Here is a 72,089-nt window from a genome sequence, read left to right as displayed (position 1 = left end):
GACTGCTGACTGACACTGGCTGCTTTGGTGACTGTTGTCGCCGCTCGTTTCACGGCCGCCGCGGCCGCCCTAGTGGCAGAAGTGCTGGGGGTGATGGTAGGGCGGGGGCGAGATACGACTGGGCTTTTCACCGAGCTGTTAGACAGCGTGACCAAGTTGCTGCGCTGCATGGAGGGGTTGGTTTCCTGCCGTGGCCGCTTCGCCGCCTGGGGGTGGGAGGGGCTGCTCTGTGGTGGAGGCCTCCTGTCAGCATATGGAAACACCCAAGTTATTCATGGGAACTATGACAAAAACAAGTGTTCATAGTGAGCCACAATACTTAAATCTTTTTTTTTTTTTTTAAAGCCCGCTGGCATCATGTGTAAAAGAATAAATTGTCACACAATGAGTTGTGTGGACTGTAAGAATTCCAAACTTCAAAGTATCATCTTGTGGAACTGCAACATGTCTCAAGCCCATATAAACAAACACATGGATACTTTTCAGTGTATTCCTCACAAAACTTTTTCACTTTTTCTTCTCTCCTTCAGGCAGTCCATCTCCCTGTTGCTTTCACACACTGGCTACTGAAAAGAAAAAGACGGAACGACAACCGGCTGCTTTTGACGAACACTGCTGAAACTTCACTGAAGTCAAGGGTGGATGTTTGCTCAGTGTAGCTGCATGGCAAAGAGTGTTGTCATCAGCAGGGAGCTAATCAGACGTCACCTCGCGTACGTTAAATCAAAACAGTCACAGCAGTGCAAAGTCTCCTAGCGCATGTGACTTCAAGGCAATTTTAACACAGATAACACTATATGGACTGCTGGCATTGGGAATGCAGCTGTTAAGCCAGGATGTGGCTGTGTATGGGAGACAAACAGGAGTGGGACTCCGGCAATGGAGCAGCAAATGAATTGTTTTTTCAATGAAATGAATTTATGATATATATCATTATATCATGTTACCTGCTTGGAAGAAATGTTTACACAAGCTGTCTTTTCTTTACCTGTCGGTCATCCCTGGTCCGCTGTTCCGTTTTATTGCCGCTTTCTTTGGTTCTGAGACAATGTTCAAATCTGTGGAGTGAGAAAAAAGAACTTCAGGCTGTATGCTTTAATGTTCTTAGTTTTTCTCCACCTGATTAGTAACTTGGAGAAAAAAAAAAAACCCTTGTCTTTTTAAAATAGGGTCACATGAAAGCAATAGCTGAATGGTTTTGTCATACTTGATACCATCCGGTTAGAGTCTGTTCTAAAGTCTGCTAGCTTTAAAGGGTGGGATTTACACATATGCGCTCAAAACTGCAACTTCATGTTTCACCCCATTCAAATGTGCACATATAAAAAATACAGAAAGATTCCTTTTTTTCATAAACCTTCTAAGTCAGTTGAATTGTGTGTGTGTGTGTCCGCACATGTGTGTGTATGTGCGTGCTGGGATTTGATTTGTTATTGCTATCCCTGTTTGTTTGGGGATGGTGCTGTTAACATACAACGTGTAGAAATGTTTTTCCCACCCTCTGTGAATCAAGTTTGTCCATTCACTCATAATCCACATCCAATCTATGTTTGAAGAATTACAGAAAAATACCAAGCATCCAGAGTGTTCCTTAACGAACTTCTGACAAAGCTAACATGTTCTTCAACACCTATTTCAGGGATCGCGTTAACGCATGTTTTTCGCGTATTTGACGCATTTTCATTTTCGCTGACTCATTTTCACAGCGCTCACGCGTAACACTTACGCAAAACAACTTTTACTCCAAGCCGTATCAATGCAACTTTAGGACTGACTTGGCAGCTAGGTTTGCGATACTGAATCAGACGGTACAAGACAAAGTGTCTGTGCACGCGGAGCTCTGCGAGATGCCTACGTGACTCTTAACAGCTACAGCCAATTAACAGAGTACGCGCGCACACAACACTGCTTAGCTGACGAGTTTTGGAACAGAGTGGCGTCATTACAGGGCGTGACCAGTTTCGAGAAAGCCTGCAAAGTCGTCATCATGGATTATGACGCAACATATCCTGATTTTGCTGTGCTGGCGAACATTGCATTGACAGTCCCTGTCAGCTCTGTTCCTTGTGAGAGGTTTCAGCTTGCAAAATATGATCAAAACTGCTGACTGATCAAGACTGACAGATGCGCATGTGGACACACTGTTGCGCATTGCAATGGAACGTCCAGCATTGAGCCAGTGCAACGAACTGATTGTCAGGGCTTGCGGTGAATTTCAGCGCCGACGTGAGCGGCGAAAATAGGTGAGTAAACCTTTGATTTAGTGTCAAAGGTCTGACGCAATTCCAACTCTAACTTACGCGTTTTTTTGCCGACTTTGCGTAAGCTGCACGCGTTTTGAAAAAGTCTAGCGCGATCCCTGCTATTTACAACATTACACTTTCAAACATCCCTTTGAACTTACCCAGAATCTGGCCTCCATAAGAGTTTCCATTCTCAAACGCCACTGCCCTCCTGGCCTCTCCAGGGTGGCTGTACTGCACAAAAGCGTAGCCTTTGTGCATGGAAATACCCGTGACCAAGCCATACTGGCAGAAGATTCTGTCCACATCCTCCTTGGTCAGGGCAAAAGTGTTGAGGTTGCCGACAAAAACGCGGGAATCTTTGGATGCAAAATCATTGGAGTTGGTGACATTACTGACTTGATTCAAATGAGGTGGGGGTGGTGGCACCGGTCCACGGTGTGCAGGCATGTGAGCTCCATATGCTGGGCCTCGACGCATCATGTCTGAACGGACACTGTCATCACAAAGAGTGTAAAAGACCATTGAAAAGCAAAGTACACAATCAAAAAGATATCTCGATTCAAATAATTAAATATACACATTTCATTGTGCATCTAATGTTTCTCAGATATATTCCTTGTCATGAACTTATCTATTTTGTCTTGCAAATGGATGTACTTCATCACATTTTGTATATGTGTGTGTATTAAAAAAAATAATAATAATAAATAAATAAATAAAAACCTGTAGAACAAACCTCGTATTGCAAGCAGGAAGATAGACTGTTTCATATAAAACTTTAATATGATCTGTTAATACAGCTTCAGATCATTTGAAAAATTCTACTTCTATCTTGTGCCAAGAAGCTCGATTTTTTGTATTTTAACTTACCTCAATGTGGCTTCTAACTAATACTATTAATAGTTCTACAAATTTAGTAGTTCATCCTACTCCTTCAGGTACATACAGAGACCTCATGGTCCAAGACACACCCTGAACCTTTAACACACACACACACACACTGATTATCATGTGGATCTGATGATAAACAGAGGTCTCATGTGCAGCTAGCATGTATTGGGCTTGAGAAGCTGACGTCACGTGTAGTGCACTGTGGGATAGGATGCCATTTTGCCGGTCAGGCGCAATGAACGAAAACGAAACTATGCGACGCGGTGCTAAACCATGATCGTCTCCACAAAGATACTGAGCAATGCCTCTCACTTGCTGCATTTTCAGCTGTACTTGCCAAGTATACAATACTGATTCCAGACCCACTATCGATTTTTAACGATTCCTCATTGTTGAAACTACACACACACACACACACTGACTGATGTGTGCACACACTCTTGCACGCGCGCGCACACACGCACACACACACACACTGATTGATGTGTGTGTACACACACACACACACACACAGTGATTCACACAGAAAAGTAATACACACAGTGACAGGCATATCTATATATTCACAGAATCAAACATACATTTCTACTATGAAAAATTTGATTGAACTGAGCTGAAAAATGGGGGAATGAAGGGGGGAGGGGAGGGGAGGGGTTAAGGAAGGAAGGAAGAGAGTGAGAGAGAAACAGTGTGGATCTGAGTGTGTGTGTGTGATTGAGTTTGTGTGTATGCATGTGTTGATGTGTGCATGAGAGAGAGAGAGAGAGAGAGAGAGAGAGATTAACTCCAAGTGCAAAGGTCAACATAAAAGGTTTATGTTTTCAAACAAGCCTGCCTGTGATATGTTCCAAGTATCACTGACCCTGCTGGGCACCATCTCTTCACCATGGGCACAGCAGAGTGAAAGTAACAGAAAACAACAGAAACAAGAGTGAAGAATAGAGAGGAAATATTGAAAAGTTGAAATTTTACTGATAATATTCCAGTTTTGTGATTTTCCCGACAGTATTAGTTTTTACTGCCTTCTCTGCCACAAGGGAAGAGGCGCCTCTTGTCCCCAGATGCTGATCATAACTTAAATGAGACTGTGTCTACAATCACTGTGGCATCAATTTGTTCAATCCTTTGGGTAACAAGTAGCAGTAATAATTGAATGCTTTGAAATTTTCATGAAATGACCATCTAATCTTCATGCAGGAGACATGACAGATTCTTATTACAAACACAATCATACAGTGATATGTAGGTAAAATACCAAAAGGTTTTACATCATTCATTTCAAAGGCTGGGGAAAGTGAACAAGTGACTTGTGAGCACATAACAGAGGAAAGTGGATTTTAAAAGTAAATTTCTGCTTGGGAATCTTTTCTTGCTGACTGTAGATTCAATATTGGAGAAAAAGTGGGACTATAATGTGTGCTGAAGTGAAAATTCCAGCCTTCACCTGAGGCAAATGTCAGATGCATACAAAAGACAGAACATACATGAAAACTTGCCCACTTAAGAATGTATACAAAAAGAGTAAATGGAAACCTGGAGTGGGTGTGTGTGTGTGTGTGGGGGGGGGGGGGGGGGGGTAGCATCTTATCCCTATCAGATACTGAGTTGAAATGTGAAATTTGCCCTGTACTCTGTGTATGTATATGTGTGTGTGTGTGTGTGCAGTGTCAGTGTGTGTGTGTGTTTTGTGCTTTGATAGTGTGAGTGTGTAGCTTGAAACCAGCCTCCCCACCTAACTCATACATAAATCACACAAACATAATATTGATAATAATACTACAATAATTCACACACACACTCTCTCTCTCCCCTTCAATCCTTCTATCTCTATCTAGCACAACACACACTCACAAACGGTGGAACATGTTCACTAACTCACACACACACACACACACACAATGACACAACACACACACAAAGCACACAGTGAATCATTCACACAGAGTGACACACACTAACACACTAGACACATTGACACACCACTCAGAAACAATCACACACTCACAAGCCACTGATATAAATTTTGTTTAGATCAGTGCATACTAGCACACCATGGCATACTGACAGCACACTAACAGAACGTGCGTGCACGCATACCTTTTTCCGTCTTAGTTAACAGGCATAAAATCGAAGAACACACACACACACACACAAAGTTTCAAGTTTTAATTATCCTTTCACTCCTATTGGAGTATGGAGGATTACTGCAAAAAAATCTCTTCATGCCCAGAACATTTCCAAATACACAATGTCACATAAAAGTTGAGAAAACACAAATGTCTTAACTCCAAAAGTATAACTAGGCAACATTTGCAAATCCAATCATCTTACATGCACATACACATACACAGCAGAAGTGACTCACGCACTGGCAGACACAATCATTCTCAGCTGAATCATACTGGTCGAAGCCATTCACAAAGCGAAGTTTATCGATGTATGGATATTTGCCTCAAGATCAAGATTGTCAACATTCTTCATATTTTCCTTTGCTTTTTTATTTTACACTTGTTAATCGATCAAGAGCACAAGATGTTCGAGCAAGTCAGATCGTTGAATCAACTAAAGTGTTGTTGAAGCGGACCGAAATGAAGCAAATAACTCTGACAATCCTAGTTTTGTGACGTCATCGCTCGTTCCCTACTTAGTGCACGTAAAAGAACCCACTGCAACAGGATTGTTCCTGGCATCTCTAGAAAAATTCACTTTGACAGAAAAACAAATGCACTTAGGAGCATGAAAAAAGGCGTGAAAAAAAGTGATTGTTCTCTCAATGTACTATGTTACATAGTAATGTAGAGCAACCCAAATTTCATTAAAAGAAACATGTTGTGCACATGCACATACATACACGCAACTATTTGTTGATTAATGGGTGAAGTGAGATAAAAGGGGAAAAAAAGGGAAACTGGGAAGTGTGCGTGGATACAAGACTGGAATCACAACAGGTGGACACACAAATTGTTTAACACGATAACAAGTAAAAAAGTACAAACACTATGACTCACGGTCACAATCACAATCTTGTGATACTGATAGTTTCAAGTTTGACCTGAGGCTGGAGGGATGGAAACAACTTACAGCTCAAAATGAAAATGCAGGACGACAGAGATGAGCCGATACTGATATCAAACAAAATTCTGCTTTTTCAACTGACCTCCATCGGTAAAACTATCCATAAACATGTACATGAACATACCTACATTAAACACGCGCGCGCGCGCGCGCGTACTTACAACATCCCGTATGGAGTCAAAAGTTGATTAACAGCTTCTGCAAATTGAGCCTTTGGACATGTGCTAAGAGTGACTGCTATAGCTTAATAAACTGCCTGAAATCATGAACCCAGTGTGGCATATAAATGATCCACATATATTCCACATTTTTATTGTAAACATGCAGCGTGTAACTTTATTTCAAATGAAAGCATGGCAAGTGCCGCAGCCAGACCGTGGTAACTTGAGAAAGACTGTCTTAATTCTCATGTAACAGAGCGACATCACTCAAAGCAATGTCGAATATTAGCAATGCACAAACCAGACATACAAACCCTCACGTTTACAGCATGAATCGGGAGTTAATCGTTTTTGGAACGTGGTAAGTTCTTCTAAGTCAGCTTTCCTTTTCCCTCGAAACCTCGTTGTCAAACGAAGATGGCGCACATAACTTCCGGTTTGTGGTTTTACAAAAAGCAGACTGTGGGCCCATGATGTGTATTATTTTATTTATTTGTGCAGAAATACCGGTTCATTAAAATACTATCAAAACTCGTTTTTGTTTTGTTGTTCAATGTAGGTTTCTAAATGTCGATTTGTTCTGTTTTCCTATCATTCGATAGGTAAAACCATTAATTTTTATTTGGTCAAGATGCTTCAGAATCTTATCATAGTTGCGTTCGGTGAAGAGAAGAGGACGTGCATCAGTTCAACACCACAAGAAGTCTTGAAGGAAAAAAAAAAAGAGACAACAATGTCGCCAAAAAATGATTTTCCGTGGTCTTGTTAAGTGTATATATACGGCTCGGGATCCGAAGTTTCCGTCATTGCCGCAGCGGGACGGCTAAACCGGGCCAACTCTGAGACTGAACTGAGTATGTTCCTTGACTGATGTGTCCCAATGCCAATGTGCCCATGCATATATATCTCAGAACGTGTCCCCATACCGATGCGACCTAGTGCTTGTACTTGTGTGTCCCCGATGGACTGATCAAGGTCAACGGTCAATGTGCTTAAAATCAGTTGGGTCACTGACAGAAGTATATATCTCCGACGGAGTCAGTCAGTGATGTATCTCCCGTACGTACCGATGTGACATTGTGCTTGTACTTGTGTGTCCCCGATCGATGGACTGGGCAAGGTCAACGGTCAATGCCGGCACTTAAAATTGGGTCATAGTGACCTAGATCCAGATATCAGGTCATTTTGGCTCACAATTATTAACTCTGTTGCGTCATGGAGAGCCAGATCATGTTGAAGGTAAACTCAGTGGATCATGTGCTGATGTCAGATCAATGTTACAGAAAATTAATAATTACGATCCAGGTCAAGATCAGACTGAGACCAACATGATGCTGGGGACTACACTCGGCACTGACCTGTAACAAACTTATCTTCTTACATCATGAACTGAGGTCAATGTGACTTCAATTTAAGCTTGGTTTGGGTCACCATGACCCGTTCGGATCACCATTACATTAAACTCAGTCTCAGTTTCAACAGTCCATTTTTTTTTTTTTTTGTCACATTCAGTATTCGCGGCCTTACACCGTGATCTGGACACTGGCATCTGACATATAATAAACCGATATCGGTCACTCTGACCCGGTTTTGATACATTTTACCTCGATTCAGCCATTCTACCGGATATAGGTACAATAAATTAATAATTACCACATCCTGTGTAAACCTTCCAACAACATCACCTGACGAGCGCTCCATCAAGTGAGAACCCTCAATAGAAAAGAAAATTGGGCAAATAAAACCAGGACAGATAATCGGGAGAAGATGAAGGTGGCCGTAATGACATGGGCCTAAATGAAGAGGGCAGTTCACAGCGGCTAAGTCCACTGGAAGAGCATTATTGCAGCCCTGCGTGCTCTTCAAGGAGTTCAAAGAATTAAGGAAATCTGTCTGATGCCAGGAGACGTGGGTGCAATAATGCAATTAAAATTTAATGTTACTCTAAAACTGTTGTGCTGAAGGTGGTCAGTGTTTCTAAGACTCATACCGCAGGCGGGCACTGATGATAAGCGATTATTGCTTTTTAAAATTCTCCCAAGCCGTGTATCTCAGACAGCGTCTGACGGCCAAATCCCAACCCTTGGCCTTCACACGTTGTCCAGCTTCTGAGATCAGCAGAACAGACATTTCTACTAATAGGGGAAAGGACGAAAAGCAGGTCACTGGCGCCTCCAAACATATTCTATTCTAATTGGGTTTTTGACTCACTTGTGTAAACAAAGTGAGTCTATGCTTTAACCCGGTGTTCGGTTGTCTGTGTGTGTGTGTGTGTGTCCGTGTGTCTGTGTGTCCGTGGTAAACTTTAACATTGACATTTTCTCTGCAAATACTTTGTCAGTTGACACCAAATTTGGCATAAAAATAGGAAAAATTCAGTTCTTTCCAGTCATCTTGTTTAAAACAATATTGCACCTCTGGGATGGGCACAAATTTTTTTTTTTAAAAGAAGCCTAATTATATATGCAAACTGCATTTACTGTTATATTTATATTTTTTGTATTCTCTAAACTTGGCACTTTGACCTCTTATTCTGACACAACAACAAGAGGAGTCATTATTATCATTTTTTGTTCAAACAGGAACGTCTTTTGCTCAGCATGGAATTTTAATTTATTTTGCAAACGTTTTGGTGCAGATAGTAAAAAAGGGAAATTACTCTGTAATTAATGCTAGGGGACTTAATTTATCACAAGTGAGTCTTGAAGGCCTTGCCTCTCTTGTTGTTGTTGTTGTTGTTTTCCGTGGTTAAGTGGGGGGGGTTTCTATGCACAATGCAACTGTATAAAGGTATTGTGGTTTTGCCACATCTGAAAAAGAAAAAGCTGAGACCTTGAACAAGTTTTTTGCTAGCGTCTCCACTAATGAAGACACTTCTAACCTACCAGTACTGACAGAGTGCTCCATGTCGAATGGTGTGTCAGTTTTTTAGATAAGGGTTACTCCACAAGCTGTTGAAAAAAAGCTGTGGGACCTGGATGCCACAAAAACATAGGGGCCAGACAAAATACTACCAAGGGTATTAAAAGAGCTAGCAAGAGAACTGTCTTGCCCACTGACATTACTGTACAATAATAATAATAATAATAACAATAGTATATTTATACTGCGCCTTTCATTAGAATACAGTAATGCTCAAAGCACATTACACAAGTAAAAAATAACAAGAATTAAAAACTCTACACAAAAATCACAATCACATGTAAAAAAAAAAAAAAAAATCTCCAAAAACCATTCCGTGTGAACAAAACAGTCACCCCAAACAGCGAACTGGACCAAATATCTTCTACATAATTATTAAAAAAAAAGGAAGAGAAAAAAAAAAGTGCACACACCCACAACCCCCCCACAACATGTCCGACTCTCTCTCTCTCTCTCTCTGTCTCTCTCTCTCTCTCACACACACACACACACACACACACACACACAAACGCGCGCGCGCGCGCGCTCAAACAAAATTCATACGGTAACAGCATGCATGAATTTAAAGTTGTAAGAGAAAATAACGGATAAAAAGCACATGATACATGTTCATCATCATTGATAAAAACAGTTTCAAATTCACTGTAAAACACCTGGATGGAAACAGAAAACAGTGGGTAAAAAGAGAGGGGATTTAGTTATAATGCAGGAACAGATAGGTTTTTGGAGCTTGTTTAAAGGCAGGGGCACTTTCTATATGACGAATAGTGAAAGGGAGAGAATTCCACAGTTTTGGAGCATTGTAAAGAGAAAGCTCTTTCACCATACGTTTTAGTTCTAACTCTGGGGACAGACAGAAGACAAGAGTCAAAGGATTAGCGAAGTTGTCTAGAAGGTGTGTAGACAGACAGAAGGTCGTGGATGTAAGCAGGGGATGAACCAATGAAAAAATTATGACAGAGCGTTGCAAGCTTATATTGCTTGGACTGGGAGCCAGTGAAGTGCTTGAAGGAGTGGTCGTTAGAATGACAATAGGTCATTAGAATCAGGAGTTGTTCCCAAAGATTGGAAAAAAGCTGATGTCACAGCAATTTTTAAGAAATGGTCTAGGTCTGAATCAGGAAACTATCGACCAGTCAGTCTAACTTGTATCACAAGCAAAATTCCTGAATCCTTTGTAAGGGATGCCATTTATTTCACACATGGATACAAATAATCTGTATGCTAAGTGCCAGCATGGTTTTAGACATAAAAGGTCTTGTGTCACACAGCTTTTGGAGGTGATGGAGGAAATCACTAAGTTACTTGATAAAGGTGACCCAGTAGACATAATTTACTTAGATTTTCGTAAAGCTATCGACAGTGTACCACATGAAAGACTGTTAAAGAAACTATAAACTTATGGTATAGTCAGTAGTTTACACAAATGGACAAGAGATTTTTTGACAGGAAGAACTCAGAAGTCAGAGTTGGTGATGAGTGAGGCTGACGTTCGTAGTGGAATACCGCAGGGAAATATTCTAGGACCAGTACTTTTTACTATTTTCATTAATGACCTTGCAGACTGTGTAGAATCATCTGTAAAATCTTTGCTGATGATACCAAAATTACAAGATATGCAACAGTAACATCCTGCAGCAAGATCTAGACAAACTCCAGGCTTGGACAGAGAAATGGAATCTGTATTTCAATGTGGACAATATGATCAATAGAACTGTGCAATCAACAACCATCTACCTGAAGATCTAGTCATCAGCCCCATCCACATGTGCGTGTGTGAGTATGCACAAGTTTTTATATTGATATGCACTTGTATGTATCCTAATTTCTACTGTATCTGTGTTTGTGTATGATTTTCGATTTATGTTCGTACCTTGTTATGTACTATCCCCCTCCACTCCCCCCCCACCCCCCCAATATTCCTTGTGACCCCGGTACACTTGGTACTTGGTAATAAAGACATATTCTATTCTATTCTAAGTAAAGCAAATCAAATGATTGGAATAATCAAAAGAACATTTAATCATCTTGACCGTGATATTTTTGTAAAACTATATAAAGCTCTGGTGCGACCTTCACTTGGAGTATGGAAACAATATAATTATGGTGTCCTTATCTGAAGCGACGATCGCATGCAGTTGATAGGGTACAGAGAAGAGCCACAAAGCTTGTACATGAATGTAAGCTCATGTCTTATAATGATCGATTAACTTATCTAAAATTGTTTTCCCTTAATAGTAGAAGGATGCGTGGTGATCTCAATGAGACATGTAAGCTTTTCAATGGTCATGTTGATGTATCTTGGGATCAGTTCTTCTCTGTATGTCAGAACAGTTCCACAAGAAATACTGATGGAAAATTTTTTGTACAACGTTCGGATGCCAACACAAGAAAGTTTTGCTTCAGTAACCGAGTTACTAATGCATGGAATCAACTGCCACTGCATTTAAAACAAGCACCATCAACTAACTCTTTTAAGAATCAACTGGACAATTCAACAAAATTCTTAACTAATTTTAGAGAGTTTAATGAATAAATAAAATGTAAACGAAGCGTCAAACCTTGACCAAAGCCTGTAACAGTGTCTTGAGATCAAATATGGGACTGTTTATATGCTTCAAATCTTGTTTTTGTTCCTTAGCCTACTACTACTACTGCTACATGATGGGAAAAATGAACGAAAACTGATTTCGAAAAATTGCGTTTTTGTCCGCACTACTTCTGACAGAGGGACCATGATACAAGCAGTGCACACACATGCCTGTCAGGCTGCGTGACGTGGCTTTGTTGCAACTCACTTGAGCAGATTGTAGCTCGCTGAAAAGGAAGATTCATTGTGTGTGGTGGCCATTTCTGTCAGAAAAAAGAATATTTGTGCATAAGAACTCTGTGTGTGTGTGTGTGTGTGTGTGTGTGCGTGCGTGCGTGCGTGCGTGCGTGTGTATGCGTGCGTGCGTGCGTGCGTGTGTGTGTGTGTGTGTGTGTGTGTGTGTGTGTGTGACAGCTGTTGAATTTCAACGTTTCTCAAGAAGGCGTCACAGCATCTGGACAAAAAGAGCAAGTCGTATCATTTTCGTTTTCTTTCTCCGCAAAGGTTTGACTAAACGCATTAATTTTTGGTTGTGCTGCTGGTCAGGCATCAGCTTAGCAAATGTGGTGTAGCCTATATGGATTTGTCGGAACGATGCAGTAACTGAACTGAACCTGGAGGGTAGGACACTTTTCCCACGTTCAAATCACCTTTTAAATTCTTAAGTGGCAGATACTTTTTTCCATTCTTTCTTTTTTAATGTACATACATATAACTATGTGTTGTTTTGTGTGTGTGTGTGTGTGTGTGTGTGTGAGAGAGAGAGAGAGAGAGAGAGAGTACAAATGAAGTGTGAACATAAGAGTTTGTACTTTGTTTTATCTTCTCAAACATAAAAAAAACAACTAGTATCAAGCTAAGTGCAAAATCAACGTGCAATATAATACATGCCATATTAACGTTGGTGTCTTTCAACATGTTTATGACAAATATTCAAAGTGAATATATGCAATACTTTTTAAAGGAATTCCTTATATGTTTATTGCTTCTTTTCAATTATGTCATTTATGTTTTTGGTGTTGAGTAGGTATACTTGTCTACATTTGTTTTGCCGCATTTGATGTAAGTTATGCTTATCCTATCTTATCTTTAGGCCTATAATTTTATGTTCGTATTCCCATTTATTTCTGCCCCGCACCCAGCCTTCTTTGCAAGTAAAAGGAGATATTCGAACGACAAACTCGGGTTGCACGTGCTCTCCTCACCTGAGCGAGTGTTCACATTTCACTGGTCAACGAAAAGTACTGGGTTCTTTCGCTGCTTGGCCGCCGTTGTGGGCGGGTCGTTCCAGTTGGTGGGATAGTTATCCATTAAAGTTTGTGTCTTTCTGCAATTTAAAAAAAAGAAAAAAAAAAGTTTCGTCCTCAGAACTGAATATTTAACTTAGTTGTATTGCGGTGGTTTCACACCACTTTCCCCAACAAAAATGACGCAGGGAAACAATGTGTGATACAGGAAAAGGTTGAGAGCGAACAGTTCACGGCTGCATCAAGTCAAAACCGCCATTCTGTGTTCCTCGTACTTTGGCCTTCGTCGTCGTCGTGTTTTCGTCGGTAGACTGACGAAGTCGTATGCTACCTGTGGGCAGGTGAGAATTCTCGGGAACTTGCCCTCTTTGTTGTTGTCGTAGGAGGAGATATGAATTAAAGCAAGCTTTGTGTCGTGTTTTGATTTCTGTACAGTGGGGTGACTGGGGAGAAGGGAGATGTAAAGGGAAAAGTTAGAATATGGGGACGGGATGGGGGTGTCTGGACTGAGTTTGGACAAGAAACTGCTTTTTTTTCCCCTTTGTGAATGCTTTTGATTCTCACTTCGTGTGATAGTGGGGAGGCTGAGAAGGGCCACTTTCGTCGAACTTTGTCGGGACTCCCCGGTTATTTTTATTTTTTTTTTTTTTAGCGAGAAACGCGTGCGCATGTGGGTCTCCATTGCCGGTTTTTCTAGGTCACCGAAATGCTAAAATTTCGAAGTGGAAATCGCCAAGCTGTTCCGACAAAAGGATTTTGAAGTATTTCGATGAGTATTTTTGCAAGTTTGCAAGTTACTTTTGGTTTTATAATTACATTAGTTGTTTGCTTTAATCTTCTATGTTTAATTTGATCGTGTTTCTTGTCAAATCTTAATTTGTCATTCAAGTATTTGAACAGATCTATTTAAAATTCAACACAGAGCCTCATCTAGCTTCGACTTTGGAGAGACTTGACACACCATTATCAGTTTGAAGCATCATTTTATCCACAGCATGCATCAGTAGTATGTTACTTTTTCCATGTCTGTGAAATTGAGGGAAGGGGATATATTGTTGTCAGTTCAGGCAAACTGTCGACGGGATTTATCATACTTCATAGGTATGTTTCAAGGCAAGGAATCTATTAAAAAAAACAACAACCCAACCTTATCGTGTTGCTTTCTTTTATAATGCTGTATATGTCTTGAGTTCTAAGGACCATTTTGACGACATAGTTTTGACTCACTTGTGTAAACAAAGTGAGTTTGTTTTAACCAGGTGTTCAGTTGTCTGTGTGTGTGTGTCTGTGTGTCCATGGTAAACTTTAACATTGCCATTTTCTGTGCAAATACTTTGTCAGTTGACACCAAATTAGGCATAAAAATAGGAAAAATTCAGTTCTTTCCAGCCATCTTACTTAAAAAACAATATTGCACCTCTGGGATGGGCACAAAAAATAAAAAAAGAATCCAAATTATATGCAAACTGCATTTACTGTTATTTTATTATTATTTTTTCATTCTCTAAACTTGGCACTTTGATATGATATTCTGACACAACAAGAAGAGCACTAATTTTTATCTTTTTTTTTTTCTCAAACAGGAACTTCTTTTGCTAAGCATGGAAGTTTTATTTAGTTTGCAAACGTTTTGGTGCAGATAGTAAAAAAGGGAAATTAATCTGTAATTAATGCTAGGGGGGTTAATTTGCTTTAAACTGATCTTTCTCATCTTAAACATTACATTTTGAAATTATACTCAATACATAAAAAGCTTGTGTGTTTTACTCTGTGTACAGGGTTTCACTATGTTCATTCGCCCAAGTGGTCTTTTTCGGAAAATACTAAAATCAATACAAGTGGACTTTATAGATCCATTGGCTGAGCCCTGAAGGTCATGGGCAAAAATCAGTTGCGTGCACATATTTGTACACGCGTGCTCATATTCTTCGCGAACGCGAACGACGCCATTTTGTTTCAAGTTGTTGACCTGCCCGTTCAATCCTATATTCAATCGACAATATACAATAACATGTGATGGGAAGTTGGAGAAGGAGACCGTTAAATATTTATTCAGAGAGATTTGTGAACGCCTCATCACTTACTGGATTATGCCCCAAACTGCCATAAAGATATCCATAGAATCAGTCAAATTCACAGTTAAAAATAATAAACCATGAGAGTTAATACCCTTGAACTGATGAAACGCACAAATTTCCAGTCTTGACTTTTATCAAAATGAAGTCCTTTTCACTTCATACGTTTAGAAGTACTTGTACTTGGCTCTACATGTTATTAGTTTAACAAAATACTCAATTTTCATATCAGCTTTAAAACTATAAAACTAGAATAACATAAACGAGAAATTGAATCCACCGTGTCAACCGGGTGTAACTAAACTTGTACATTTATCTAGATCCAGAGAAAACGGCTAAATGTTGCAGTGTAATTGCGGCGATAGCCACGTCTCCTTTGCCACGGACTTAAAAAGAATTTTTAATTGTCCTTAAAGATTTTTTGAATGCCCAAGATACACCAGAATGATATGATTTAAACAGCGTTCTCACAGCGAATACCCCTGTCGATTTATCACCCTTCAAGAAAAGCATGTTTAAATATATTTTTGAACGTCAGTTAAGGAGCCACGATAGTGTAATGGATAAGACAGTTTCTTCTCATCCGAACACGCGAGGTTCGAATCTGTCGTTAGGACTTTTTTCTTTTCTTTTCTTTTTCTTTTAACCCGAAGCTTTATAATAACAAATACATAACACATTTTAACGATTAGATTTTTTTTTATTTTAAAGTGTATCACAAGTGAGTCTTGAAGGCCTTGAAGAAGTTGGAAGAAGAAAGGCAGTGCACACCCAGAAAAGCTATTTTGTGACTGTGGTGGGCTGCCCATGACGTCTTGTGACCTTTTTGGTGGCTCTGCAAGCGATAAAACGTCCCCGACAAAAGGGTGTACACAACCTCCCCAGTATGTATATCGTTTAGTTTCGTGTGTATTTGTGTTGAATTTTGCAAAGATTTGATCATTCAGTGAAACTTTAAAAAAAAATTTTTTATCCAGAGTTGTGTACAATAGTTATGATATGCCGCCTGTCAACAGAAGAATCAGCTAGCATTGGGTCTGAATGATGGGTGCAGATAGTGTGTGTGAGAGAGTTCGAGTGCTTGTGCTGGTGAATAAGCTTGTGCCCTCATGAGCACTGCATGCTTTTGCTGGTCAATGTACATGTATATGTAACCGTTCACATACGGCAACTACACGATGGGATGCTGGCCCGAGTCCAAGACAACGGAGAGACTTCAGAACCATTCCCTGTCTCCAACGGAGTCAAGCAAGGGTGTGTTCTTGCCCCACCCTGTTCAGTCTCATGTTTTCAGCCATGCTGCCAGATGCCTTCAGAGACGCTGACGTAGGCATTGGCATCGGGTACCGCACAGATGGCTCACTCTTCAACCTCAGGAGGCTTCAAGCAAAAACCAAGGTGAGGACAGACACTGTCAACGACTTCCTGTTTGCTGATGAATGCGTTCTCAACGCTGCCTCCGAAGCTGACATGCAACACAGCGTCAAGTTCTCTGGTGCCTGTGACAACTTTGGCCTCACAATCAGCACAAAGAAGACTGAGGTGATGCACCAGCCAGCTCCAGGAAAGCCTTACGTTGAACCAAACATCTTCATCAACGGGCAACGACTGAACGCGGTGGACAAGTTCACATACCTGGGCAGTACACTCTCTCGCACAGTTGTCATCAACGACGAGGTGAATGCCAGACTCGCCAAAGCCAGCGTTGCCTTCGGCAGACTCAAGGACGTTTGGAACAGGAGAGGCATCACCCTGGAGACGAAGCTCAAAGTATACAAGGCCATAGTTCTCACCACACTGCTCTATGGATGTGAATCATGAACGGTCTACAAACGCCACGCCAAAAAGCTGAACCACTTCCATACCACCAGCCTCAGAAAACATTTTCGGCATAAAGTGGCAAGAGAAGATACCTGACAGAGTTGCTCACTCGTGCAAACTTGCCCAGCATCTACACCATCTTGATGCAGGCCATGTAGTTCACATGCCAGACCACCGGCTCCCCAATAAATTGCTGTACGGCGAACTCCAACATGGCAAGCGCTCCCGTGGAGGCCAAAAGAAGCGCTTCAAAGACACTCTGAAAGCTTGTCTGAAGGCCTTCAACATCAGCCGCGACACACGGGAGCTGAATGCAATGGACATATCAAAGTGGCGTTCAGCTGTCCACAAAGGCGCCAAATCCTGTGAGGCCAACAGAATCGCTGCAGCAGAGCAACTCAGACAGGCCAGGAAAAGCAGTGCCAACAAGTCCCCGACAGCCGCCACCATCCCCTGTCACACTGCGTCAGAACCTTCCGGGCGCGGATTGGCAGAGCCCAACCCACCCACCCCCGGGATGACTAGACGGTCCTCGTCGATCCCAACGGACGAACCACATATGTAACCGTTCTGTAGTTTGAAAGTGCTACGGGAAGCAGTGACAATATCAGTTATGAGTCATGTGTTGGACTTCAGAGCCAGTGAAACAGTTAACGAACAAAAGATCGAGTTCGAAGCTTCGTTTCGGCATGTTGTGTCCCTTTGAAAGTCGTCTAATTTATTTGTTTTCCTCACTTTACCCAGGTGTAAATGGATACCTGATTGTGTGCGTGAGTTTATAAACTGTTAAGGAAATCAGTGCAGCATTTTTCTGAGTGTATTAGTGATTTTTCCGTGTGTTATGTTCTTCTGTACGGGCAGGGGAGGGGGGTGGGTCTGGTCTGAACTAACATACTTATGACTTAATTTGTGCTTCTGTTCGAATGAGAGAATATAACTTACTGAAGCAAGATGGGTATTCTGTGTGTGCGTGGGCACGCACAAGCGCACGTGGGCGTGTGTGTGTGTGTGTGTTGATGTGCGCATATTGTATTACTCTTTTTTGTCACAACAGATTTCTCTGTGTGAAATTCAGGCTGCTCGCCACAGGGAGAGCGGGTCGCTACACTGAGAGCGCCATCCCCCGCCCCTCCCCCTCCTCTCCCCCCCCCCACCCCCCATTTTTTTTCTCCTTCTACCTGCATTAAAAAAATGTTTTTCTTGTTGAAGTTGATTTTTCTGTAGACAACCCTTTTGTTGCCGTGGGTTCTTTTACGTGTGCTGCACTTGAACCTCACTATAATTATCTCATCCAAATGACTGGTAGTGTCCAGAACACCACTCATGGTCTCTGTCACCCCACACGGCGCCTTCGGGACACCCAGCACTGCTGCTGATCGAGTCACTTCTAGTGCTGGTGACTGGTACTGACTCTGCCTACATGGGACACTACCCACAAAACGTACCTTACTCCAGCTGTTATTCAGCTTATTGCTCACGAAGAACAAAATCCCTTCTGGTATGATTCAGATTACATTCTTTGTTTTCTAAAGGATCCACGTTTACTGAAACCTGACCAGTGATGACAACACCAGCACTGTTGCTGCCAAGGTGTACCTGATACCATGTGGTTCCCGCAATGTTTACTTGTTCTGACATCGTTTTCATCATCACTAGGTATGAACAGTGTTCTTCCCTCCAACCTTTTTCTCTGTTTGGTCTGTGTTACCAATCCTACTATTTTCTTCTTATTATTGCTGTTGTTGTTGTTATTGAGCTTACTCTTGTCACTTTTAGTGACTCATAAAGTTTTCAAAGCGATTTTGAGGCAAATTTACACGTTTTCATCGTTTGACTTGTCAAAATGAGCAAACGAGTGGGGATTCACCATCAAGCAAGTTTTAGGTGAACATTTTCTTGACGGTTATGCCTATTTTGACCCTGAAATAGAATATCTAGCCTCAAAAAGAAGTTACAACGGTCACATAATCACACTTATCGACTAAGCCTGACAATGGAGAAAGTGGTGAAAGTGTAAAAGATAAAACCACCAGTGTCATGTGGGCGGGTTCATCACACTGGCCCTGGGATGTATCGACCTAGTGCACTACAGGAAAATGACTGACTTAAGTTGTGGCAGTGAAGTTGGAAATGTTTGCCGTCGTACCCCTACACCCCAACTGGATAAAAGAAAGCAGACTGTGTGTGGGCGCAGTGGTGCAGTTTAACGACCAAAAGCCCTAAGGTCAACAGGGCTGTGCTTTGGTGCGGTTTTTGTGTGTAGTTTGTGACTCGGCTGAAGTGACCCAAATTCATTTCCTGTGAATAAAGGGGTTTTACATTTTCAAGGTCAGAGTATGTGATCTGCTATGTTTTCATGTGTGTTTTCTTAGTTTCTGTGATTTTGTTGTCTCTTTGATTGTGACAATGCATGGCAACAAAAGACTTTTTTTTTTTTAAATGTCCACAAAATATTGAATATTAGTAAATGATAGGGTATGAAATTAAAGCAACATGAACCAAATCACTTTTCAGCAAGCATGTATAGTTTCATTAACTTGTTTCAGAGGCATATATATTTTAATGGGACAACCTTAAAATTTGCTAATAAACTTGAAAAACCTTCAGGCTGGGACTGTTTTTCTCTACCAAAATGATCAAGTCGCATGGGGTGATTGGTGTGATAGCTTTTTACATACCCTGCCACATACCCTTCCACACACCCACCCCCAATCCAAAAACAAAGAAAAAGAATGCATGTTTTCTGACTGTTAGACATATATATTTTTTAAGATCAGTCACTTCTTGCTGTGTGCAGTGGCTGAGTAAAACATGAACTGGTGTGGCTCTGGCTCCATCCGATCACCTCTGACAGCCAGCATCTGACTATTGTGTTCCATGACATCTGCTTCTGACACGGTGGCTATTTGTTTCCACATGACCAGTTTCTGTCATCTGTTTCCGACAGATGCAGTTGACCTGTTTCAATGTCAGCTGTGTCTGCCACCTCCACAGTTTCGACACAGCACTGCTGACCTGTTTCCATGTGAAATGTTTGTGCAGCCACACACTGCTGCCTTCATGGAATGTATGTACAATGACTTCGGCGGTTAGACCCCCTTTCACTACCAGTCAGTTTTGAGTGCAAAATTTCCATGTCCTATTAGCACAGAAAAGATGATGTCTATGAATTGCTGGGGATTTTCCTGTGATGTGTAGAAAACATGGCCCATCCTACTACCGAAAACTAAGAGCAGTAGGTTCGTGGATCCTTGTATCCCAGTGCCTTGAGGAGCTTGGCACAGTGGTTTTCTTCCAGGAAAGTCAGTAGTATGGTGGTGGACATGCCTGACTCCACTGTCATGGTGAATGCCTTGCTGAAGTCGATGTCCATGACGCTTCGTGTGTGTGTGTGTGTGTGTTCACACAATGCAGGGACAGTTTATCCCTGGTTGACAAGTAAGGGAGAACGTTAACCCAAAAGGGTGCATCCACGGCAGGAATCCAAATGCCTGGCGCAGAATGTTCACACGCTCCTGGTTTCTCTTTCTTCTCCCTTTTGGCCGTCTGCTTTGCCTTCGTGTTGCCGTTCATCGTGTCAGCTGTGTAAAGATGAGAGATACTGGCACCGAAGGGGTTCGCCACAGTGTGGTTGATTCAAGACACTTTTCCAACTGAATAGCGTGACACTTGGAAGTGGAGATGAACTGACCAGCATAGAGTTGAGTTTAACGACCTATTGGCGATACGCCCTTAAGGTCAAGTTGTTCTGGACAGATGTCCGGCAGTAGTCATTGTTCGGTGGTTGAAAGATGTTTGATGCTGTGGTCCGTTTGGTATCGAAGGTGTAGTCACAAGGGAATCGTTGTCCCGATGGGTGTCGCAGTTGTTCGATGCTTTGGCCGGCCAGTTTCGTTCTCGGCTATAGACTTGATGTTTTCTTGGTGGCAGTTTTTATGCATTGTGAGATGTTTTTCTCATCGTTGGTCGAATTGTTGTCTCGGCTGTAAGTTAAATCATCACAAAAAATGAAGTGGTCGAACAAGTAGACTCATACAGATTTCTTGATGTGATAATCGACAATGTCTAGGAATGAAAACTCAACTGCACTCATTAAAAAGAGGAACAGTCGTATGTACTGTCTTAGAAAAATGAAATCTTTTAATGTATGCAAGCAGATGCTCCAAATGTTTTACACATCTGTTGTCTGCAGCGTTTTAACATATGGAGCCGTGTGCTTGGGGGCGGGGGGGAACTTGACCAAACATGACAGACAGGTTGGAAAAAGTCATTAGGAAAGCGGGTGGGGTGGTGGGTATTAGACAAGACACCTTCAGCGACATGCTCAATAGAAAACTGACCGACAGACTTATAACAATTTTGACAGACGAAGGACACCCACTACATGATGACATTAATAGCAGAAGGTCAGACATAAAGTGGTAGGTTCAGAGAGCTCCACGCGCAAGAACATCTCGCTACATTAATTCATTCATTCCTACAGCCATTCGCGTACGTAATCAAAACATCCAATGCACTAACTCATGAGTGAAACCCCCCTCACCCCCAAACCCCCTCGCCACAGCAACACCTGAACTTCACCAGTCGACGAGTGCATGGGAGCAGACGTAATGCGTGCATGTGTGACTGAGCGGGTGAGCACGGGCAAGCGTTTCTGTGTACGTGTGATCGGAAGTGATTTTTAAATATTTTCTTATTTTACTTGGATTTCATGTATTTAATGTACTAATTTTATTGGCGTGACATATGTTATGTGCGTGCATACGTGCCCACATCCATGTGTGTGTGAGAGTGTGTGTGTGTGTGTGTGCATTTTACTTATATATACGATTTATTCCCTGGATGTTTTTATAAATGTATTTTTGTACAATACCTTATGGTCTTAACATGTGTACATGTATGTGTGTGTGTGCGCGCATGTCATTTTTTTTTTTAGTAATATATACATTTTTTTGTTCGATGTGTGGGGGGAGGGGATGTTAGTCTATCGTCAGCTGTTGGGAATTCTTATTTGACTAGTTTTAATCTCTTCTTATGTTGCGCATGATGATTTTATGCTAGTGTTTGCAACGAGCCTGTGATTGCACAACTTAAATTCCATGTGGATTAATAACGTGTTTTTGATTTGATTTAATTTTTTTCTGACTTTTTTTTTTATTCAGACAAAGGTTTACATACCAAATAAATATTTCACATTTGGAAGGCACAACAATATAACGTTCCGAACATCAACAATTCCACATCAAACATCACATCGGCAGAACAGCAAATATCAATTCAAACGTTATAACACAAATTACTATGAAATTGTAGTAATGACAGTATACTGTCTGTTCATACATTGCTTCCACTGGCACTGCTAAGCCCAATTCATATCTAAGTAATATAGATTTAATTATACATAATACAAATTTTAATCATGTACGATATATATGTATTGTGCCCATTTCTGCACAAATTTGTTATATTCCATGGATATTCTAAAAACATGTCAATTTCGTATGCCTTTTTAAGATCTTTTATGGACATTTGTATTGTTGGATTTACTTTATTGATTCTAAATTTGTATATAAAAAATTTGGCTATCATTAAGATATGTGAGAAGCAGTCATCAGTTTTTGTTTTATTGTTGCACCCAAAGAGACCAACACATAGTTAAAGTCTATCACAGTTTTGACACTTTTCTTTAAAGTAGCGTACAAACTCTGTCCAAAACACTTGTACATGATTACATTCCCATAGTGTAAGATCGTGTCTTTATCTTTTCAAAAAATACATTTGTTGTCTGTTAACAATCCCATATTCCTCAACATAGAAATCGTCACAAGTACACGATAATAATTATTAATCTTAATCAGAAACCATTTTAATTTTATTTCTTGCATCTTTCGTGTATTCAAAAAAATATTCTTCCATTCGAGTTGGTTTTCAAAACAATGATTTCAATTTTTACAAGTATTTGGTGGTACTGGCTTCCCAATAAATATGTCATAACATGAATGTGTTCCCTTTGGAGCTTTTATCATAATTCTATAAGCTTTATTGTAATCCACTTTATTCTGATTGTTACTTAATACAATCTGTTTACTAGTATAATGCCTTTTCTCAAGATTACAAAAATATTTTGTCACTTTTTCCCCTTCTGCCGCCCATCTAGCTTTACTTATCAATATTCCTTGTACTTTTGTTTTTCTAAGATCAACAAGACTATCCTTTTTATCCTGAATTTGCTGTAACTCTTCCTGTGACTTACTTATTTTATTTTCCAAAAACTCAGTTTCCTCCTTTAATTGCTTTTCTGTTAGTTTATTTCTTTTCTTTTTCCTAGAACTATATTCCATTGATGTTTTTGTTATTTCCATAAAAAGGGTATCTAAGAATAACTGATCTGATACAGTAAAGTGTATTTGTTCTGTAGGAATATTACACACTTCTTTCTATTATACACTAATACTGCAAATTGCTCATTTACTTTATTAATTGTATTATTTATGGTCTCAACGTAATTCTTATCCCTTAAAAGTGATGAATTTCCAAAAATTCCTTGTTTTACTATCCTTCTTAAATTCTAATTTTATTGAAATGAATGATCACTTCTGTAACCAAACAAAATATCTGTGTCTTTTACATGTGATAAGATTTTCTGAAAATAGGAAGAAATCTAGTCTGGCTTGTTGTAGTGGATTTGATCTTCGTCATGTATACCTTCGTGTTTCTGGATTTACTTCTCTCCATATATATATATATCAGTTACAGTTCACTTGTCAGTTCAGTAATTTTTTCTTAGGTTTTGGAATTATTAATATGTTTGTAATTATCATAATCAAGTGGTGGGTTCAAAACTAGGTTCCAATCACCTCCTATAATTACGTTTTCAGATTCCAATTGTTTGATTTGACTTTCTAAATCTAAATAAAAATGTGAGTTATATCTATTAGGTTCATAGATATTAACTAGTGCGATGTCTTTTTCCATAGTTTGAATAATCATAATTAGATAATTTCCAAAAGCATCCCTTATTACAGTTTTATCTTTGAAATAAAAATTCTTACTAAGCAAAATGGCCACACCTCTGGAATGTGAAGTATATGAAGCAAAGAAACATTCATATCCCCACTCTGCTCTTATGTTTCTCCTGTTTACTTACAAAATGAGTATCCTGTTAAAATAATAAAATAAAATAAATAGAATTACTTTTCTGTTTAAGAAACTGAAAGACATCACGTCTTTTTTTGAAAGTCTCCAAGGCCCAGGACAATAGCTGAAATTACCGAAATACTAGACATTTATGTTAATGAAGAGATTATCGCTGTATCTTCCCCTTTACATGCGTACTGGTAAACCTTATCCATTTTGTTGAAAACGAAACAAAAAAAACAACAAGAGAGGCAAGGCCTTCAAGACTCACTTGTGATGAATTAAGTCCCCTAGCATTAATTACTGAGTATTTTCCCTTTTTTACTATCTGCACCAAATAAAAATTCCATGCTTAGCAAAAGAAGTTCCTGTTTGAACAAAAAATGATAATATTGATTCCTCTTGTTGTTGTTTCAGAATAAGAGGTCAAATTGCCAAGTTTAGAGAATACAAAAAATATAAATATAACAGTAAATGCAGTTTGCATATAATTAGGCTTTTTTATATTTTTTTGCGCCCATCCCAGAGGTGCAATATTGTTTTTAAACAAGATGACTGGAAAGAACTGAATTTTTCCTATTTTTGTCAAATTTGGTGTCAACTGACAAAGTATTTGCAGAGAAAATGTCAATGTTAAAGTTTACCACGGACACACAGACACACGGACACACACACACACACACACACACACACACACACACACACAGACAACCGAACACCGGGTTAAAACAGGTGTCAGTGAAGGAAACTAAAATGCCTACCCGGCACACAGAAACGTAGTTTCCAATACCCGAAGAGAAAAATAAAAGAAAATCATAAAGGAAAAGGAGACAAAAATGAAAAAAACAACAAAAAAACCCCAGCAAAAAACAAAACACACACAAAAAAAAACAAACTTACAAGCAAAAGCAAAAATTGATAATTTACTATGAAATAATAATAATGGACTGAAGTCTTCAGTTGACTTACGCAGTCGGGAGTATCGGGGTGACTATTCTCCAAAGTCTAAAAAAAATTGAACGTGTTCAAGTATTTTCAAATAAGGTAATAGAGAAATAACAATTTTAGAAAGACCGTAAGACTAGAAAGGGGTGTATGTGTACGTGCGTGTTCTTTAGTTTAACGGCTTTTCACAGTAAGTGATATTAGACGTACGCATGCGAGTAAGTGAAAGTATGTGTGTGTACGCGCCCGCGTGTGTGTGTGTGTGTGTGTGACAAAAAAAAAATGATTTAAGTTGGGTTTTTTTAAAACAAAAACATAACAATACAACATATTTCCAATGAAAAACTAACAACTATAACAGTGAACCAACTGGACTATTTAACAAGGAGTTGGAAAAAGTCATACATTGGCAATGGACTGCTGAAGATCTTCAACACTGAAGATGATTTCAGTTCAGTGATGTGAGACTTTTACATATTGCAAGTTGGTATATGATCAGCAAGAAACATTACTGACATATTTTGTCTCAAAACAATTAATTTTCCATCTGCAGATTAGAGAAATGATTTGCCTCTTATGAAAATCATTATGTTAATGTTTTCCCGTGAAACCATACCTTTTCTGTATATTCTTATGTAACTCCGAGTTACCGGTGTGTTTTTCTTCAAGCCGAAATTTTGACCATTGGACTTTTTCTACCATGGCGTGAAAGCGAAATATTTAAATCTAACTCCTTCGTGGAGCTTCTAGCTCCTTTTTTTTTTTTTTTTAGCCAAAATGTCAACTTTTTCATTTTAGTAAAAACCGCAATGAGAAGGAATCCAGCAAAAGGTTATGTAAGAGCCTCTTGGTAAGAGTTCGTGAATCAAATGGTTGATTTCAATAATGAGTTCATACCTAACCGCTTCTTTTATAAGTTCAATAGCGTGAAGAACTGCTTTAGAATCAACACAAAATAGAATCTGAAATAAGTTTTCGGAAAGGATACCACGATACCATTAGAATTGCTGTGAGTTCAGCTGTGAAGATGGACTTATTCTCTTCCAGATGAAATGAGTTTTGAAAGTTAAAGTCTGGAATAACGAAAGCAGCACCAGCTCTATCATTTACAACAGAGCCGTCTGTAAATATCTTTAGATGATTAAGGTATGTCTCTTCCAAATGGAATCGTACATGCGATGTAAGTAAATTTATGTTGACGTCTTTGGTCAGGTCAGTGTGATCGATATCAAATTGCGCTCTTCAAGTTCCCATACAGGTGTGGGTGATACCACAGACCTTTTAGCAAAATGTGGGGTTTTATTCACGCCGGAATTTGTTAAAATACTTGACGTGTATGTTCCCAGTGTGATATGAGAGGATATAGATCTAGCTCTCCTTGGAAAATCGCGGTCGGATAGTTATTTCTGATTCCAAATCATTGTCATCCGTTAAACTTCTCAAGACAAATTTACTACACGCAAGTTCCCTTTGATCCTCTAATGGTAATAATCCCTCAGCACTGTTCGTTTTATTACTGGAAGCATGGACTGGTAAGCCAAGTGCTAGTTTATATGTTCTGCAGTCTATGCTATGAAGTTTTTTCAATAAATATTTCGGTGCACTGAAGTATACTTCTTGTGCATCTTATGACCGAAAAAAGTGATGTGCAAAGGTGTAGTAGAGTGAATATGTTCTGGCTCCATGGTGGTTTGCATACTATTTTCAAGAAGTTTAATGTTTTCCTGGCCTTTGTTAAAATGTAATCGATATGATGATTCCAAGTTGATTTTGATGTAAGGTGCACTCCAAGGAATTTAACTACTTTTTTATATTCCAGGGTGTTATCGTAAATTTTAAAGGAAGGCAACGTTGCTTGACTTCATCCATTATTAAAAAGCATCAAGTGTGTTTTTTCGGTCGATATTTGCAGACCATTCTCGCTTATAAAATTTGCTACTGAGTTTAATTCATTTTGATATAGTTTTTTTTATGTAATTCATATATCGGGCAGGTGTATTTTTTATTGTAACTTTCATCCACATGCATATATCGTCAGCGTATTGAACCATTACAAAACATTCTTTGTTAGTTTTTTTTGGTAGATCATTCATTAGAATGAACAATATTGGAGCAATTACAGAGCCCTGAGGAATACCTGTCTGCAATGTTCGTGTAGATGAATGAATACGTATTCCCTATTTTAGTCTGAATTTTTCTGTTTTCAAAGAAATCTTTTATAAAGTTATACATATGTCCCGATAATCCAGTCGTCTTCATTTTTAACATTAGACGTGAATGCCACACTTGGTCATAGGCTTTAGTAATGTCGAAAAAAGTCGCGAGCAGACATTTTCGTCTCGCAAATTGGTGCTTAACCTGTGTGTGTGTGTGTGTGTGTGTGTGTGTGTGTGTGTGCAAAGTACTCCCTATTAATTTGATACATATTCACAGGCAAACGATAATGATATTTTGTTTTGCAGCATGAATATCTTTTAACAAACATGAAAAAATCAAAGAAACTTCCAAGAACAAAATCATTGAACAATGTCTCCAAAACAGCATCTGTTCAGAATTCACTTATTTCACCCATTCCACGTGGACCGGACACCGCCGGTTAAAAAAAAACAAAACCAAAACACACACAAAACATGAAAAAATCAGAAAAACCTCCAACAGCAAATTCGTTGAACAATATCTGCAGAACAGCAACTGTTAGATTTCACTGATTTCATCCCCCGACGTGCATCGGACAACGAACAAACAAAAAACGGGGTGGGGGGTGAGGGTGAGATCGCGCGCTAAGTATTTGTGTGTGTGTGTGCGCGCACGCGCGCTCTATGTAAGAGTGAGTGTGTGCGTGTATGTATGTGGTTTTCGTGTGCAAGAGTGCATGTGATTTATGTGTGTAATCGAGCATTCCATCCCGCAGTCTCTTTATGGGCCATCTCAGAATGGATCAAGTATTTTTCCCTTTACCTCACCTTTTTTTTCTTCTTTTTTTTTGCAAAGAGGCCAAAGTCCACTATCAACAAATATTTGGTGGAACCTGTAAGTCATTTCATTCGTACAATTTACTTAACAGTTGTACATGTATTTACAAATAAGTCAATTTCGAGAAGTCGTCCTTCTGCCTGTGCTTAAGTGTCACTCAAAACACTGAAAAGAGTGATGGTGAGGGATGTCGGAATACAGGATGTGTGTGCCCGTGTCCGTGTCTCTCTCTGTCTCTCTGAGTGCATGTTTTTACTTAAACGTGTCGTCCCGCTTTCTGCATGAAAAAAAAATCTCATTGGCCCTTCTTAATACTTATAAGTCACTGTTTCACGATTTTATGCAAATACATTCATGTGAATCACATATATTCCCATACATATACACTTATATACAGAATTGAAGAAACATTATTCAAATACATAGTTCACGTACCCAATCCAACAATCTCCAATCGCCCATCGCAGCGTTTCAAACTGTGTGTGTGTGTGCGCGCGCAAGCATGTTTCTACATGTCTTGAGTATACAGTCGCACTAAATGCATGAGAAAAAAAAGAAAAGATTTCACAGTAGCCCCTCTCAATAGGTCACTGATTCACAATTTTGAACAAATGCATTGACAGACTAAACTGAATTAATTTCATGCAAATCACCTTGTAATAGTGTTGTGGTTCGAAATATATACCTATAAATGCACTCACCCATACAAACATTTGTATATTATATACAATAAAAGAACAAATGATGATCAGTCAAATACATAATTTATTTCGCTTGCAATACAAATAAAGGTGACATTTGTCTACCATTTTCTGAAATCCCGTCACATCGTTTCAAATGTGTGTGTGTGTTTGCGTGTGTTTGAGTGAGCTGCCACACGAAATGCACGGGAAGAAAATGATTTCTTAGTGGCCCCTTTCATTATATTTTCAGCAGGTGCATTCCTATCCATCCGCTTGAAGCAGCGCTATAGCTGAATACTTGCGCACACATATGCATGCATGTATACACATGCGTCTACACGTCTACTACATATCTATACATAGAGAACATACATATACATGTACACACATATATATAGTAACCCACGAAGCAACAAAGAACCAGACTATGCCCGAAACCTCACACACACACGCACACACACGAAACGCGCATTGAAGAAAAAAACCAAACAAAAACCAACCTTGAAGTGGCCTCCCCAACTTAAGTCATGACCACACAACGTTGCACACCTGACCTACATCACAGCAGCCCAGAGCAAAACCGCGGCCCAAAGTTTACATGAACACGTACACAGGGAAGCGGCACTGATGCCCATTCAAACACATGCTTCATACACACCAACAATGATACTATACAACGCAAAACATCTATCAGTCTGTAGTCTTTGTTGTCGCAGCTGTTGTCTGTTGTTTCGAGGTGACCAAGGCCGTTTGCAGGACCACCGGGCAGCAAGTCCTCATGCTCCGTCGACGACCCACACGTCCCACGACGGCAGACCACCACCAACAAAGGGAGCGACAAGGCCACGAACCGCCACTCCGCACCCCCCCTCCTCCCCCACCCGCTCCATCAACGTTTCAATCTGGTCGGAAGTGTTCTGTGACGGCGGTCATCGAATGTTGTACATGAATAGTTCAAAATAACAATCCCGAATAGCGTTGTTCGTAGACTTGCGTGGTGAACTGGTGTGTCCAGAACAATCATCCATATCCTTGTCAAAATTAACGGAGTCTTTTTGTTTATTAACAACAACAAAAATTTTTTTTAACCATCTGCCTCTGGCAAGAGGAAGTTGCGTATAATGTTTTCCATTCGATACCAGCATCAATAAACGTAGTGGAAATAACATCGGGTTTTTCATGAAATCTCCGCTGGTGAATTTATTGAGAGAGAGAGAGAGAGGGGGGGGGGGGGGGGGGGGGGGGCTATGCTCGGGTTTTCTTGTGATATACTCTTACGTTCATGCAGGTGAATTAAAAACCGCAAGAAGCAAGAGTCGATTCATGGATTACCTGACAATTTATTCGAGAGAGAGAGATAAAGAAATAGAGCGAGACAGAGAGAGAGAAATTATATAGCGCATATCCTCCTCGGTCAGAGACCGAGACCTGGTTCTAAAACGCATGCACACGCAGACACATACACACGTGCACACGCACACGCACACGCGCATAACCACTTTCAAACAAAGTATCATCATAGGATCCATCCAAAGACTGACAACACCGTGGCAACTTTTTTTTTTTTTTTTTTTTTTGTGGTCAGACTGGTGGTTCTGGAATGTGCTCGGCCAACATCTGCAGTCGAAGCTTAAACGGTACGAGTAACTGCCACTACACAAAGACTTTGGCAGAGGCTGTGTATGGTCTGACCACAGGCCAGGCAGGTCTTACTTCGATCTCCACACTTTACGCACGTCCGCACGTGACCGCAGGGCAGGAAGATTTTGCCTACTCTGGTCTCGGTGGCAGACGCGACACGTCCGGTCCGCTCTCATCCGCTCGTTCTCTGCCCGTATCCGCTCAGCTCGCTCTGCCGCTCCTTCCTCTTGTGCCTGTCCTGCAGTAGCAGTAGTGGTGGGGATGGGTGGTGGTGGTGACCTCTGGCTGCTGCTGCTGCTGTTGTTGTAGTATCTCAAAAGCCTGAGTCACCGCCGTGTCGGGGAATCCCATCTCCCCATCAGCCGTGCCAACTCCTTCTCCTACACCTCCACCTTCCTCATCCACCCATCACCCTCCGCCTCTCCTTCTTCAACCAGCAAACGTGCCCTGATGTTGACAAATTCTCTGTTCAGCACATAGCCGCAAAATGGCCTCTGTCGGATGTGCTCCACCATCGTCTCAGCACCAGCGGCCCACGACTTCAAGCAGACGCCGCAGTAAAATCAGCGAATACAGTCAGCGTAGCTCGCGTAATAGAAGTCCTGCATGACCAGTTCCCGGGAAGGAAAATCCTGGGGCAGGGGCCACGAGCGGAAAGTGGCGTGGCGATCCTTCATCATGCAGTACTGCGGGTACACTGCGCTGCCGATTTCCGAAAGAGGCCGGTTCGGAACCCGCACCGCTGACCCCGGTACTGGAAAACACACACACACACACACACACACACACAAAACAACAACAACAAACAAACAAAAAGTCCCCACTGCTGCAAACTGCCGCGCGTGTCCCCGAATAATGAAATTTATTCACAAATTATTCCGCCCGACACAAATTATTCCGCGGGGCACAAAAAAGTACAAGAACGCTAAAATGTTTCCACAGTCACGTTACTGTTACATTGTATTTCTTATTCAGAAAACCTTTATCTGACACACTGACCTAGGTGGCCTAAGTGAGGCCAGCTTCCTCAGCTTGTGCTATCATTTGGAGAGAAACATTCACGATTAGTTTTTGAAGCTGAGTTTTGAAGTGAGCAAAAATACGATTTTGATCGTTATGTGTGCACTGGTAACCTCCTTCCGCTATCTCTTCCGTACCCCTCCACCTCCACTTTTGCAGTTTTGTTGTTGTATAACGGGAATCACACGTGAACCATTTTTAAGACATTACCTCATGTTACTGATGGAATATTTACGATCATGAAAACTGATATTTGTGTTCATGATATGTCCTTTGCCATACCATGCAACAGTTGATATCAATACCAGCAGTAAGAAACCCTAGTATTTTTAATGAAAATGGTATTGATCACACAATTTTTTGGTGTGATGATTTATCCTTATCTACCATGTGTGATGATTTATCCTTAACTACCATTGGTAGTTGCGATGTTCTGGTATCGGTTTACAAATGATGATACAAAATAAGAGGCAAAGCCTTCATAGCTCGCACGCATTCTCCCACTCGAACATTGGGATCATAATGTTGTCTCCTCCATGACTGAACAGGGTGACTTGAGCTGTGCGCAATGCTAAAGTTACTTACCTCTCTTGGCACTAAATATTCGGAATGGAAGTCAGAAAACGGCAACTCATTGTTGGAATCCGGGAAAATGCATGCTTATCTTTAGAACCTGCGTTGTTTCTCTCCAAATGATTGTCGCAGTTTGCTTCTTACTGATCAATTCCAAAACTGGAAACACGTATAATGCACTTGCATGGTGCGAGTTATGTTTGACCCTTCACCAAAATGGCGAAAGGCAGGGATATCTATTGATTGAGATGGAAGTTTGCGCCTTTGTCATAATTTGTTGTCATTGGTAACGGTGCTAACTTCATTGTGTGTCAAATGTTGTTCTCAAATTGTGCTGAATGTGTACTGTACTGTACTGTACTGAATGAGAATAAAAGTAACCTTTGCAATGGCAAAAAAGGAGTGAGAAAATATTTGAGCAAATTAAAAACTACTTAGCTGAGAAACTTACACATTATTTTCTTTTTGCGTGATTTGCAGTACAGGCTGTGTAAGATTTTTCCAGGTGGAACTTACCTCCTGTGAATTAAAGGACACGTAATTTATATTAACACTGTTTCCATAAAGAAGGTCAAAGCCACACACACACACACACACACACACACACACACACACACTCGCGCGCGCGTGAAAAAAATCACTGTTGGACTTTGGTCGAGCGCCGATAACCTGCTGTTATTTCCATAAATTCTGTCGAAATCTTGCGGGATGCGCGCGCGCGCGCGCGCACACACACACACACACACACACACACACACACACACACACACACACACACACACACGAGTGTGTATATGTTTCCGATAGCAGCACACACACACACACACACACACACACACACACACACACACAATCTGTCCCCTTCTCTTTTCAGCACGCCTGTGAACATGCGACAACGTTTTCAAGGATAGCATGTTTGACAACACACCGCCGACAGTCCATGTGCTTTCTCTCTGTCTGTCTGTCTGTCTGTCTCTCTCTGTCCCTCTCTCTCTGTGTTTGTTTTCCGGTGTGAATCTGTTTATCTGGGCCTCTGCTGTCAATGTCCGCATGTCCCTATGCAATCCGATGCATCCTGTTGTGGCTTATATAGTATACAGTTGGTAGGTGACATCTTTTTCATGCTGTTTTGTGCACACCAGCTGCGTGTCTGTGTGTGTATGCGTGCGTGTATGCCTAAATATGTGTATACGTGTGCGCACATGTCTGCGAGAGAGACAGTCTGCTGTGTCATGTGATTTATGAAATCGGGAACTGGCAGGTGACACATTTGTCAATGGTATTTATGTAGAACACAATTTATGCTTATGAGGAGACAGCCTCGGCGTTTTCATCGGTTGATATGTGCAGAGTGGCTCTATGTAATAACTTTGTTTTGGTTATGTGTGCGAATGTATTTTTGTATGTTTGTATTTTTGTATGTATGCATGTATACGTGTATGAATGTTAGTCATAGGCTCGCTTGAGATAGTGGACAGAAGGGATGTGACTGTATTATCTCTGCTGGGACTGTCCAAAAGACAGAGTGAAGACATCGCCTGATACTTGAGCGTGTCGGTATTGATCGGGTCTAAAGGGGTGTCAGCAAGAAGAGAAGGGAGGGGGGAGGGGAGGGAGGGGGGTGGGAGTGGGGAGGGGGTGGGGGGCGGCAGAGGACTGACAGTAATAATCATTCGGGCAAGCTTTAGTCATCATTCGGAGATTCTTATTTTCATTTCGTTATCGCTCAGTGAGTCAGACAAACGCGCATATATGCCTTTACGTATCTCTGCTCGCGGAGTCACTCTTCGTCAACTGATTTTGTCAACGTTGCAGGCCAAGAGATCTAAGGTTTGGAAAATTAGCCGTCATTCATTTTTGTTTTGTTCGTTTTGTTCAAATGTCTAGAAATCACAGTTGTATGTTATGGAGTCGTCTCGGTTTTGGGTTTGTTTGTTTTTGTTGTTGTTTGTTTTTGTTTTGTCTGGTGTGTATATTTTGAATTTTCAGACATTTGGTATCGTTTCTTGTCAACAATGGTCAAACCAGAGAATGCAAACAAAGGGTCGATCGACCTTTAATTTTACACTTAAGGAGCCCATCACTGAAACCATTAAAAGTTGGCAAAATAAAATAAAAAACCCCAAAAAATCACGTTATCAGCTGGTGATGACAGAGAACCGCACACAGCAGCAGGCTTGTGAAGCTTTGGCAGAGTCAGTCGCTGGCTCTTGTCCTTGTCTGTTGAAGTCCCCAGTCTCTGAGTGGTTAATTCTGTAAAAAGTTTGAACGAGGCTGATCATTACGTCACAGGAGCTTGACTCTACAGTTTCGGATTTTCCACCCGAATCCACAAAACTGACATTGATCTTTCTCTCGGTATCCTTGCATTGCTTTGTTTGTCAGCTATAACAGTTTGGGCCAAACGTCGTGCTCTAGAGGACGGGGAAAGCTTAGAGCAGCTACTTCCATTGCAAATTGCCACTTTGTCACCTTGTTGCAGATAGTTAACATCATCGACAACTTCTCCATCATTGAAAGCTGTCGCGTACGTCGAGCACAGGTATTTTCTCGATGTCTTATGTTCGGGGTGGGGGGAATTTTCTGACCATGGAATACATTTTTTAATGTCTGCACACTGCAGACAACATCTGCTGGTCTCCACAGAACCTCCATTTTTAGTTCACTGCAGGTGTGTCCACTGATTCTTTGTCGCTTTCTTAAGCTTCGCTCTGTTTTGTTTCCCATTTTAAATGTTTAACTCTCTCCATACGAACGGCGAAAGAGACGACGTTAACAGCGTTTCACCCCAGTTACCATCATCAAAATATTGCAAGCGGAAGGCACTTATACTGAAGAGGTGAATGTTGACAAAGAATACCACAATTCTGACGACGGAAGCTAAAGGTTGGGTCATTCAGACATCCACTGGACATCCGAGGGGTCTGTGTAGAGGAGACGAGAGGTCTGGCCGTACTGAGTGAGTTAACACACTGTTTTCAAGACAGGCCAGCACTCTGCCATCGGTTATTGTGTTCGTTTCCCACATTGTGCTTTGCATCATTGAGTAACAGAGTCAATGATATATATAACCTAACAGGTGTAACTGGCAACACAATTATCACGCACCAGCTGAAGCCACCAATCATCTGTGCCTCATACTCTGCTTTCTCATTCATCAACATGTAATTAAGTAAAACTCTCTTCTGTTGTCAGAGGAAATGCTTCTGATGTGTGACATGTGTTGGAAACATTTTTCGATTCTCTATATAAACCGGTCCTGTACAGGCACCACGTGGCACTCTGCAGACAACTCAGTCACTTTGTATTTGCATTTTGTATTTGTATTTCTCTTTTTTGTCACAGCAGATTTCTCTGTGTGAAATTCGGGTTGCTCTCTCCAGGGAGAGTGCGTCGCTACACTGAGAGCGCCACCCAATTTTTCTATTTTTTCCTGCGTGCAGTTTTACTTGTTTTTCCTACCGGGTGGATTTTTCTACTGAATTTTGTCAGGGACAACCCTTTTGTTGCCGTGGGTTCTTTTACGTGCGATAAGTCCATGCTGCACACGGGACCTCGATTTATCGTCTCATCCGAGTGACTAGCGTGCAGACCACAACTCAAGGTCTAGTGGAGGGGGAGAAAATATTGGCGACTGAGCCGTGACTCGAACCAGCGCGCTCAGATTCTCTCGTTTTCTAGGCGGATGCGTTGCATCTGGGCCATCAATCCATCTTTGCTAGGTGCCAGTTGACTGGCTGTGCATGAGTCCTCAAGAACTGATCGCTGGTAGAGTTTGCTTCTTAGAGTCATCCATTTTCAGTTTTGGAAAAACTAGGCTCCCCCAGTTCATCATTAGTTTGGTTTCATCCTATATCTTGAAATTAGCTTGGTTGTGCGAATAATTCTGTGTTTGGAAGTTGGTCTCTGTCTGTCTCTGCATTGTGTTTTTAACAAAGCAAACACAGACTGGAGATACATTCAGGTAAGGATAGTCACTGTCACTTGTGAGGCTGTTCTGATTACTTTGCGTGGATCAGTCAAGCCACTGAATAGCAAAGCTTTGAGACATGGGATCAAGTGTAAGTAGATGTCACTGGTAGAGATATCATTTTTCTGTTTCATGTGATCTTTTTATTTTGCATGCCCTGTCCGTGACCAGTTTTCCTCTAATGAATTCCAGGCTCACTATGGAAAGACAACTGACCACACCAACAGCGACCTTGATTTTGCTGACAATGGTCAGCAGCACCTTCGCCCAGCAAGCTGATATTGTAAACACGACATTGGGGTGCGTTCAGGGATTGAGAAAAACGGTGCTGGGAAAAGACGTGGACGTCTATTACGGCATCCCCTTTGCCAAGCCCCCAGTGGGAGAACTTCGCTTCAAGCGTCCAGAGCCTGCTGAGCCATGGACGGACATCAAGTCCACAGTCACCAAACCCAACGCCTGTTTCCAGTCCATAGACACGGCTTTTGACAGGTTTCCTGGGGTGGAAATGTGGAACCCTAACACTCCCATGAGTGAGGACTGTCTCTACCTCAACGTCTGGGTTCCCAGAGGGTTCGAGTCACAGCCACCCAATGCTACCATGGTATGGATCTATGGAGGTGGGTTCTTTGCAGGTTCTTCCATGCTGGATGTGTATGATGGATCCAAGTTGGCCGTCACTCAGAACGTCATTGTTGCATCCATGAACTACCGTCTGGGTCCTCTGGGATTTCTTTACACTGGCACCGTGGATGCACCAGGAAATCAGGGTCTGCTGGACCAATCGTTGGCCTTGAAGTGGATCTATGATAACATTGAGAGATTTGGAGGTGAGCGAAACACCATCACCATTTTTGGCGAAAGTGCAGGATCAATGAGTGTGGGTTTTCATCTGCTGTCAAACCTGTCCACAAATCACTTTTCTCGAGCAATCATGCAGAGTGGCGCTCCCAACCTTGACAGTTTATTGAGAGAACAGTCCGTCGCCATTGGTAGAGCTCGAAGTTTATCAGAAATGTTTAACTGCTCAAGACGTCAGCTGTCAGAAATGATGCAGTGCATGCAACAAGTCGATGCAGGGACTTTGACGGATGCTCAGTGGTACTTGCTGACGTCTGGATACTATTTTGAAATGCCGTTGGGGCCAGTAGTGGACAACTACTTCCTTACAGATTACCCTCGGATACTCTTGGCTCAAGGTGCTGTAAAGGACACAGAGCTCCTGACTGGAGTCAACAAGGATGAAGGCACATACTTTCTGGTGTATGGCATGCCCAATCGTTTCCCCCTGGATTTACCCAGTAACATCTCTGATGCAGAGTTCAAGGTATGTACTGGTGGTATTTTTGAGAGGCATATTGATACTTGTTATACCTGGATGATAGTAATCAATATATGAAAATTCCCTGCCAGTCTCTGAATGTGTATTTTTGGATATAAATATAAATGTACATGTATATATCGCAGTGTTTCATGTGCCTATTCTGTGCCTGTCTAATGTGTATGTGTTCATTTGGGCTTAAAATGTGCGGGTCGATTGCAATAAGTGTTTCTTGTGATTTGAACCCTCACCGTACATGAAAGACTATAATTCTTTTGATTTTTTTCAGTCACTTCCAACAGATGCTATTACTTGGTCAAATAAGGATATGGTTGTATGCTACCAAAACTTGTTGGAATTTCAATCTTGAAAGTGAACGAACAAACAAATGAAATATTCATTTCAGTTTCGCTTTTGTTTGAAATTAATTTGTGAAGGAGCTTCAAAACCAAAATCAAATTTAGAATGATAAATACACATATTATGGTGTATATATTTTTTCCTGACAGACGATGAATCTCAGATGTGATGTGCATCTCTCTCTTCTCTCTTTCCCTGTTTCTCCCGTGTGTGTGTGTGTGTGTGTGTGTGTGTGTGTGTGTGTGTGTGTGTGTGTGTGTGTGTTCTATTAGTCTTCTTCTTCTTCTGCGTTCCCCGTGATCATGGTCTCAGACTTGCAGTCCTATGCTGGAGATGAAGGTGGTGGTCTTGATGAGATCTTCTTTGGTGCCCCAGAGCTTTTCTGCTAGTGTGGCTCCATAGGGCCACTGCTGCGTCCGTGCATCTTGATACAGGGGGGACTGGACTGCATGATGTGCTCCGAGGTTTGTGGGCCTGTCTTACACGGGCAGTCAGGAGTGTGTGACAGCTTTATTCGGTACATGTGGTCTCGCAGGCGGCAGTGCCCCGTGCGTAGTTGGAATATGATTGTCTGCTGGAATCGCTGCAGATGAGGCATCTGGTCATCAGGTGGATGGTTCTATTGGTGTCTGCCATAATCAAAGAAATGGTGAAAGAAAAACAAAAACAACTTACTATTGTATGTGCGTTTGTTTCCTTTTGTTCAGTTGCCTATTCTGTGAACAAACCTGTTCATGTTTATTGTAAAATGTTTCATTTGCAAGGTTAAAAAATGTGTGCTTGAAATGATCTAGTTGTTTGGAGGAAAATCAGAAAACAAACAAACACACCCTTGTTTAGTTTCCAGCAGAATATAGTATGCTGCATGTCTGATGTCTCCAGGAAATGATGTATGTCCTCACCTGGAACGGGGAAGAGAGCCTGGTCAAGGCCATCACATATGAATACGTCGACAGAGTGGTCCCAGCCCAGAGGGGTTCCTATTGGGACATTGCTGATGACGTCAGTGGAGATGACATCATTAGCTGCCCCACCGTTGACTTTGCCAGCGCCTTCACCTCTCTGGGAGGTGGCCGTGATGTGTACCTGTACTCCTTCGAGCACCGCCTGTCCAACAACCCGTGGCCGGAATGGATGGGGGTGATGCATGGCTATGAGATAGAGGCTGTGTTTGGTTTGCCCCTGGACTACAACTATACACAGGGGGAGGAGGATTTGGCCAGCAGGATGATGGGCTACTGGACACGGTTTGCTCAGACTGGGTGAGTGGTGTGTGTGTGTGTGTGTGCATATGATCACGCGTGTGCGTGCGTGTGTTAATGTATGTTTGTGTGTGTGTCTGTATGTGTGTACATGTGTGTGTGAATGTGCTTGGGTGCCTGAGTGCATGTGTGCCTTTGTGTGTGTGTGTGTGTGTGTGTGCTCGAATGCGTGGATATGCACCAGTGGATCAGCACTTACATGTCAAAGACGTCCCCACACTAGATACTAAAAATATAACTGCCGTTATGGGTCTGAAATGAAAGTCCAGCGCACAAACGAAACTGTCATCTTTTCAACCAAAACAATTGTAATGCAAGATCATAGTCCACTATCTTTGCATCTTTGGAGTTTTCGTCAACAGCTAGAAACCAGAGGCAGCAAGTGTGAAAAATTGGCAGAACAAATCTGATCAGATGATAACGCGTGTCACATCCCAAACAGCTGGGCTAGCAGACAGAGATGTAAAGACGAATGCACTAGCCATTCTAAAAAGTATGAAATCTGATGTGACAGGTGCTTTTGTGTGTGTGTGTGTGTGCAGAAACCCCAACGACCCCGGCAATGTCTGGCCCAAGCTGACGTCACGTGAGGCCCAGTACCTGAAGATAACGGCACAGGGAGACAGTGTGGGACAGGGACTGCGCCGTGACCAGTGTTCCTTCCGTTCCACTGTCCTTCCTTTGGTCACAGACTGCCCAGATGACTAGTCTGCTTTCCATACTGAGGACATGACCAATGATACAGAACTTGTGTATTGTAACCATTCGACAACTGAAATAAATAAAATCTGGATGGCAGATGTGCTATTGTTCGTGGCATATTTTGGTCTCACTTTTGTTAAGCTGCATTTTCTTTGCATTTGATTCTGTTCATTGAAAACTGGCAAGTGACTGTTGTTGTGGCCATGAAAAAATGATCACACCAACCACTGAAACAATGTGGTTATAGACTGTCCACTGAGAGAACATAGGCATACTTCCTATCTGGAGTTCAGTGTCCTACAGATTCATATCAGATGATTGAGATCACAGAAGTGTTGCTTAATGGTTGTGCCTTTGATAGTATCACTCAAATTTCCCCAACACTGCAAGTGGATTGATGCCTTGGGCTCAGTTAACTCTTCTGTCTTTACACATGTGGTGGATAAAGATTCTCCCAAATCGATAGATATTGGAACAAGTAGAATCCCGTGTCTTTTATGCAGACAATTTTGTTATTGTATTTTCTCTGAAGGTATCGTTCCATGGAGACATCATATTTTACACTAATATTGCAGTAATGGTGATTACAATTAAATTTGAATGAAGAAACATCATATTATTTTCTCAAAGACGAATCCTCAAGTTTTTAAAGAACCAAGACGTGCTGATGACATAACCGTAACAGCAGAAACAAATAATCAGAAAAAGGGAAGTGCAACTTCGCCAGAGCACACAGATAATCTCAAATCAACCAGTTAATCAGTTTTGGTTAGTTGATTGCCTTTCATATGCATTCCCACCTTTAATAGTACACATAACATTTTTCCCCAACATTCCTTATTTAGACAAATGTTAACAGATACACAGTTTATATACTTTGTGCATTAGAAAGTATAGGGTAAAAACATAATGATGTTCTAAATACTGGCATGTCCACAACAACATATTGTGAGCAGAACAATACGTATTCAAGAGCACAATTCCAAGGTGATATTGTACAGCTCAGTTGTGAACTAAACGCATGTAGTGCCCATTTTGCACAAATTTGTCACGTTCCATAGTTATGTTAAAAGCATGCTTGTCTACTTCACATTCCTGCTTGAGATTTTGAAAGAAAATTTATAATGTTGGTTTTATTTGGTTGATTCTACATTTGTACACACAGAATTTAGCTATCAACAAAATATATGAGAAACATCCATCAGTTTTTACTGGAACCATTTCAATCTTGTCTCTTTTTCTTGTAAGTTGTATTGGAAAAAAGTTAATTAACTGGAATAAACATAAAATTAGAAATTTGATCGATCCTTTCAGTTTCTGATTCGCGTATACCGATTTGTGCAGATATATACAGGCGCCGTGCCTGGCGCGATGTCAGCGCCGTCTCCTTTGCTGCGAATTCAAAGATTTTTTTGAATAACCGAGATTGATGAAGAGAAGATGATTTAAATGGCGTTAATACCTCGAATACAATAATATATTTATCGCGCCAAAAATAACAACAACAAAGCTTTAAATAGCAAATTTGGTTCAATGATATCTGATGCACTGTAGCGTTGGGGATAGGACGACCTGCATCCGAACAGAACACCTGTGGTTTGATCCCGCTCACATGCCTGTCTTTTTTCCCCCAAAGTTTATTAACATTTAATACAGAACCAATACTGGCGATTTTTTTAAATCTCTCGCCCCCCTCCCTGCCCCCACCCCCTCCCCCATGATTCATTTACTGGATAAAGCCCGGTAGAAGTAAGTCTTTAAGGCCTTGCCTCTCTTGTTCTAAATGTAATTATACTATCTATTAGCCTTCTTTTGTATTTGCTGAATTCTAGCTGCCTGACTTGGTTTTTCACTCCCCCCCCCCACCTCCCCCCACCCCCAAAGGCCCTCCCACCCTTTTCTTAACGCCGATTCTCTTCACCAGAGCTAAATTTGACGAAACAGTAGAGAAAAGGTCTGGAAAAGGGAAAAAAGAATGTAATCATAATATCAAACCAAGGAGAAAGGAAATACAAAGAGCACGCAGATTGCGTGTACAAAGGTGTGTGTGTGTGTGTATGACACTTTGTCTTGTTGCCTGTAATCCAGCCAACCACAGTCGGCCACGTCATGCTTGCCCACCCATCCAAACGGGAATTCGACAGTGCAAAAAAAACAAACCAAAACGACAACACACAACAAAACTGTTACATCTATAGGAAAAAAAAAGAAACGGAAAAAAAATTCTCGTAGCATATCTCAGCCATTAAGCTTCTTAAAACAAATAATCAAAACTATGCTGTGCTGAGGATGTCAGCCCTTCCGTCTAGGTTATCTCCACCGGAAAACAAAAAGTATGAAGAAAAAGTGTTCAACAACAACAAAACACAAGGGGTCGGAATTTAGACGACTACGGAATTTACCGATTCGCCAGAGTAATGCAGCACCGACAGCACATCACACACGGCAGTAGAAAGAAAAGAAAAGAAAATAGCCCATGTATTGTATTGTATTACTCTATTTGTCACAACAGATTTCTCTGTGTGAAATTCGGGCTGCTCTCCCCCAGGGAGAGCGTGTCGCTACATTGAGAGCGCTACCCACTTTTTTGTGTGTATTTTTTGCTGTATGCAGTTTTATTTGTTTTTCCTATCCAAGTGGGTTTTTCTACAAAATTTTGCCAGGAACAACCCTTTTGTTGCCGTGGGCTCTTTTACGTGCACTGAGTGCATGCTGCACACGGGACCTCGGTTTATTGTCTCATCCGAATGACTAGCGTCCAGACCACCACTCAAGGTCTAGTGGAGGGGGAGAAAATATCGGCGGCTGAGCCGTGATTCGAACCAGTGCGCTCAGATTCTCTTGCTTCCTAAGCGGACGTGTTACCTCTAGGCCATCACTCCACACTGTGTGCGTGTGTGAGTGAGTGAGTGTGCGCATTTGTGTGCGTGTGTGTGTGTGTGTGTGTGTGTGCGCGCGCGCCCCTGCACGGTCACTTGGCGGGGCAAACCGAAACATGTCCTGAAGACCTTTTTCATTAGAAGTCGCAATCTCATCTAGTACCTTCATTGCGGGTATGTCATACATGCATCATAACATGCAAAGCAACACTCATCCAAATTATGTCTCAACGGTTGAAAAATACATATAGATAGGAAGATATAAAGAATGTTATTTCAAACACGATGATAGTGTGTGCATGTTTTTACACATATACGTAAGCATATAAAGTGTATACAAAATCAGACGAATCATGAATCTTCTTTCCAATACATGTTTCAAATGCGCCTTTCTGGAGCAAAGCAAAATATTGATGTATATCCAGCCCTTTGAATGGGAATTCAACAGATAAACACTCAACTGTCTTTAGACAAAAAAGAAGAAAAAAAAAGCGGAAAACCTCATAGTCACACGAAAGAAAGCACTCAAAAGGACCAGAAATCAAATGGCCAGAGCGACATAGCACAGACAGCACACACATGCGCGTGCGTGCGCAATGAAAACAGAAGTTGAAAAAGAAGAAGAAAGCCTCCATGGCTCAAACAATTATGGTCACGAATGATAATACACATAATAAGGCCTACGTGAATAAAACGTTATTTTTTACTCACTTGTGTAAACAAGTGAGTATGTTTTAACTATGTGTTTGGTTGTCTGTGTGTGTTTGTCTGTGTGTCCGTGGTAAACTTTAACATTGCCATTTTCTCCGGAAATGCTTTGTCTGCCAATACCAAATTTGGCTTAAACATAGTATGAAAAAAAAATCTTCACAGTCATACCAGTAACCGGCTGTAAGTCTTCCGAATAAAGCCGTATTTCCGAGTCATTAACGGTTTATTTCGTTGATATACGTTCCGAAATCCGAAAATTCTAAAAACCTACTGGAAGGTAGGTTGTGTTTGATGAGGACGACCTCGTTTTTCATGTTCATAATTGAAAGGAAAGAAATACAATTTCTGGACAGATTACATACAGTGATACTAACTTCACCATCGACGTGTTTACTGCATATAAATATTCTGAAGTGGACGCTGAACAAACTGGAATGAACATGAAAGAAAAAAAAATGAATCGATTGTTTCTTCTTTTTCTTTCTTTCTTTTTTCCTCAAGGCCTGACTAAGCGCGTTGGGTTATGCTGCTGGTCCAGCATCTGCTTGGCAGATGTGTAGCGTATATGGATTTGACCGAACGCAGTGACGCCTCCTTGAGCTACTGATACTGATACTGTAGACTGGTTCGTCAGTGCAGATCTAGAGTTCTACCATGTGTTGTGGTGGGCTTGAAAAATTGGCAACGCCTCATTTACCACCGTAATAAAAGAATAATCGAGATATAATTGAACGGCGTTATTTCGTCCACAACAATTAAATCTATTTGTCGCACGAAGAAGAAAACGTCAATTTTGCTTTAACTACTAAATTCAGTCAAATGACGTCAGATGTGCCGCAGCAGTGGGGATTAGTCTGCTTACTTTGGAACTGAACATGCATGGTTCAATTCAGTTTTTTTCTTCCAAGCTTATTTTATATGTCATATTCAATACAGAGCACTCTTCAACGACTGGTATTTAAATCTCTTCTTTTTTTTCTCCTCGTGATTCCTTTACTGGATAAAGCGCGGAGCACAAGTGACTTGAAGGCTTTGCCTCTTGTTCTTTCTTTCTATCCACCTCTTCTCATCATCTCCGCGCCACCCCTTATCCCCCTCCTCCACCCCTTTGCGAGTTTTCACATGGATCAGATTTGTCTGTACGTATCAAATTAGCACAAATAGAAGATTTTGAGATTAGTTGATCAGATTAGTGAACTTGTGTATCAGCAGCTGGTGTGTGAACCAGCCAGCAAATCATCTAGTCCATTTACAGAACCGACAATTTACTGACAGCCGAGCTGGTTGACATGGATCAACTTTGTACGTATCTAATTAAGACAAAAAGCAGGTTTTCAGATAAGCTGATCAGATTGATGAACTTGTGTAGCAGCAGCTGGTGTGTGTGTCAGCTATCAAATTATTTTTTTTCCGAATACAGGACCAACAACTTACTGACAAACGAGCTGGTTGACAGCAATAACTTCTTCCTTAGAAACATGTGGGTGTGTGTGTGTGTGTGTGTGTGTGTGTGTCTGTGTGAGGGGGGTTGTTGTGTGTGTGTGTGTTTGTGTGTCTGTGTGAGGGGGGTGTTGTGTGTGTGTGTGTGTGTGTGTGTGTGTGTGTGTGTGTAAGAGAGAGAGAGAGAGAGAGAGAGAGAGAAGGTAAACACAAATTCAATTACTGCTCTGTACAAATCAACCTTGAACTCTTTGAGTGGATATTGCTATCTGTTTTTGAGGAAGAAGGTAGTACTGACAACCAGCTCGTTTGTTCTGTGTTTGGACTAAATAATTTGATAACTCACACACACACACACACACACACACACACACACACACACACACACACATTTGTCTAAAATCATAAATGCACAAACACACATTCACATACACACACGCACGCACGCACATACACACACATGCACACACACACACACACAAACACACATGTACACACACGCGCACACACACACACAAACACACACACATACGCGCGCGAGCGCGCGCGCACACACATTCACACACACACATGCACACATACGCGCGCACACACACACATACACACACACACACACACTCACACACACACACACACACACACACACAGAGGCAGAAAGAGACAGACAGTCAGAGAAGACATGGAAAGGCACAGGCAGAGATAGAGGGAGAGAGGGTGAGAGCGAACCAGAGAGGGTGTGGAGGTGGAGGCAGAAAAGTAGACAGTACTGTCAGGCAGACATACATACAAAGAGCAGCGGAGGGGCTGAGAAACAGACAGAAACCGAGACAGACATTGATGGCAGAGAGAGAGAGAGAGATGCGTCTATCCATTATGGCAGGCACTGTGTGATCAATAGCTTAACATATCTTCAGACTATCGAAAGTCGGGCCAATGCCACGTTAGACAAAAAGAAAAAAAAAGTGTGTCGGACTGATGACACGTTGGTCTATTGCTACGTCAAACTGCCGCCACATCGAACTTTCACACGTCGGACTACTGCCACGTCGGAATTATGTTCGTCGGACTGATAACACGTCGGATTATCGAGATAACACCCACCTTTCTGGGCTGCCGAAGTGTTATCGACATTGTTTTCCAAAGTCCCGCATTTTTTTCCCTGTCCATGCCTTGTTATCAGTGACCGTGAAAAAGCATTTCATCAGGATACCTATACTTCAGCAGTACATCTTTGTACATATACGCTTTATTTAACTACATCTAAGTGATCTTTCTTTGATTTCAAATCAAACAACCTAACACGCTATAACTCATGAAAAATATCCTGTTTCCCGTTTATATCCTAATTAACTGGACACAGATTTATCCGAAGAGACAATGAGAGAGAGAGAGTGTGTGTGTGTGTATGTGTGTGTGTGTGTGTGTGTGTTCGAGTGTGAATGTGTGTGCGTGCGTATGCAAACGCTCGGGCGTGAATGCGTGCATTTGCGAGTGCAAATATAGGCATACGTGTATATGTGCTTGTGTGCATGCGTTGGCATGTGTGTGCATGTTGACATATGCAGTGTATGCATGATACTGCAAACGCAAGCTAGGGGGGACATTTCAGAACGAGACAATTTGACCGCTGAAAATGTCCGCAGGGGACATTATGAACGGCGAGAAAGTCCCTGGGGGACATTTTCAGCGGCCAAAATGTTCACCGGGGATGTCTCTAGGTGAGGGACAATCTGGGATACTACACTGGGAATGTCTGGCGCAAGCTGACGTCACGTGAGGCCCAGTACCTGAAGATAACGGCACAGGGAGACAGTGTGGGACAGGGTCTACGTCGTGACCAGTGTTCCTTCCGTTCCACTGTCCTTCCTTTGGTCACAGACTGCCCAGATGACTAGTCTGCTTTCCATACTGAGCACATGACCAATGAAAAGGAACTTGTGTGTCGTAATTTTTTTTTTTTAGCACTAACAGAAATAAAATCTGTATGGCAAATCTGGCATATTTTTTGTCTTCTTTTACGCTGATTACATTTGATTCTGTCCACTGGAGACTGACAAGTGACTGCTGTTACAGCCAGGAAAATAAAAAATAAAATGCAGACATCATCACCAACCGCTGTGGCAATGTGGTTTTAGACGGTCCACCGAGAGGATATAGACATGCTTCCTATTTAGAGTTGAGTGTGCTACAATGTGATATTGGCTGATTGAGATCACACAAGCGTTCATTGTGGTTGCGTCTTTGGTAATGTTGCCCAAACATCCCAATACTTCAAGTGTCTAAATTCCTTGGGCCTTGTTAACGCTTAAATGGTCACACATATGACTTATAGAGATTCTCTCTAACTGGCAGATCTTGGACAAGTTGAATCCCTTGTTTATATACAGGTAGTTTGGTTATTTTGTTTTCCCTGAACTTCATACTTTTCATTTACATTGCAATAATGGTGATAACAATTAAGTGTTTTTTTAAGAACAAAAAAAGCAACAACGAAAAAACCTAAAACAAATAAAGGCTTTATCCACATTTCTTCCCCTCCACTTCTCTGTGTGACTGGTGGAGTGAATGTCTATGCATTGGAAAAATGGAGAAATCGGGAAAAAATTGTGGATGTTGCCCGAAGAAACGCCATGTCATATTCTCAAACTAATCCTTAGATAACAGCAGGAAGATATAAACACTGAAGGAAATCGTTCAGGGCATTGCAACTGTTTGCATGAACAGTGTGTTTTCAAGAACAATACCAGCGTTCTTGATTGAAGTGGAAAAGGGATGGATGTATTGTCAAGCTTCATTGAGTCAATTATGATAGAAAAGAATTTTTGTTTGGTTCCTGAGAGTATTACTCCAGTTTTGGCGGCGCCTAATTGTGAGTCATCCAGTTCTGAATGTCCAGGGAGCAATCAGATATTTCTTGCTGGAGGAAGGACAATTTTTCTGGGGTGTCACTTTTCTTGACATTTTGTATAATGCTGGCTTAAATGCATTTATTGTTATCCACCACACCCAAAAAGAATTCAGGGTAGATCATTAAACCTAAAAAGACTCGCGCGCGCGCCTGCGTGTGTGTGTAGGTGTGCGTGCGCGTGTGCGCGCACGTGTGTGTGTATATACGTGAGCGCGTGCATGGCAAGTGTGCGTGTGTGTGTTTGTGTGTGTGTGTGTGTGTGTGTGTGTGTGTGTGTGTGTGTGCAAGCGCGTGCACGCGCCAATGCTTCCGTCCGCATGTGTGTAACATGTGGTGCGTGGATGCCAGTGTCAGTGACTTTATTTATTGCATAGCTGATGAGAAACAGATGTCCATGTTTGTTTATTTCTCCACCCCATCACTGATTTTCACGGAACATCAGTACAACGTAAATCTTTGTCTCGTAAATATATGGTTATATCTGATGTCCGTTCTGTTATAAACCGCTGTAGGACAACTGGTATTGTGTGTCCCTTGGCTGACTTCGTTTCTGAGGCCGGCAGCTGAGAGGTTTGGAAAATGAGATTCTGTTTATGTTTTGTTTCGTTTCGACATTTCGTGAAGTGTTTCACGTGATCACTATGTATGAGAACTTTGGAAGTTTCGTCATTTAAGATCATGTGAAATCTGTCTACCATCTTTTTTCAGTACATGTCGTCAAAACTGTCTTGTTTTCTGCACACCATCCCCTCTGCTTTTCTAGAACGTTTGTCAAGTCGGTCTTTGTCTTGTATCGTCACGTTCCTGCACCATCACACACAATAATAAAACAAAACATTCGACACAACAGGTCAATAAAGCATTTGTAGCATTTGGTTGCATAAATCAAAAGCTTTTTAATTTCCAGTACTAATAGCTGTTATTTTTCAAAGTGCATTGTTAACTTTCACTAGTGCAGTTGTGTTTTCACTCTCTCTCTGTGTTTGTTTTCCAGTGTGAATCTGTTTATCTGGGCCTTTGCTGTCAATGTCCGCATGTCCCTCTGCAATCCGATGTATCCTATTGTGGCTTATATAGTATACAGTTGGTAGGTGGCATGTTTTTCATGCTGTTTTGTGCACACCAGCTGCGTGTCTGTGTGTGTATGCGTGCGTGTATGCCTAAATATGTGTGTACGTGTGCGCACATGTCTGCGAGAGAGACAGTCTGCTGTATCATGTGATTTATGAAATCGGGAACTGGCAGGTGACACGTTTGTCAATGGTATGTATGTAGAACACAATTTATGCTTATCAGGAGACTCAGCCTCGGCGTTTTCATCGGTTGATATGTGCAAACAGAGTGGCTCTATGTAATAACTTTGTTTTGGTTATGTGTGTGAATGTATTTTTGCATGTTTGTATTTTTGTATGTATGCATGTATACGTGTATGAATGTTAGTCATAGGCTCGCTTGGGATAGTGGACAGAAGGGTTGTGACTGTATTATCTCTGCTGGGACTGTCCAAAAGACAGAGTGAAGACATCGCCTGATACTTGAGCGTGTCGGTATTGATCGGGTCTAAAGGGGTGTCAGCAAGAAGAGAAGGGAGGGGGGAGGGGAGGGAGGGGGGTGGGAGCGGGGAGGGGGTGGGGGGCGGCAGAGGACTGACAGTAATAATCATTCGGGCAAGCTTTTGTCATCATTCGGAGATTCTTATTTTCATTTCGTTATCGCTCAGTGAGTCTGACAAACGCGCGTATATGTATTTACGTATCTCTGCTCGCGGAGTCACTCTTCGTCAACTGACTTTGTCAACGTCGCAGGCCAAGAGATCTAAGGTTTGGAAAATTAGCCGTCTTTCATTTTTGTTTTGTTCGTTTTGTTCAAATGTCTAGAAATCACAATTGTATGTTATGGAGTCGTCTCGGTTCTGGGTTTGTTTTTGTTGATGTCGTTTGTTTTTGTTTTGTCTGGCGTGTATATTTTGAATTTTCAGACATTTGGTATCGTTTCTTGTCAACAATGGTCAAACCAGAGAATGCAAACAAAGGGTCGATCGACCTTTAATTTTACACTTAAGGAGCCCATCACTGAAACCATTAAAAGTTCGAAAAAAAAAAAAAAAAAAAAAAATCACGTTATCAGCTGGTGATGACAGAGAACCGCACACAGCAGCAGGCTTGTGAAGCTTTGGCAGAGTCAGTCGCTGGCTCTTGTCCTTGTCTGTTGAAGTCCCCAGTCTCTGAGTGGTTAATTCTGTAAAAAGTTTGAACGAGGCTGATCATTACGTCACAGGAGCTTGACTCTACAGTTTCGGATTTTCCACCCGAATCCACAAAACTGACATTGATCTTTCTCTCGGTATCCTTGCATTGCTTTGTTTGTCAGCTATAACAGTTTGGGCCAAACGTCGTGCTCTAGAGGACGGGGAAAGCTTAGAGCAGCTACCTCCATTGCAAATTGCCACCTTGTCACCTTGTTGCATAGTTAGCATCATCGACAACTTCTCCATCATTGAAAGCTGTCGCGTACGTCGCGCACAGGTATTTTCTCGATGTTTTACGTTGGGGGTGGGGGGAATTTTCTGACCATGGAATACATTTTGTAATGTCTGCACACTGCAGACAACATCTGCTGGTCTCCACAGAACCTCCATTTTTAGTTCACTGCAGGTGTGTCCACTGATTCTTTGTCGCTTTCTGAAGCTTCGCTCTGTTCTGTTTCCCATTTTAAATGTTTAACACACTGTTTTCAAGACAGCCCAGCACTCTGCCACCCGTTACTGTGTTCGTTTCCCACATTGTGCTTTGCATCACTGAGTAACAGAGTCAATGATATATAACCTAACAGGTGTAACTGGCAACACAATTATCACGCACCAACTGAAGGCACCAATCATCTGTGCCTCATACTCTGCTTTCTCATTCATCAACATGTAATTAAGTAAAACTCTCTTCTGTTGTCAGAGGAAATGCTTCTGATGTGTGACATGTGTTGGAAACATTTTTCGATTCTCTATATAAACCGGTCCCTGTACAGGCACCACGTGGCACTCTGCAGACAACTCAGTCACTTTGTATTTGCATTTTGTATTTGTATTTCTCTTTTTTGTCACAGCAGATTTCTCTGTGTGAAATTCGGGTTGCTCTCTCCAGGGAGAGTGCGTCGCTACACTGAGAGCGCCACCCAATTTTTCTATTTTTTCCTGTGTGCAGTTTTACTTGTTTTTCCTACCGGGTGGATTTTTCTACTGAATTTTGTCAGGGACAACCCTTAAGTTGCCGTGGGTTCTTTTACGTGCGCTAAGTCCATGCTGCACACGGGACCTCGGTTTATCGTCTCATCCGAGTGACTAGCGTGCAGACCACCACTCAAGGTCTGATTACTTTGCGTGGATCAGTCAAGCCACTGAATAGCAAAGCTTTGAGACATGGGATCAAGTGTAAGTAGATGTCATTGGTAGAGATATCATTTTTCTGTTTCATGTGATCTTTTTATTTTGCATGCCCTGTCCGTGACCAGTTTTCCTCTAATGAATTCCAGGCTCACTATGGAAAGACAACTGACCACACCAACAGCGACCTTGATTTTGCTGATAATGGTCAGCAGCACCTTCGCCCAGCAAGCTGATATTGTAAACACGACATTGGGGTGCGTTCAGGGCTTGAGAAAAACGGTGCTGGGAAAAGACGTGGACGTCTATTACGGCATCCCCTTTGCCAAGCCCCCAGTGGGAGAACTTCGCTTCAAGCGTCCAGAGCCTGCTGAGCCATGGACGGACATCAAGTCCACAGTCACCAAACCCAACGCCTGTTTCCAGTCCATAGACACGGCTTTTGACAGGTTTCCTGGGGTGGAAATGTGGAACCCTAACACTCCCATGAGTGAGGACTGTCTCTACCTCAACGTCTGGGTTCCCAGAGGGTTCGAGTCACAGCCACCCAATGCTACCATGGTATGGATCCATGGAGGTGGGTTCTATGGAGGTTCTTCTATTCTGGATGTATATGATGGATCCAAGTTGGCCGTCACTCAGAACGTCATTGTTGCATCCATGAACTACCGTCTGGGACCGCTAGGATTTCTTTACACTGGCACCGTGGATGCACCAGGAAATCAGGGTCTGCTGGACCAATCGTTGGCCTTGAAGTGGATCTCTGATAACATTGAGAGATTTGGAGGTGAGCAAAACACCATCACCATTTTTGGGGAAAGTGCAGGATCAATGAGTGTGGGTTCTCATCTGCTGTCAAACCTGTCCACAAATCACTTTTCTCGAGCAATCATGCAGAGTGGCGCTCCCAACCTTGACAGTTTATTGAGGGAACAGTCCGTCGCCATTGGTAGAGCTCGAAGTTTATCAGAAATGTTTAACTGCTCAGGAAGTCAGCTGTCAGAAATGATGCAGTGCATGCAACAAGTCGATGCAGGGACTTTGACGGATGCTCAGTGGTACATGCTGACGTCTGGATACTATTTTGAAGTACCGTTCGGGCCAGTAGTGGACAACTACTTCTTTACAGATTACCCTCGGACACTCTTGGCTCAAGGTGCTGTAAAGGACACAGAGCTCCTGACTGGAGTCAACAAGGATGAAGGCACATACTTTCTGGTGTATGGGATGCCCTATCGTTTCCCCCTGGATTTACCCAGTAACATCTCTGATGCAGAGTTCAAGGTATGTACTGGTGCTTTTTTTGAGAGGCATATTGATACTTGTTATACATGAATGATAGTAATCAATATATGAAAATTCCCTGCCAGTCTCTGAATGTGCATATGTGGATATAAATATAAGTTTGCATGCATATATTGCAGTGTTTCATGTGCCTATTCTCTGCCTGTCTAATGTGTATGTGTTGATTTGGGCTTAAAATGTACTGGTTGATTGCAATAAGTGTTGCTTGTGATCTGAACCCTCACCGTACTTGAAAGGCTATAATTCTTTTGATTTTTTTCAGTCACTTCCAACAGATGCTATTACTTGGTCAAATAAGGATATGGTTGTATGCTACCAAAAATTGTTGGAATTTCAATCTTGAAAATGAACGAACAAACAAATGAAATATTCATTTCAGTTTCGCTTTTGTTTGAAATTAATTTGTGAAGGAGCTTCAAAACCAAAATCCAAATTAGAATGATAAATACACATGTTATAGTGTATATATTTTTTCCTGACAGACAATGAATCTCAGATGTGATGTGCATCTCTCTCTTCTCTCTTTCCCTGTTTCTCCCGTGTGTGTGTGTGTGTGTGTGTGTGTGTGTGTGTGTGTGTGTGTTCTATTGGTGTCTGCCATAATTAAAGAAATGGTGAAAGAAAAACAAACAAACTTACTATGGTATGTGCGTTTGTTTCCTTTTGTTCAGTTGCCTATTCTGTGAAAAAACCTGTTCATGTTTATTGTAAAATGTTTCATTTGAAATGAAAATAACTTTCTTTGCAAGGTTAAAAAATGTGTGTTTGAAATTAGTTGTTTGGAGGAAAACCACAAAAAACAAACAAACACACCTTTGTGTTTAGTTTTCAGCAGAATATAGTATGCTGCATGTCTGATGTCTCCAGGAAATGATGTACGTCCTCACCTGGAACGGGGAAGAGAGCCTCGTCAAGGCCATCACATATGAATACGTCGACAGACTGGTCCCAGCCCAGAGGGGTTCCTATTGGGACATTGCTGATGACGTCAGTGGAGATGACATCATTAGCTGCCCCACCGTTGACTTTGCCAGCGCCTTCACCTCTCTGGGAGGTGGCCGTGATGTGTACCTGTACTCCTTTGAGCACCGCCTGTCCAACAACCCGTGGCCGGAATGGATGGGGGTGATGCATGGCTATGAGATAGAGGTTGTGTTTGGTTTGCCCCTGGACTACAACTATACACAGGGGGAGGAGGATTTGGCCAGCAGGATGATGGGCTACTGGGCACGGTTTGCTAAGACTGGGTGAGTGGTGTGTGCGTGTGCATATGATCACGCGTGCGCGTGCGTGTGTTAATGTATGTTTGTGTGTGTGTCTGTATGTGTGTGCATGTGTGTGTGAATGTGCTTGGGTGCCTGAGTGCATGTGTGCCTTTGTGTGTGTGTGTGTGCTCGAATGTGTGGATATGCACTATTGGATCAGCACTTACATGTCAAAGACGTCCCCACACTAGACACTAAAAATAAAACTGCCGTTATGGGTCTGAAATGAAAGTCCAGCGCACAAATTGTTTTACTATGCACCCACACGAAACATAGCTCTAAAGATAAAAGCAAACAAACAAAACTGTCATCTTTTCAACCAAAACAATTGTAATGCAAGATCATAGTCCACTATCTTTGCATCTTTGGAGTTTTCTTCAACAGCTAGAAACCAGAGGCAGCAAGTGTGAAAAATTGGCAGAACAAATCTGATCAGATGATAACGCGTGTCACATCCCAAACAGCTGGGCTAGCAGACAGAGATGTAAAGACGAACGCACTAGCCATTCTAAAAAGTATGCAATCTGATTTGACAGGTGCTTTTGTGTGTGTGTGTGTGTGTGTGTGTGTGTGTGTGTGTGCAGAAACCCCAACGACCCCGGCAATGTCTGGCCCAAGCTGACGTCACGTGAGGCCCAGTACCTGAAGATAACGGCACAGGGAGACAGTGTGGGACAGGGCCTACGCCGTGACCAGTGTTCCTTCCGTTCCACTGTCCTTCCTTTGGTCACAGACTGCTCAGATGACTAGTCTGCTTTCCATACTGAGTACATGACCAATGATACAGAACTTGTGTATTGTAACCATTCGACAACTGAAATAAATAAAATCTGGATGGCAGATGTGCTATTGTTCGTGGATTATTTTGGTCTCACTTTTGTTAAGCTGCATTTTCTTTGCATTTGATTCTGTTCATTGAAAACTGGCAAGTGACTGTTGTTGTGGCCATGAAAAAATGATCACCAACCACTGAAACAATGTGGTTATAGACTGTCCACTGAGAGAACATAGGCATACTTCCTATCTGGAGTTCAGTGTCCTACAGATTCATATTAGACGATTGAGATCACAGAAATGTTGCTTAATGGTTGTGCCTTTGATAGTATCACTCAAATTTCCCCAACACTGGAAGTGGATTGATGCCTTGGGCTCAGTTAACTCTTCTGTCTTTACACATGTGGTGGATAAAGATTCTCCCAAATCGATAAATATTGGAACAAGTAGAATCCCGTGTCTTTTATGCAGACAATTTTGTTATTGTATTTTCTCTGAAGGTATCGTTCCATGGAGACATCATATTTTACACTTATATTGCAGTAATGGTGATTACAATTAAATTTGAATGAAGAAACACCATATTATTTTCTCAAAGACGAATCCTCAAGTTTTTAAAGAACCAAGACGTGCTGATGATATAACCGTAACAGCAGAAACAACTAATCAGAAAAAGGGAAGTGCAACTTCGCCGGAGCACACAGATAATCTAAAATCAACCAGTTAATCAGTTTTGGTTAGTTGATTGCCTTTCATATGCATTCCCACCTTTAATAGTACACATAACATTTTTTTCCCCAACATTCCTTATTTAGACAAATGTTTACAGATCCACAGTTTATATACTTTGTGCATTAGAAAGTATAGGGTAAAGACATAATGATGTTCTAAATACTGGCACGTCTACAACAACATATTATAAGCAGAACAATACATATTCAAGAGCATATTTCCAAGGTGATACTGTACAGCTCAGTTGTGAACTAAACGCATGTAGTGCCCATTTTGCACAAATTTGTCACGTTCCATAGTTATGTTAAAAGCATGCTTGTCTACTCCACATTCCGGCTTGAGATTTTGAAAGAAAATTTATAATGTTGGTTTTATCTTTGATTCTGGTTCATGAGATAAATTGTTGCTTAAATTCGGAGCTCTGTTGAAGATAATTCATTTGAAAGTGCACGCTGTTCAGGCTGGCAACACAATGGACATCATCTCAGTAATAGGTACAGGCCTCCTAGGGTATGACCCATTCTGCAGCACTTTCTCTATAATGCTGAGTGCTTCCGCTTTGAGCCTTCCGTTTCCATCGCTGTCTGTTTCTTAAATACACTTGTCCAAACATATTGTGATACTACTGAAAAAAGAACAAAAAAAAACAAAACAAAAACGCAATGCCTAGCACACACACACACACACACACACACACACACACACACACACACACACACACACACACGACCTTGACATAGACTGATATGTGTTCATCAGTATACATGTAAAATCTCCATATCAGTATATGAGTAAAATATAAATTAAAAGTATTGTCACATCTCAGTTATCACATTTTTATGTTGATAGTTCGTATATCTTTTTGTATTCAGTCCATTAAAGATTGTTCCAAGACTGCACATCCAGTAGTTTTCACGAGGGAGAAGTCTCTCATCACTGTCCACGCTCTCAAGTGGGATAATTTTCAGAAAAGAGAGTTCTGGATCCTCAGGGTGATCCCAGTCAAACACATGAGCAGCAACACCACACTTTCTCGCTTTCTTCAGTTTCACATCTGATTTGTTTTCTCCAGCGTGCTATAATGTTCTGTGTAGAACCAACATACCACTTATTGTGACAAATCATCACATAGACTACATCCACATGTAATATGTTGCCGGATTTTCCATTTCCTTTCGCTCCAGGTTGAAACTAAAACTTTGGTTTCTGCTGAGAGGCGACAAGTATCACACTTTCTGCTACAAAGAAAAAACAACTGGTTTGTTAGATGGTCCATGGGGAATATGCCGTTTGGGTACTGTGGGTTTGCATATCTGCCCTAGATTAGTCCTCTTACGATCAGCCGAAATGATTGATTTTTTTTTTATAGTGAAAATTCGTCTTTTTTTCATCTGTATATTGGAGGTGTAAATACTTCTTAATAATGAAGGCTTTAGATGGAACTCTGTGGTCACACTTGGTCACCCACGCAATGTTTTTGTCATTACTTCTTCTTGTTTTTTCAGTAGCTTGTGTCTGTTTTTATTTGCTTCTTCTAATAATCTAGCCTTCGCCGTCTTGTATTGTCATCCGGAAAAGGCAATGTAACGTACCACGTGCGCGCGACATGTTCCTTCTGATCACACCAATCATCCATACTGGCACGCCTCCGTTCGCACAACCACATATACTCCATTTCATTCATAATAAACAACAGTCCAGTGCAGTGACAATTCTTGACCTTTAGATCAGTAAAAAATAAATGTCTGTTTTTTAAACACACATGCACACACAAAATACAATTCCGGTACCCATATACAACAACAAATTCTTCTTCTTTCTTCTTCGTTCGTGGACTGCAACTCCCACGTTCACTCGTGTGTACGAGTGGGCTCTTACGTGTATGACCGTTTTTACCTCGCCATGTAGGCAGCCATACTCCGTTTTCGGGGGTTTGCATGCTGGAGATGTTTTTGTTTCCATAACCCACCGAACGCTGACATGGATTACAGGATTTTTAACCTTCGTAAATGATTTTTCTGCTTGCATATACATACAAATGGGGTTCAGGCACTAGCAGGTCTGCACATATGTTGACTTGGGAGATCGGAAAAATCTCCGCCCTTTACCCAACAGGCGCCGTTACCGAGATTCGAACCCGGGACCCTCAGATTGAAAGTCTAACGCTTTAAGCACTTGGCTATTGCGCCCGTCACAACAAAAAAAAAGAAAAGATTCTTACTCTTATTTCTCTCCTTCTGCTTCTCTCTCTCTCTCTCTCTCTCTCTCCTTCCGCTTCTGTCCTAAATCTCCTCTGCCTTCTTCGTCAGTATCCAGCCTCACCTCTTCTGCGTCTTCCTCCTCTTCTCCGTCGTCGTCTCTTCCCTCTTCTGTCTTCTTCTCCTCCTGCTTGTTCGTCTTCTCTTCTTCTCCGTCTTCTTCTGCTTCTCTGTCTTACTCCTCTCCCATTTCTTCTAGTTTTGAATGATCATTCTCCGTCTCCTTCTTTGTCTACTTCTACATCTTTCCCGCCTTCTTCTGCATCATCTTCTCCTTTTCCATCTTCGTCTCCGTCTTCTTCTCGGTCTTCTTCCTGGTCTTCTCAGTCTTCTCTCCTTCTACTTTTTTTTTCACTTTTCTTCGTCTTCTGTTTAAAGACTGGCTCTCTCTCCTTCCAAACTTAGCGCGAGAACAAGTCCGATGTCGATTGTTCTGCGCTATGAATCAGACTCCCTTCATATTTCATGAAAAGGAGCGGTTCAATTTCACGTAACTAGAATGGTTGCGTTCAGCTCTAACTGAACAGTTTGCGAGCATGTATCACATCACACCACTGGTGTCCCGCGATACATGACACGCAAAATATTGGGAATATTCTTCAGTTCTATTTTGCAAGTCTTTGGTCATCACTGCAGGTCATGCGCAGTCTATTAAAGATTGCTGGTGAGTGGAAGCTATTATGTGGGAGGTAGGAATGATCGTGTTTGCTGAAAACATCTGTGGTAATTTTTCCATCTTAAAGTTGGAGTGACACATCTAGGTATGAAGCTGACTGGCCATGGGTCACAATCTATTTTATATCATGGGGGTGGAGGAACTACAAATAATTACTCAAGGGTTGTAAATCTATCCTCCCTGAATCTAGACCAGTCCAGAAATTTGTATACGTCCCTCATATAATCTGGCAGCAATGATGTTATCAGGGGAACTGGGCATTTTTTTGTTTTGTTTGTTTGTTTGTTGTTATTTAAAAAAAAAAATTTTGACTCACTTGTGCAAACAAAGTGAGTCTGTGTTTTAACCCCGTGTTTGGTTCTCTCTCTCTCTCTCTCTCTCTCTCTCTGTGTGTGTGTGTGTGTCTGTGTGTCCATGGTAAACTTTAACACTGACATTTTCTCTGCAAATACTTTGTCAGTTGACACCAAATTTGGCATAAAAATAGGAAAAATTCAGTTCTTTCCAGTCCTCTTGTTTAAAACAATATTGCACCTCTGGTACAGGTAAAAAAAAAATAAAAAAATAAAGAAGCTAAATTATATGCAAACTGAATTTACTGTTATATTTATATATTTTTATTCTCTAAACTTAGCACTTTGATCTGATATTCTGACACAACAGCAAGAGCAGTCATTTTTATCATTTTTTGTTCAAACAGGAACTTCTTCTGCTAAGCATGGAGGTTATTTATTTATTTTTTTTTTGCATGTCTTTGGTGCAGATAGTAAAAAAGGGAAATTAATCTGTAATTAATGCTAGGGGACTTAATTTGTTTTAAACTGATTTTTCTCATCTTAAACATTACATTTTGAAATTATACTCAATACATAAAAAGCTTTCAGGGCTTTCACTATGTCCATTCGCCCAAGTGGTCTTTTTCGAAAAATACTAAAATCAATATGACGAGTGAACTTTATAGATCTATTGGCTGAGCCCTGAATGTCATGGGCAAAAATCAATTGCGTACACATATTTATACATATTCAAAGCGCGTGCTCATATACTTCACGAACGCGAACAACGCCATTTTGTTTCAAGTTGTTGACCTGCCCGTTCAATCCTATATTCAATCGACAATACACGATAACATGTGATGGAAAGTTGGAGAAGGAGGCTGATAAATATTTATTCAGAGAAAGATTTGTGAACGCCTCATCACTTACTTGATTATTCCCCAAACTGCCATGAAAATATCCACAGAATCAGTCGGAATTCACAGTTTAAGATAAAAAAATCCCATGAGAGTTAATACCCTTGAATTGATGAACGTAACAATTTCCAGTCTTGATTTTTCTCAAAATGAAGTCCTTTTCACTTCACACGACGTTTAGAAGTACTTGTACTTGGCTCTACATGTTATTCGTTTAACAAAATACTCAATTTTCATATCAACTTTAAAACTATAAAACTAGAATGAACATAAAATAGAAATTGAATCGAACTGAACTTGTACATCTCTCTAGATCCAGAGAAAACGGCTAAATGTTGCAGTGTGATTGCGGCGATAGCCACGCCTCCTTTACCGCAGACTTAAAAAGAATTTTTAATTGCCTTCAAAGATTTTTTGAATGCCCAAGATACACCAGAATAATATGATTTAAACAGCGTTCTCACTGCGAATGCCGCAATCGATTTATCGCCCTTTAAAAAAGCATGTTTAAATCTTATATGTTTTAACGTCGGCTAAGGAGCCCCAATAGTGTAATAGGTAAGACAGGTTCTTCTCACCCGAACACGGGTTATTCGAATCTGCCGTTGGGACTTTCTTTTTCTTTTAACCCAAAGCTTTACAATAACAAATACAGAACACATTTTAACGATTATATATATATATATATATATATATATTTTTTTTTTTATAAGTGTATCACAAGTGAGTCTTGAAGGCCTTGCCTCTCTTGTTTTTATTTTTTATTATTTATTTATCTATCTATTTATTTATTTTTTTGTTTTGTATGTTTGTTTTACTGAACAGCAGTTAGGAATTGATGTGTTCGCAGCTGACAAAACTGCTTCCATGAATTTAGCGGACAAGCTGTCAACATTTTCCACGGGAACGTCACTGAGAAAGAATGTTTTCGGGATTTTATTCCAGTCAGATTTTTCTATGATCATAGTTTGGAATCTTATCTTTCACGAAGCCATATGACTTTATGTATCTTCTATAGCTATGACAATCAGTTAATGGTCGCTGGCTAGCGTGTCCTTAGTGGAATCCCACTCAGAAACAATTGCAGTGGAAATGAGAGATGGGTTTATAGCTGTGGCTTTATGTCGTAACCTATCAAGGATTCTGTCACACAACAATCATGCAGAAGATGTAAAAACAAATGCACCACATTTTCAGAAAAACCCATTGTTGATGGCGATGTCCCAGACGGGGAATGGGCAATTATACCGCCGACTATTAACCATTTTTTATTCTGTTCCAATATGGTTCATAACTATTCTGTGTTGTGTGTGTGTGTGTGTGTGTGTGTGTGTGTGTGTGTGTGTGTGTGTGTGTAGATATAAACAGATATCTTAACAAAGACATTCAGACCGCTAGATAGAACTGGACAGGTCGGCCGCGTGGAGAACCAGGAAAGAAAGGTACTTTTTTTGACTCACTTGTAGTGTGAACAATTTGAGTGTTCGGTTGTCTCTGTGTCCGTGGTTAACTTTACCATGGTCATTTTCTCTGGTATCACTGTGTCAGATGACACCAAATTTGGCACATAAGGAAAAATTCAGTTCTTTCCGCTCATTCTGATTCTGATGACAATGCACCGCTGGTATGAGCACACACACACACACACACACAAAGAATAAATAAAAAAGTAGCCAGAAGTTTTGCACCAAAAGTACTGTTACATTTACATTTTTCATTTACAATATCTGGCACTTTGACTTCACATACTGACATACTGATTAGCAGCAGCAGTTATTTTAATCATCATTTGTTCTTCATATAAGAACGTTTGCTTAGTAAAGTTACATTGATAAATGCATCTCCTTGAAACAGCTTACTTAAGGGAAATTATTCTCTTTTTTTACAACAGTAATTGATTTTTTTTCTTCAAACTGATCTCTCCAATCTAAAAATTTACATTTTAAAATCATGACTCAATACATAGAAAGGCTTTTGTGTTTTACACTCAGTGTGAAGGTCTTTCACTAAGTACATTCGCCCAATTGGTCTTTTTCAGAAAACACAATAATTAATAGCGTTCACCTCTTTACGAAAGTGAGCGCGTGCGCGGCTTCGGAGGCCACCATGTTGTTTCCTTCAGGATCTCCATTTCAAAATCCAGCATTCAATAGATAATTGACGATAGCATAGATTGAAAAGAGGCGAAGGAGGCTGCCAGATGTTTATTCAGAGAAAGATTAGTATACTACTACTACTACTACCTCTACTACTACTATGATGACGACGATAGCGACGGGAACTGTTACTACTACTGCTGGCTGTACTGATTGTGGGTACAGAGGAGGCGTTGGTGCCAGTAATGGTGGTTGATGTCCAACTTATCTTATTCAGGTTATTTGATTTTCTTCAGTTACTTATTCTTCTTTTGTTTTATGTGTTCACATATGTAAATTTCGTTCCTTTCCCTTTATTCCCTTTCCGTCTGTACCTTTCTTAGAGCCTTCTTATTTTGTAATGTAACCAATACCCTCCCCCCTTTAGGCCTATATCCCCTTACGTTTGTATTTTATCATTATTATGACTGTTTCGTTTAATTATTTGTTCATTGATTTATTTGTTTATAATTGCATCCATTACTTATTATCTTTTAATTCTTTCTTTATCTATTTTGTATTTTGCAACTACTTTTGATTTCAATATTTATTCAGTTAGGTTTTAAAGAATTTATCATTTAGTAGCGGAAAATGTAGACAATCTCGATTTTCTGGGGAAGTGGCCACAACTCTGAGTGAAACCTGACAGTGGTGAAACCGCATCACAACATGTACGTCACGGTGTGATTGCGTCATGATAGCTGAGTCTCGACTTCCTGTCTCGTGCCTTACGTCCCTCCGCACCCCCTCACCCCCACCACCATCTTTTCCTCTCTTCACACCCACTAACCACGACGACGACCATCTCTCTGTCTTTCCCTCAACCATGTACACCACCCCTCCCCCCTTAAATAGTTTTAACTGGCCAGAAACAAGCACCCCCAAACCACCCCATCCCCTCTCTGCGGTCTCCGCTTGTCCTTCCTCCCCCTTCTACATTCCACTTTTCCACCCCTTTCCAACGTCTTCCACCATGAACACAACAGGTATCCGCCACCGTATAAATACATGTCTTGATACATGGAAAGTATTCAGATTTTATCTTACCGTAGACATTTTTTGAAGAGGTATATGCATGAATATGTATGTTAACAAGACATGTTTTTCCTTCTTCAACTCCGGTCTCGTTCTTCACCCCCAAACTCCCCATACCCTCTCCCTCTTTTATCTGCTTTCAACTTTAACCACCATCTCTGACTCTCCCTTCCTCCACCCCCTCTCCCCCTCCGTCCCTTGTGAAATTGAGTGGATGAAGGGGTAGCATTACAAAAACAGCAACATAATTCTTAACAATAACATCATCAACAACAGTGACACGGCTTGTGTTGATATGTTCTGATTAAGTCATTACTGGTCATGATTTATCCTCTGTCCTTAACTTCCCTTCATCTTGATTTTCTTCTTCCACGTAATGCCATTCCTGTACTGCCTTCAGCCATCAAATGAATTTGGAATGGTAAAGGCGAAGGGTTAACATTAAAGAATGAAATTCAAAACTATTTAAAACGCGTTAGACCTCTTACCAGTAGCATCATCAACAACAGTGACAAGGCCTCTGAAGATCCGTTCAGATTCAATCATCACATCATGACATGATCGTGTTTTACCTGCTGCCCTTTTCTTCACTTCTGCTTCTCTTGCTTTTCCTCTCCTATGAAAATTACTAATGCTACTCATGTCATGCTCTTCCCCTCTTGAATTTCAGGCTCACTTTGGAACGAAAAATGACCACACCAACAGCGACCTTGATTTTGCTGACGATGGTCAGCAGTTCCTTTGCTCAGCAAGCTGATGTTGTAAACACGACGTTGGGGCGAGTTCAGGGGTTGAGAAAAACGGTGCTGGGAAAAGACGTGGACGTCTATTACGGCATCCCCTTTGCCAAGCCCCCAGTGGGAGAACTTCGCTTCAAGCGTCCAGAGCCTGCTGAGCCATGGACGGACATCAAGTCCACAGTCACCAAACCCAACGCCTGTTTCCAGTCCATAGACACGGCTTTTGGCAGGTTTCCTGGGGTGGAAATGTGGAACCCTAACACTCCCATAAGTGAGGACTGTCTCTACCTCAACATCTGGGTTCCCAGAGGGTTTGAGTCACAGCCACCCAATGCTACCATGGTATGGATCAATGGAGGTGGGTTCTATGGAGGTTCTTCCATGCTGGATGTGTATGATGGATCCAAGTTGGCCGTCACTCAGAACGTCATTGTTGCATCCATGAACTACCGTCTGGGTCCTCTAGGATTTCTTTACACTGGCACCGTGGATGCACCAGGAAATCAGGGTCTGCTGGACCAGTCGTTGGCCTTGAAGTGGATCTATGATAACATTGAGAGATTTGGAGGTGAGCGAAACACCATCACAATTTTTGGGGAAAGTGCAGGATCAATGAGTGTGGGTTTTCATCTGCTGTCAAACCTGTCCACAAATCACTTTTCTCGAGCAATCATGCAGAGTGGCGCTCCCAACCTTGACAGGTTATTGATGGAACAGTCTGTCGCCATTGGTAGAGCTCGAAATTTATCAGAAATGTTCGACTGCTCAAGAAGTCAGCTGTCAGAAATGATGCAGTGCATGCAACAAGTCGATGCAGGGACTTTGACGGATGCTCAGTGGTACTTGCTGACGTCCGGTTACTATTTTGAAATGCCGTTGGGGCCAGTAGTGGACAACTACTTCCTTACAGATTACCCTCGGATACTCTTGGCTCAAGGTGCTGTAAAGGACACAGAGCTCCTGACTGGAGTCAACAAGGATGAAGGCACATACATTCTGGTGTATAGGATGCCCAGTCGTTTCCCCCTGGATTTACCCAGTAACATCTCTGATGCAGAGTTCAAGGTATGTACTGGTGCTATTTTTGAGAGGCATATTGATAATTGTTATACCTGGATTATCGATAGTGATCAATATATGAAAATTCCCTGCCAGTCTCTGAATGTGTATATGTGGATATAAATATAAGTTTGCATGCATATATCGCAGTGTTTCATGTGCCTATTCTCTGCCTGTCTACCTTATTGTGTGTGTGTTGGTGTGAGCTTAAAATGTGCGGGTCGATTGCAATAAGTGTTCCTTGTGACTTAAACCCTCACCATGCATGAAAGACCATAATTATTTTGATTTTTTTTCAGTCACTTTTAACAGATGTTAAAACATCGCCGAATAAGGATACAGTTGCATGCTTCCCCAAATTGTTCGAACTTCAGTCATGAAAATGAACGAACAAGTAAATGAAATATTCATTTTTGTTTGGTAAAAGAATGTGTTCTTTCTTAATTTTTGTTTGATATAAATTTGTGAAACCAAGGAGCTTCAAAACGAAAACCAAATTTCGAATAATAAATACACGTGTCAAAAAGAATTAATTTTTTTTAGACCTCTGACAGACAATGAATCTATTGGTGTCTGCCATAATCAAAGAAATGGTGAAAGAAAAAAACAAACTTATTATTGTATGTGTGTTTGTTTCCTTTTTGTTCAGTTGCCTCTGCTGTGAACAAACCTATGCAATCATGTTTATTGTAAAATGTTTCATTTGAAATGAAAACAACCTTCTTTGCAAGGTTAAAATGTGTTTTTGAAATGATCTAGTTGTTTGGAGGAAAACCAAAAAAACAAACACACTCTTGTGTTTAGTTTCCAGCAGAATATAGTATGCTGCATGTCTGATGTCTCCAGGAAATGATGTACGTCCTCACCTTCAATGGGGAAGAGAGCCTGGTCAAGGCCATCACATATGAATACGTCGACAGACTGGTCCCAGCCCAGAGGGGTTCCTATTGGGACATTGCTGCTGACGTCAGTGGAGATGACATCATTAGCTGCCCCACCGTTGACTTTGCCAGCGCCTTCACCTCTCTGGGAGGTGGCCGTGATGTGTACCTGTACTCCTTTGAGCACCGCCTGTCCAACAACCCGTGGCCGGAATGGATGGGGGTGATGCATGGCTATGAGATAGATGCTGTGTTTGGTTTGCCTCTGGACTACAACTATACACAGGGGGAGGAGGATTTGGCCAGCAGGATGATGGGCTACTGGACACGGTTTGCTAAGACTGGGTGAGTGGTGTGTGTGTGTGTGTGTGTGTGTGTGTGTGTGTGTGTGTGTGTGTGTGTGTGTGTGCGTGTGTGTGTGTTAGTGTGTGTGTGTGTGTGTGTGTGTGTGTGTGTGTGTGTGTGTGTGTGTGTGTGTTTGTGTGTGTGTGTGTGTGTGTGTGTGCGTGTGTGTGCACGTCCTTTGAGTATACCTAATTTATCATGTGATCTGAAGTAGTTTACCTTTGTCGGGTGACTGTATACACATGTAGGAAAACTTAACTTCCAGCAAAGTATGAAAAGTCCTTAGCTATTCGGTTTGAAACAATTATAGTATGTTCTGTAGACAAACTGAACATTGTTGCTGCAAGGTGTCTAACAATTATGTGAGTTTTTTCCATGGCAGTTGAATTAAAAGTTTTGACACTAGAGTGTAATCTAGAAAATACATGTTATCCTTTCTGTGTGAACCTGGTTGCAGAAAGTTTGCAGTAGTGATCCATGGAATCTATAAAATCTTCTGTCTGTGACTAACGTTTTATGTTGGCCTAATGGTGCACTGTGACTATGTTGCTGTTTCATTATCAAGGTGGACGACAGAATCTTTGAAGTTGTTTTAGTCTTCTTTTGGTCTATACAAAACCACACTTAAACGCCCACGTGGAACTGTCGACATGAGCCCTTGAGAAATGTTTTGTGCCTCATCAACAATTAGACTTTTGGTCTAACAAACTGTGTAATCAGGATTCACACCTCCAGGAATCACCATTTCAAAAGCAGGGAATATCAGGCGCCTATTTTCTCCACATTGTTTGGATGCAAACATTTAAGACTTTACTGTGTTCTATAAGTGTGCTGACGTTTTCTGCACAGTAAAACAATGATCTCTGGACTAGATGCCAAGACATGGTTAGTTGTGCTTGAGGACAATGAGTTTAATGTTGTGATATGAGGTACATACTGACCCCAGTCAGACAGGCAAACAAGATCTCTCTCTCTCTCTCTCACACACACACACACACACACACACACACACTACAACTAATAATAATATCCATATGATTCATAATATGATGGCAGTAGTGAGTGTGTGTGTGAGGGGATTTTGACCCCAGTCTGACAGGCAAACAGGATGACTAACACACACACACACACACACACACACACACCACTACCACCACTGCCATTATTCATAAGATTCGCAATATGATAGCAGCAGTGTGCGTGCGTTCGTGCGTGCGTGCTTGCGTGCGCACGTGTGTGTGTGTGTGTGTGTGTGCAGAAACCCCAACGACCCCGGCAATGTCTGGCCCAAGCTGACGTCACGTGAGGCCCAGTACCTGAAGATAACGGCACAGGGAGATAGTGTGGGACAGGGACTACGCCGTGACCAGTGTTCCTTCCGTTCCACTGTCCTTCCTTTGGTCACAGACTGCCCAGATGACTAGTCTGCTTTCTCGTTCTTCTGTGTCGGTAGTGGCCAGCGCAACTAAATGGAACTGATACGTGAATTATGAGCAACACTCGTCAACGTTTACCTGGAGGATTCAGTTTTCACTCTCTTTAAAAAAAAATGATCTAATTGGCATTATTGTCTAGATCCTTTCATTATGTAAACAGATTTTTACAGTCATTTTTTTTTCTGGTTAATCTCAGAAGTTTCATCACTTAAACAGAAATAAAAGTTCTTGCAAATTCATTGGTGTTTCAGTGGCTTGTGTTTTTATCTTCAGTAATATCTTTGGAGTGTTTCATTAAAGATGAACAAGCACCACAAAAACAAAGCAAAACAATATATATATGATTACTTTTCTGGTATTTCATTTTCCTTTTTTCTTCTACATTGTATCATCAAACAATGACAGAAACTGGTGCTGAAGAAGAAATAAATAACTTTTGTAAAATATATGCTTTTCTCATCTTGATGGAAATCAAGATTCATTGAGTGAAGGACTGATAACTGCAACAGAAATATCTCAAGTCCTTCAAATAATGAAAAAAGTTATCTTACCCTGTCACTGATGAACTTTCTACATTTCTGAAATTGTTTTGATTTAAAACTGTCAGTGTTGTTTTGATTTAAAACTGTCAGTATCTTTGTTGTAAACAGATTGAGTTGGCATTTTTATAAGAGATAGATTTGAATCGTACATTATTTCTTTTAAACACAGGTTTCGCTCTTTCTCCATGTTTAACTTTAGGATGCGTAATGATTTGCTATATGTGACGTTGTTCGCAAAGTGACGTAGATTATTGGTTGAAATACGACACGACTAAAAAATCTTGAGGGCTGACATATCAAGCGAAAGGTTCAACGGTTATCTGTGGATAATCTAGGTCTTACATGTCAAGCGAGCGTGCCTAAAACATGTGTAACGCTTCAAGAGCGTGTGAAAATAATTATAGTATAGAATAACGTATTAAGTAGCTTGTGAAGTAAGGAGTCTGCTGATCGTCGTAGAGATTGATGCAGAAGTCTGATCGATTGATTGAAGAGTTGTTAAAGGCACGTTTCCAGTGTTTTACCGTTATTCTGGTGTTGAAGATTAGACCTGTTAATCTTCTATGGAAATTAAGGATTTTGAACCTTACACATGAGTCGATATTTGCTCTGTCCGTATTAGATTCAACGACAGATTCGAACCAACTCTTGTCGCTATCAGACAGCGTTATACGTCCTCTGAAGATTTTAAGAACAAGTGTTTGATTCTTGCCATTTACGTCTTGGGAAACAATCAGCTGTCGTCACCTACCTGCGTCCTCTGAGTAGTGTCCATAAAGTACGAGAGTCATGATCGAAACCCGTATCACAACGTGACAATCTGAAATCAATCGTTCGTAGAGGTCTTCAAAATGGAGTTTACCTTATTCCCAGGAGATAGTTTAATTACTTTGTTACAGGAAAGAAAAATCGGAACCTATCATTTTGACTAATTGGGATTATAAATCATTAGCTACAATTTTAGCTTTTAACCTGGGACGAGTTATTCACAACTTGATCAACGAAGGCCAGGTAGATAACAGATAAGGATAAAAAAATTCCGTGACAGTGATAAAATCGGTTGACAAGGACATTGGTGATCTACATGAAACAATTAACTGTGGATGTTTATTGGTTATTGTGTGCATTACAAAGCCTTCGATTTGACTTCAAATAATGTATCGTTGCTGTATTCAAGGCTTTAGGGAAGAATAAAAATGGGCGTTGGTAATGACCGATATATACTTCAATAAATCAAAGTAGATGGATATCGCATTCTCTGTCTCCTTCTCTGTCTCTCTGTCTGGTTGTCTGGTTGTCTCTCGTTCTCTCTATCTTTCTCTCTCAAGCATGAAACTAACACGCTTGATCTTATTTCAATGTCGAAAATAACTCTATTGACTAAGTCCGAGAGTACCGTGTCTTACGGGTCACGACAGGAGATGACTTTTAATGACAATATCATATTGACTTTATAGGTAGCAGTTTTTCATCATTAGTTCAAGCCATATACACTTATACCGGAAAATTGTTTTTCCACACTCATTATCTTTTTTTCAGTATTTACGCATCTATAGTCTGGGCCTGTGCTGCAGACATTCAACACGGGAAGCAAAGTCCCCTCCACGAGAGAGCAGACACACTAATCACATCAGATCCACATTTTCAGCCTCAGAAAACCAGAAAAGTTCCGGTATATTTTTACAAAACGAGTAGAATCTAACAAATCGTTTCTTAAGAACAAGCTGCGTAATAAGTTGGTACCACAATATCTATAAACCTGCCCAGCCGAGCCTCATGCCAATGTGGCTCAAACAAACGCATTTTATCACTCACTTGACTTGACACGTTAAAAACTAGTTCTGCATTTTCAGGTGCATCCCTTGGGAACTCCCTTTCTCTCCACGTACATATTTTCAAAACAAATCTGAATAAATATTCAAAACCTTCCAATTGAAAACTGATTCCGATCTGGAAACAACCTCTAGCATGAAAGAACTGGACCTTTGTGTTCCACTTTCTGGCATTAATTAAGTGCTTTGGTTGCAAATTCATTGACACAACTGTTGCAAATTCTTTGAAACAACTGGTCGCTTACAGCTTTGACAACACCCTTGTCGGCGATTCAAAGTATCTGCTTTATTATCGGGCACTGATTAATTGATAAAATAAAACTTATTTGATCTAGGATTTAACATAACTCATAGCTGTGTAGTACCCAGTTTCATCTCGGCCAGCCAGCCAGCCTGCTTCTCAGTAAACTGGAAAAACAACAACAACGAAACCCACATGTGAAACAGTCGAAGTATTTCTGGAATGTGAACGTTACGCAACAGAGTGAGAGACAGACTAAAGAAAGGCAACAAACATTCACATGAGCCTATATAATCTAACAAAACGTTGTCCCTGAGCCTATATAATCTGACAAAAAGATTCACAAATTGTTGCTGCTTACGAACCAGTAACACACACACACACACACACACACACACAGGCATTCAACTCTGAGTCTGGGGAATGCTGACTTCTTGTTTCTCAACGTTCCTGTGGATCCACGAACTGAAAACAGTGAAAACAATGATCACCTCAGGTCTTGTGTAGTATTGGCCCTGCATACACAAATTACTTGGTTCTTTCGGACGCGTCATCTTAGTCTTGAAGACACGTGTTGTCCCGAGGCTGCACCAGCCTCATCAGACCTCAGCCAGGTGTGTCCCGCTCCAGCCTCCCCGGACTGGGCCGCTACCACGTCTCCTCGGACTGTGGGTTGATCTCGTCTCCTCGGACTGGGCTGTCTCTACGTCTGCCCCGGAGCTCTGGGACGGCGTATTAAGACCCGTAAGATATATGCTGTATATATAATTTCCACATTCCCCATACACCTAATTCATCCATTGCCATTCATTCCCCTTCTTATATAAGTTCAAATTATTATTTTGGAATATCCACGGCCCTCTCCAACTATTGAATATCAATTTCCCGTTCAGACCATGCTCCTTACATGACACAGAAAGAGAAGATCATTTATTCATTATCCATGCGTCGGGACTAACACGGAGAAAAGAATATCTAACAATAATTCCCAGGTTATTACGAAAAACATGGTCACATTTCTCTACATTTAGCGCTATAAAGATAGCATAATTCTATACTACCTTTGCTCTTCATGCTAGCGAAAATATGTACAGAGAACATACTGTCATTAGGTCAATTAGCAGTATCACCAAGCTTACACAATATATTGCAACGCATACTTCCACCAAAAACTGCACAAAAATATGAATTACATTTACGGTACATAAAAAAACATGTTTACGCAAAAAGACTAACCGTATCTTTAAACTCTTATGAAAAATAACTAATATGTAATCACCTGTAGGCCAGAACCACAGAGCACCAACAGCGAAACCCTTTTCTTCAAGTGTCTACGAAAGACTGTGTGTCACCAGCCAGTTAAACCGGGTAGAGAAAAAAAAAAGCTCACTGACAAGTACAAAAAAAACCCACCCCAAAACAAAAACAAAACAAAAGAAAAAAAAAGAAAAAAAAAAAACACAAAAAAAACACGTGCCAATGAACAGAATTACCATGCACGAGGAAACAGAGTGTGGCACTCCGAAACAGTGAAAAACCTTTAGATCCTTAATTTCTATGATCTAATACTGTTGGATTTTATAATGACACACAACGTTGCAGCACGTGAAAAAAAGGGGTTTATTTTTACATGACACATTCAAAATAATATTTGAGAGAGAGAGAGGGAGCGAGCGAGAGATTGGAGTGGATGAATTCTTTTACTGAGATGAGCCATCTCCTCGTGTCTTACAGAACAGATGTAGGGCGAAAAAATGAAATTCCCAGAGCTTATCACGACACAAATCAAGTACTGATTATCATCACCATGATCATCATCGTCATCATTGTGGTGTTATGTTGTGGAGTGATGGCCTAGAGGTAACGCGTCCGCCTAGGAAGCGAGAGAATCTGAGCGCGCTGGTTCGAATCACGGCTCAGCCGACGATATTTTCTCCCCCTCCACTAGACCTTGAGTGGTGGTTTGGACGCTAGTCATTCGGATGAGACGATAAACCGAGGTCCCGTGTGTGGCATGCACTTAGCGCACGTAAAAGGACCCACGGCAACAAAAGGGTTGTTCCTGGCAAAATTCTGTAGAAAAATCCACTTGGATAGGAAAAAGAAATAAAACTGCACGCAGGAAAAAATACAAAAATATGGGTGGCGCTGTAGTGTAGCGACGCGCTCTCCCTGGGGAGAGCAGCCCGAATTTCACACAGAGAAATCTGTTGACAAAAAGAGAAATACAATACAATACAGTGCAATACAATACAATACAATATAATACAATAATGTGGTGTTGTTCCTATACGGTTCGTAGTTTTGAATGATTCACTTGCGTTCACAACATCATTGCGACTTGGGTGTCACTGTCTGTACGGCTGTGGTATCGCCGTGATCATCATCGTCATGAACGGTATGTACTGACGAAGACTAAATACAAGAAGTGCACCAATCATGCTGAATAATATACAAAAGAAAAACCATAAACACACAAAGCTAATTCAGACTGAACATTTACAACACAAGTCAATCAGTTTGACTGGATAAACCAAAGAGCTAAGGTATGTAAATGTAAAGGTTATGCAATATGTATTTACCTCTCTCATCTACGTAAGTATATTTCTCTATCTCTCCCACCCGTGGACTGCGCTCAAAACATCCATCCTAAAAAGAATAATCAATATTTTTCAGGGACAGCAGGGGTGGGGAGAGAGAGAGAGAGGGGTG

The 72,089-nt window shown here is 41.1% G+C and overlaps 5 protein-coding genes across 8 annotated transcripts in view; 3 read left to right on the top strand and 2 right to left on the bottom strand.

Moving 5' to 3' along the window:
- LOC143286082 (uncharacterized) overlaps positions 1–6,812 on the bottom strand; it is a 13,982-nt gene extending 7,170 nt beyond the window's left edge. For 2 of the 3 annotated variants that reach the window (XM_076593654.1, XM_076593656.1), the window contains exons 1-4: positions 6,694–6,812; positions 2,405–2,739; positions 989–1,058; positions 1–243 (exon numbers count right to left, since the gene is read on the bottom strand). The exon at positions 1–243 is cut by the window's left edge and continues 14 nt beyond it. In XM_076593654.1, coding sequence (XP_076449769.1) covers positions 1–243; positions 989–1,058; positions 2,405–2,726 — 635 coding nt within the window. In that variant the 5' untranslated portion in view covers positions 2,727–2,739; positions 6,694–6,812. Of the gene's footprint in view, positions 244–988; positions 1,059–2,404; positions 2,740–6,687 lie in introns of all 3 variants that reach the window. The other variant, XM_076593655.1, reaches the window with a different exon arrangement.
- A 6,392-nt stretch (positions 6,813–13,204) lies between these two features.
- Positions 13,205–39,711, top strand: LOC143285739 (acetylcholinesterase-like). 2 transcript variants are annotated; one of them, XM_076593150.1, is made up of 5 exons: positions 13,205–13,473; positions 18,561–18,684; positions 36,163–37,297; positions 38,534–38,913; positions 39,456–39,711. In XM_076593150.1, the coding sequence occupies exons 2-5, from the start codon at positions 18,647–18,649 to the stop codon at positions 39,619–39,621; spliced, it is 1,719 nt and encodes a 572-aa protein (XP_076449265.1). In that variant the 5' UTR covers positions 13,205–13,473; positions 18,561–18,646; the 3' UTR covers positions 39,622–39,711. The 2 variants fall into 2 exon arrangements, with proteins under 2 accessions (XP_076449265.1, XP_076449266.1); XM_076593151.1 differs by lacking the exons at positions 13,205–13,473; positions 18,561–18,684 and adding an exon at positions 35,293–35,304.
- A 10,884-nt stretch (positions 39,712–50,595) lies between these two features.
- On the top strand, positions 50,596–54,310 carry LOC143285738 (acetylcholinesterase-like). Its single transcript, XM_076593149.1, has 4 exons — positions 50,596–50,611; positions 51,079–52,213; positions 53,102–53,481; positions 54,084–54,310. The coding sequence occupies exons 2-4, from the start codon at positions 51,086–51,088 to the stop codon at positions 54,247–54,249; spliced, it is 1,674 nt and encodes a 557-aa protein (XP_076449264.1). The 5' UTR covers positions 50,596–50,611; positions 51,079–51,085; the 3' UTR covers positions 54,250–54,310.
- A 6,201-nt stretch (positions 54,311–60,511) lies between these two features.
- LOC143285737 (cholinesterase-like) lies at positions 60,512–67,001 on the top strand. Its single transcript, XM_076593147.1, has 4 exons — positions 60,512–60,573; positions 62,972–64,106; positions 64,947–65,326; positions 66,585–67,001. The coding sequence occupies exons 2-4, from the start codon at positions 62,991–62,993 to the stop codon at positions 66,748–66,750; spliced, it is 1,662 nt and encodes a 553-aa protein (XP_076449262.1). The 5' UTR covers positions 60,512–60,573; positions 62,972–62,990; the 3' UTR covers positions 66,751–67,001.
- Positions 67,002–70,025: 3,024 nt separating this feature from the next.
- The window catches only part of LOC143285963 (cholinesterase-like), a 5,098-nt gene continuing 3,034 nt past the window's right edge, over positions 70,026–72,089 (bottom strand). Inside the window, exon 3 of the mRNA XM_076593414.1 lies at positions 70,026–70,099. Within this exon, the coding sequence (XP_076449529.1) occupies positions 70,026–70,099 (74 nt within the window). The remainder of the gene's footprint in view (positions 70,100–72,089) is intronic.

The sequence above is a fragment of the Babylonia areolata genome, chromosome 9 (assembly GCF_041734735.1).
Source record: "Babylonia areolata isolate BAREFJ2019XMU chromosome 9, ASM4173473v1, whole genome shotgun sequence".
NCBI classification, from domain to species: Eukaryota; Metazoa; Mollusca; class Gastropoda; order Neogastropoda; family Buccinidae; genus Babylonia; species Babylonia areolata.
Note: the sequence above shows the minus strand (reverse complement) of the source record. Positions and strands in the feature narration are given on the sequence as shown.

Coding starts and splice junctions, on each gene's coding strand:
- LOC143285739 (XM_076593150.1), top strand. CDS start 18,647: ATGTTTACTTGTTCTGACATCGTTTTCATCATCACTAG. Junction 18,685..36,162: donor ATCGTTTTCATCATCACTAG/GTATGAACAGTG, acceptor AATGAATTCCAG/GCTCACTATGGAAAGACAAC. Junction 37,298..38,533: donor TCTCTGATGCAGAGTTCAAG/GTATGTACTGGT, acceptor TGATGTCTCCAG/GAAATGATGTATGTCCTCAC.
- LOC143285738 (XM_076593149.1), top strand. CDS start 51,086: ATGGAAAGACAACTGACCACACCAACAGCGACCTTGATTTTGCTGATA. Junction 52,214..53,101: donor TCTCTGATGCAGAGTTCAAG/GTATGTACTGGT, acceptor TGATGTCTCCAG/GAAATGATGTACGTCCTCAC. Junction 53,482..54,083: donor GCACGGTTTGCTAAGACTGG/GTGAGTGGTGTG, acceptor GTGTGTGTGCAG/AAACCCCAACGACCCCGGCA.
- LOC143285737 (XM_076593147.1), top strand. CDS start 62,991: ATGACCACACCAACAGCGACCTTGATTTTGCTGACGATGGTCAGCAGT. Junction 64,107..64,946: donor TCTCTGATGCAGAGTTCAAG/GTATGTACTGGT, acceptor TGATGTCTCCAG/GAAATGATGTACGTCCTCAC. Junction 65,327..66,584: donor ACACGGTTTGCTAAGACTGG/GTGAGTGGTGTG, acceptor GTGTGTGTGCAG/AAACCCCAACGACCCCGGCA.